This window comes from Coregonus clupeaformis, chromosome 24 (assembly GCF_020615455.1).
Source record: "Coregonus clupeaformis isolate EN_2021a chromosome 24, ASM2061545v1, whole genome shotgun sequence".
NCBI lineage: Eukaryota > Metazoa > Chordata > Actinopteri > Salmoniformes > Salmonidae > Coregonus > Coregonus clupeaformis.
This window is the reverse complement of record NC_059215.1, coordinates 49,326,285-49,387,988: the sequence shown is the minus strand read 5'-3', so window position 1 is coordinate 49,387,988 and position 61,704 is coordinate 49,326,285. Positions and strand designations below refer to the sequence as shown.

The 61,704-nt window shown below is 46.6% G+C and overlaps 1 protein-coding gene across 1 annotated transcript; it reads left to right on the top strand.

The window, feature by feature from the left end:
• Positions 1 to 17,810: 17,810 nt before the first annotated feature.
• Positions 17,811 to 54,457, top strand: LOC121537349 (adenosine receptor A1-like). The gene is made up of 5 exons (XM_041845002.1): positions 17,811 to 19,163; positions 50,259 to 50,369; positions 50,990 to 51,092; positions 51,274 to 51,351; positions 53,580 to 54,457. Exons 1-5 carry the CDS (start codon positions 18,823 to 18,825, stop codon positions 54,096 to 54,098), a joined length of 1,152 nt encoding a protein of 383 aa, XP_041700936.1. The 5' UTR covers positions 17,811 to 18,822; the 3' UTR covers positions 54,099 to 54,457.
• The last annotated feature ends 7,247 nt before the right edge of the window (positions 54,458 to 61,704 follow it).

Genomic DNA, 61,704 nt, shown 5'->3' with positions numbered 1-61,704 from the left:
ATTTGAAGGGGTGTTCCTGGAATGCTTGTAGTGAGTGCTTGTAGTGTGTACGATTATGATGAAAATTATGTGCAACTTCTGGCGCGCGTTTACTGTGAACACTGAGGCTGTATTCGCTTTAAGTTACAGTAGGCAAGTAGGCTACTGTGGCTAATTGGTCATCATGTAGCTGATTGATCATAATATAGGCTTATCAGTGGCCTACCATAAAAACAATGGAGAAAATGCATCCCAGAACATTTTAACATGGAAATAGCTGTACTATCATTCAGCCTACAGTAGCAGCCAATGTGTGTGTCACGCCCTGGCCTTGAGAGCCCGGTTTTCTTTGGTTGGTTTGGTCTGGGTGTGAATTTCTATGTATAGATTCTATGTTTTCTATATCTATGTTTGGCCGGGTGTGGTTCCCAATCAGAGGCAGCTGTCGATCGTTGTCTCTGATTGGGGATCATACTTAGGTAGCCATTTTGCCTACCTATGTTGTGGGATCTTGACTCTAGTTTGGCTTGTTTGTGTGTAGCCATTGTGAGCTTCACGTTACGTTGCTTTTGTTGTTTTGTCATGTGTTTACTTTGTTAATAAACATGTATGCATTCCACGCTGCACCTTGGTCCAATCCTGTACTCAACGAATGTGACAAAAGATCCCACCACCAACGGACCAAGCAGCGTGGCCAGGAAAAGCAAGAAACCTGGACAGGGGAGGAGATACTGGAAAGAAAAGGATCATGGACGTGGGAAGAGATCCAGGATGGTATGGATCGCCTTCCTTGGGAGCAAACAGAGGCAGCGAGGGAGAAAAGACGGCGACTCCAAAATGCGAAACGACGAAGGAGACCCGAGGGGCAACCCCAAGAAAATGTTTTGGGGGGCACACGGGGTGGTCGACGAAGCAGCAGGAGGCCATGAAAGGGCTGACTGTAGAGGAGGAGGCCGCTATTTTAGAGGTCCTCCAAGACCTGCGGATCAGCAGTTTGAGAGAGGAGGCCACCACATTACGGGGGCTGATAGGGAGAATAGAGCAGGAGAGCTCCCTTCAAAAGGAGGCGCTGCAGGAGGCCCTTAGGGAGAAGGAATTAGTGGATGCACGGAGAGAGGAGCTGGCCAGGCAACAGAAGGAGCGTGTGGTCATTGAGGAACCAGGTTATGCAGAGATACGCACTGTGTCGCCAGTGCGCCTTCACAGCCCAGTGCGTCCTGTGCCAGCGCCCTGCACGTGCCGTGCGAAAATGGGCATCCAGCAAGGACGGGTTGTGCCAGCTTTACACTCCAGACCTCCAGTACGCCTCTACAGTCCCGTACCTGCTCCCCGCACCAAACCAGTGGTGCGTGTCTCCAGCCTGGTACGGCCCGTACCTGCTCCTCGCACCAAACCAGTGGTGCGTGTCGCCAGTCCGGTACGCCCCGTGCCTGCTCCTCGCACCAAACCAGTGGTGCGTGTCTCCAGTCCGGCACGGCCCGTGCCTGCTCCTCGCACCAGACCAGTGGTGCGTGTTCCCAGACCGGTGCGGGCCATGCCTGTTCCTCGCACCAGACCAGTGGTGCGTGTCCCCAGCCCGGTACGGCTGGTGCCAGAGCAGTCCGCTCCACAGGTGCCCAGTCCAGCTTCGGTCAGCTGCTCCACTCCAGTGCCAGAGCAGTCCGCTACACCAGTGCCCAGTCCAGCTCTGGTCACCTGCTCCAGTCCAGAGCCAGAGCAGTCCGCTCCACCGGGGTCCAGTTCAGCTCCGGTCAGCGGCTCCACTCCAGTGCCAGAGCAGTCCGCTCTACCGGTGCCTAGTCCAGCCCCGGTCGGCTGCTCCAATCCAGAGCCAGTGCAGTCCAATCCACCGGGGTCCAGTTCAGCTCCGGTCAGCGGCTCCACTCCAGAACCAGACGTCAATCCCTCTCCAGGGTCGGGGCCTCCCACACCAGGGTCCAGACAGGGCTTGGTGCATCGTGGGAGGACTGAGAGGGGAAGCATCTTGCCGAGGTCCAGACCGGACCAGGGATGCAACGGGGAGGCAGTAAGCCGCCACCGAGGCTGAATGCCCACCCGGACCCTCCCCTAATGAGTCAGGTTGGTGCGGCCGAAGTATGCACCTTTGGGGGGGTACTGTCACGCCCTGGCCTTGAGAGCCCGGATTTCTTTGGTTGGTTTGGTCTGGGTGTGAATTTCTATGTATAGATTCTATGTTTTCTAGATCTATGTTGGCCGGGTGTGGTTCCCAATCAGAGGCAGCTTCGATCGTTGTCTCTGATTGGGGATCATACTTAGGTAGCCATTTTGCCTACCTATGTTGTGGGATCTTGACTCTTGTTTTGCTTGTTTGTGTGTAGCCATTGTGAGCTTCACGTTACGTTGCTTTTGTTGTTTTTGTCGTGTGTTAACTGAGTTAATAAACATGTATGCATTCCATGCTGCACCTTGGTCCAATCCTGTACTCAAGGTACGTGACAGTGTGGTGTTCAATGTAGGCCTACATTCCATGACACTTTTGAAAAAAACATGCAGTTTTTATTTATTTATATATTTATTTATTTATTTTTGGGGGGGGGGGGTGGATCAGCTTAATATTGCAGATAGATTGTATCTTCTATCAATGTAATTGTCTGCATCACTTCCAATCCCCCATGTTTTTTATATATATACTCCCCTTTATTACTTTTCAACCCCGCCATCCTTTCCCTACTTGGAGTAAATTAGTGAACAACAATGCCCAGGCCTCTACTTCCGGTCTATACTTACTATCTACACCTTATGGACAGAGTTATTTCTACAATAATTCTATTATATATATATATATATATATATATATATATATATATATTTATTTTTTTGCTCCTGAACTACTTCTACTCTCAACCTCTCCGATCATTTTCATGATGTCCATCCGGTTTGCTTCTATATGCCATATCTTTCTAACTGTGCTCTTTCCCAAAAGCTCCCAACATACAACCTATATACTTATTATGGACACAGTATGCTTACATTATTAGCTATCTTTGTTATTATTTGTTGTTATTTGTTATTAGTCCCATCCTTCAACTCTATTCAATACCTCCCATCTATCTCTTAACACCATCCATATAGGACATGCAGGGCTTGACATTAACCTGTTTATCCACTTGTCCTTCAGACAAGGAGGTGACTGAAAATGTTGTGTTGTTTGATGCAAGAAACCACTTTACAAAATAAAATTATTTATTATTCCCATACCATCATGACAGAGAATCAGACAAATTATGCTACCCTCTGCCTAGTGGCTACTTAGCTTATTCAAGCCTGTCTCAAAATACAACACTGCCCCTTTAAGACAGAAAAAATCTCTTTACCTGATGGCTAGAAATGCACACGTTTTGTGCTCTTGTAGGAAGCAATCACTCCCCCATTACTGACTAGAAATTAGCTATATCTGGGCTAATAACTCACTTACTAGCAAAGAATATGAACAAAATGTGCACACATGGCTACATGCAGCTCTTGCTTTGATCTCAAAACAAGCACATCTACTTGCAAACACTCATGCTGTAAACACAGTCCAGTTCAAAGTGAATGGCACAGATCCATATATGGCAATGGTCTATCTGCATATATGGATACTGCAGCTCTGATTGGTTATGGCGCACCGGTCTGTGTAGAGTAGGGGCCTGAGTCGTGCCTGTCAATGCAATAGAATCCTACTCCAATGCGACCCCACGGGGCCAAAGCTATTGCTCACCAACGACTATGAATTTAAATACCGTGGTGAAGGGTTATGTTCTTTCTGTCACAAGAGCTGTTCCACTTTCCCCTGGAATACATGGAAGGAATACATGGAAATATCTGTTTGTTTTAATAGAGCTGCCTGTCATAACTTTTCTGTTCTTGTAGGGGAGAGGATATTGGTTAGACACAGTATCATTTCCTCTGGTATATAAAGCCTATCTAACCAGATACAGTCCCACTGCCTCAGGGATAGTTTATCTGACCAATCAAAAGTCTGGATTGAATATTGACGTGTCATTCAAGGCTCTGATAGCTAGCAACGATCCCTTCATTTCCTTCATAAAACAGACAGACTATGACAGGTATGTGAAGTAAGTCATGTCTTCAGTGAGAATGTTCCATGGAATTCCTCCCTCTATTCTCCATAGAACCAGACACAAGATGTATTGGATTAGGAGCTCTGTTTACGCCATGTTGAGCACCTCTATTCCCTGGCTCCTGCTCTGGGACTCAATAACGCTGCAAAAAGGGGTGTGTCCCCAAAATGGCACCCTATTTCCTATATAGTGCACTACTTTTGACCAGAGCCCTACGGGTTTCCAACAATGACTTGATGACTCGGGAAAACACTAAATATTAGATTATATATTCACTTTAAATTAAGCTTAAAACAGCCAGGTCACAGTTTGACGTAGCTGAAACACATAATCTCCTCGTGTAATAACATTACACTATAGGAGTACACTGTCTAATCACTATTTTTATATTAAAAACAGTAGTCAATCTCCATTACTGTATCCCATGTTGTTTTTTAGGCAACGCCCAGTGCAGGATTACAGCATGGTGAGTCTGTAGGAAAAGAGTACACACACACAGTCTTACACACACACACACACACATACACACACATACACACACACACACACACACACACACACGGCTCTATTTTAACAAACCTAACGCAATGGTAAATCTAAGCGCAGGCGGTAGCACTATAGGTTCATGGGTCTGTCAGAAATATTTTTGCTATTTTCACTATCACAATTATCGGTGCACTTGCTGGCGTTGGTGCGAGGATGAAACCTAGAGAGGAATCAGACTCTGAGGGGCGGCCAGAGATTATAAGAGTACATGGGCCATTAAGGCCAGATCGTTCTTCAAGATGTTCATAGACGACCAGCAGGGGTCAAATAATAATCACAGTGGTTGTAGAGCGTTCAACAGGTCAGCACCTCAGGAGTAAATGTCAGTTGGCTTTTCACAGCCGAGCATTCAGAGGTCGAGACAGCAGGTGCCGTAGAGAGGGAGAGAGAGAGGGAGAGAGAGAGAGATGTGGTTGCTTCAAGTTGTGTATTTATGGTATTTTATGTATTGCCTTGGAATCAGCTCCAATTCCAATGTTAGTCTGTTATAGTTTGTTAAATGGCTTACAGAAACTAAATAACAACATGTAGACCTATCTTTGCTAAATACGTTATCTTGAACCCATTTGCAGTCCACGTTGTTCAAAGTAATTGCATGGCTTCAATAGCATTCACACTGATGTAGGGGCTGGACCTAGTGTACATGTTATTATGGCTGAGCATGGACATGACCAACATTGTCAATAAAGCATAAAAAGATAAACAAATATTTCTAAACAAAACAACTTGTTTTAAATAGGCTATGTCACACTTAAAGGCCCCATCATTTCTCCCCATGGGCATATAATATTAAAACAACGCAGACTATGAAGGGTTTTACGCACATCCAAACTTTTCACAGTAGCTGGACTAAGGTCCAATATAAATAGGAAGGAAGAATATCCACTCACCGTTATATTGTTCCAAAATAGGCCTGTGTTTTATGAACATAATCGGAACCATGTTACAGATCAGATCGCATTCACACATCTCCAGAAGTGGCATTGTAAGAGTGTCACCGACGTTGTCATCATAATACCAGGAAGGTGAATCATTCTAAGTTTGCTTGTAATAAAATGCAACGAAAAAGAAGCAATCCGTTTTTTTTTTTAAACAACAACAAAATAAATAAATGTAAAGACATCATAAAATCTCCAGGATAAAAAACACTCCCATTGCTGTTGAATCAGCCTTCATTATAGTAGGCCTAAGGGAGGGCTTGGGTTGCTGTTGAACCAATACTTACAGGTTACAGATCACTTCTAAATACGAGGTTCACCGGTAATCACCGACGGTTCTCATCTCTCGTTTCATGATGGGCATGGACACGTAGCCTACTTCATGGAGGGGGTTTTACTCACATCCAAAACAGGACCTGCTTGGCTGAAATAATGTGGGCCTGCCTTTAACGAATAGATAAAAAGGGAACGTCAGCTCACTGTTTACCAGAGGTGGGACAAAGTCATTGTTATGCAAGTCACAAGTAAGTCTCAAGTCTTTGCCCTCGAGTCCCGAGTCAAGTCGAGTCAAAGATGAGGCAAGTCCCAAGTCGAGTCAAAAGTCAAAGCCATCAAGTCTCAAGTCGAGTCCAAAGTCCTACATTTTAGTTTCGAGTCATTTCAAGTCCTCTTAGCAAGCCTTTGCAAGTCATTACAAGTCCTCGTAGCAAGTCTTCTCGAGTCATAAGGCGCAAGTCCAAGTCAAGTCACGAGTCATTGATGTTAAAGTCCAAGTCGAGTTGCAAGTCTTTGTACATTTTGTCGAGTCGAGTCTGAAGTCATCAAATTCATGACTCGAGTCTGACTCGAGTCCAAGTCACATGACTCGAGTCCACACCTCTGCTGTTTACTCCTCTGAAACTTGATATTTTAATAAAGCTTTGGTGATGAAGATTCATTTCCAAGCGGTCTCAGGAGCCAAGCCCTTTATCGACAGTCTTGGCTACTTCATGATTGCATTGGTCAGACAAAACAAATCTTAATTGAGAGGAGGGGAGGCTATGCTTGGTTTTTAATCAAATTAAACGAAATGGGGAAAAAAACATTCGTTTTTTATGTTTCTAGATATGAAGTACACAGGCACCAGAAGCACATTAGGCTACTCTTGTTCCATGCGCATATGAGCAGTGTGTGTCACGGCTGGATAGGCTGCGTTTCCACTGTCAAAATTAATACCATAACCAATGGTGTTACTGCTAAAACCAGCTTTTGGTTGGTCTTAAATATCCCTATCAGTGCTGCCTGAGGTTGTGTTGAAAATTAGCACTTTGGATCATGTTTTTAAGGATGCACCTCAAATATTCCCGAGCTGATACAAGACAGGTAAATTGCCGAACCTGGCGCTGGGGATGGAAAATGCCAGTGCGACAGTTTTTACACGACCTTAATTGCAAACGAACAAACTAACGTGCGTTTGCCACTAGCGACGCCTTAACGCCAGCCGAAAATAGAGCCCCCTGTCTCTCACACACACCGCTCTGAGCAGGTGCTGGAGATCAAATATAATAGGTTCAGATAAAAATGTCTGTCAGTGTCTGGCAGTCACACACCTCTCCCCCACTAACCAGGCAGGCAGTCACACACCTCTCCCCCACTAACCAGGCAGGCAGTCACACACCTCTCCCCCCACTAACCAGGCAGGCAGTCACACACCTCTCCCCCACTAACCAGGCAGGCAGTCACACACCTCTCCCCCACTAACCAGGCAGGCAGTCACACACCTCTCCCCCACTAACCAGGCAGGCAGTCACACACCTCTCCCCCCACTAACCAGGCAGGCAGTCACACACCTCTCCCCCACTAACCAGGCAGGCAGTCACACACCTCTCCCCCCACTAACCAGGCAGGCAGTCACACACCTCTCCCCCCACTAACCAGGCAGGCAGTCACACACCTCTCCCCCACTAACCAGGCAGGCAGTCACACACCTCTCCCCCGCTAACCAGGCAGGCAGTCACACACCTCTCCCCCACTAACCAGGCAGGCAGTCACACACCTCTCCCCCACTAACCAGGCAGGCAGTCACACACCTCTCCCCCACTAACCAGGCAGGCAGTCACACACCTCTCCCCCACTAACCAGGCAGGCAGTCACACACCTCTCCCCCACTAACCAGGCAGGCAGTCACACACCTCTCCCCCCACTAACCAGGCAGGCAGTCACACACCTCTCCCCCCACTAACCAGGCAGGCAGTCACACACCTCTCCCCCACTAACCAGGCAGGCAGTCACACACCTCTCCCCACTAACCAGGCAGGCAGTCACACACCTCTCCCCCCACTAACCAGGCAGGCAGTCACACACCTCTCCCCCCACTAACCAGGCAGGCAGTCACACACCTCTCCCCCCACTAACCAGGCAGGCAGTCACACACCTCTCCCCCCACTAACCAGGCAGGCAGTCACACACCTCTCCCCCCACTAACCAGGCAGGCAGTCACACACCTCTCCCCCCACTAACCAGGCAGGCAGTCACACACCTCTCCCCCACTAACCAGGCAGGCAGTCACACACCTCTCCCCACTAACCAGGCAGGCAGTCACACACCTCTCCCCCCACTAACCAGGCAGGCAGTCACACACCTCTCCCCCCACTAACCAGGCAGGCAGTCACACACCTCTCCCCCACTAACCAGGCAGGCAGTCACACACCTCTCCCCCACTAACCAGGCAGGCAGTCACACACCTCTCCCCCGCTAACCAGGCAGGCAGTCACACACCTCTCCCCCACTAACCAGGCAGGCAGTCACACACCTCTCCCCCACTAACCTCACCAATCAGCCAGGCAGGCAGAGCCATCCTCCCCTACTCTGCTTACCCCACTAACCAGGCAGGCAGAGCCATCCTCCCCCACTCTGCTTACCCCACTAACCAGGCATAGCCATCCTCCTCCACTCTGCTTACCCCACTAACCAGGCATAGCCATCCTCCCCCACTCTGCTTACCCCACTAACCAGGCAGGCATAGCCATCCTCCCCCACTCTGCTTACCCCACTAACCAGGCAGGCATAGCCATCCTCCCCTACTTTGCTTACCCCACTAACCAGGCAGGCATAGCCATCCTCCCCCACTCTGCTTACCCCACTAACCAGGCAGGCATAGCCATCCTCCCCCACTCTGCTTACCCCACTAACCAGGCAGGCAGAGCCATCCTCCCCCACTCTGCTTACCCCACTAACCAGGCAGGCATAGCCATCCTCCCCCACTCTGCTTACCCCACTAACCAGGCATAGCCATCCTCCCCCACCTTGCTTACCCCACTAACCAGGCATAGCCATCCTCCCCTACTCTGCTTACCCCACTAACCAGGCAGAGCCATCCTCCCCTACTCTGCTTACCCCACTAACCAGGCAGGCATAGCCATCCTCCCCCACTCTGCTTACCCCACTAACCAGGCAGAGCCATCCTCCCCCACCTTGCTTACCCCACTAACCAGGCATAGCCATCCTCCCCTACTCTGCTTACCCCACTAACCAGGCAGGCAGAGCCATCCTCCCCTACTCTGCTTACCCCACTAACCAGGCATAGCCATCCTCCCCCACTCTGCTTTCCCCACTAACCAGGCAGGCAGAGCCATCCTCCCCCCTCAACATCATGGTAGCCAAAGACTTCCTCCCCCCTCATCCCACAACAAGTCAGGCAGGCAGGAACAGATTATTATTTATTTATTAAGTGAAACCATGCACACATTTAGTTGTACATTCGTACTGTATCTTAAGTTGTTTGTTATAGACCAAAAAGCAATTCGAAATAAATAGAAAGGTTCAGGCGAAACATTTGTTAAAGATGGAATAGATTATCCTTTATTTCACTGCAAACACTGTGTGGGATCTTCCTCTTCTATTGAGGCACAGATGATAGCCAGGGGCGGACTGACAATCTGGCGTTTCAGGCAGATGCCAGATGGGCTGGTCCATTTTTGGCCCTGTCTAACTTGTTTTTCTTGCGCAAAATGATAATTATCTGGCTAATAAAGGGGGCCTCAAGGAAAGGTGTGGAGGCCTCGAGAAAAACAATGGCCCGGTGTGGGGGCCTCAAGGAAAAATGTTTGTTAGAAATGCCAGGGCCGATTTCTGGTCCCAGTCCGGCCCTGATGATAGCCATCCTTTGGACCTCTCCCTGGACCTCATGCTGAGTTCTGTCCTGGCCTGGCTCCCACACCATCACATGCTGTTGTAGTCTGTCCTGGCTTGGCTCCCACACCATCACATGCTGTTGTAGTCTGTCCTGGCTTGGCTCCCACACCATCACATGCTGTTGTAGTCTGTCCTGGCTTGGCTCCCACACCATCACATGCTGTTGTAGTCTGTCCTGGCTTGGCTCCCACACCATCACATGCTGTTGTAGTCTGTCCTGGCTTGGCTCCCACACCATCACATGCTGTTGTAGTCTGTCCTGGCTTGGCTCCCACACCATCACATGCTGTTGTAGTCTGTCCTGGCTTGGCTCCCACACCATCACATGCTGTTGTAGTCTGTCCTGGCTTGGCTCCCACACCATCACACATGCTGTTGTAGTCTGTCTTGGCCCCCACACCATCACACATGCTGTTGTAGTCTGTCTTGGCCCCCACACCATCACACATGCTGTTGTAGTCTGTCTTGGCCCCCACACCATCACACATGCTGTTGTAGTCTGTCCTGGCTTGGCTCCCACACCATCACATGCTGTTGTAGTCTGTCTTGGCCCCCACACCATCACACATGCTGTTGTAGTCTGTCTTGGCCCCCACACCATCACACATGCTGTTGTAGTCTGTCTTGGCCCCCACACCATCACACATGCTGTTGTAGTCTGTCTTGGCCCCCACACAATCACACATGCTGTTGTAGTCTGTCTTGGCCCCCACACCATCACAGCATGTCAGCAAGACAAAGCAGCTGATCGTGGACTACAGGAAACGGAGGGCCGAGCACGCCCCCATCCATCGCCGGGGCTGTAGTGGAACGGGTCAAGAGCTTGTCCACATCGCTAAAGGAATTAACATGGACCACAAACCTACAGAGTTGTGAAGAGGGAACGACAGAGCCTCTTCCCCCTCAAAAAGCTGAGATTTGAGATGGGCCTTTAGATCTTCAAAAAGTTCTACAGTTGCACCATTGAGAGCATCTTGACTGGCTGCATCACCGCTTGGTACGGCAACTGCAAGGCACCCGACTACAAGGCGCTACAGAGGGTGGGGAGTAGGGCCCAGTACCATCCAGGACCTCTATACCAGGCGGTGTCAGAGGAAGGCCCCAAAATATAGTCAAAGACTCCAGCCACCCAAGCCTTAGACTGTTCTTTCTGCTACCGCACGGAAAGCGGTACCAGTGCACCAAGTCAGGAACCAACAGGACCCTGAACAACTTCTACCCTCAAGCCATTAGACTGCTAAACAAGACTGCTAAATAGCTAATCAAATGGCTACCCGCTGCCGCTACCATCTATTATCTATCCTGTTGCCTAGTCAGTTTACCCCTACCAATGTGTACATAGCTACCTCAGTTACCTCGTACTCCTGCACATGGACTCAGTACTGGTACTCCCTGTATATAACCATGTTATTACCTGGTACTTCGTGTATATATCCATGCTATTACCTGGTACTCCCTGTATATAGCCATGTTATTACCTGGTACTCCCTGTATATAGCCATGTTATTACCTGGTACTCCCTGTATATAGCCATGTTATTACCTGGTACTTCCTGTATATAGCCATGTTATTACCTAGTACTCCCTGTAGCCATGTTATTACCTGGTACTCCCTGTATATAGCCATGTTATTACCTGGTACTCCCTGTATATAGCCATGTTATTACCTGGTACTCCCTGTATATAACCATGTTATTACCTGGTTCTCCCTGTATATAGCCATGTTATTACCTGGTACTCCCTGTAGCCATGTTATTACCTGGTACTCCCTGTATATAGCCATGTTATTACCTGGTACTCCCTGTATATAGCCATGTTATTACCTGGTACTCCCTGTAGCCATGTTATTACCTGGTACTCCCTGTATATAGCCATGTTATTACCTGGTACTCCCTGTATATAGCCATGTTATTACCTGGTACTCCCTGTAGCCATGTTATTACCTGGTACTCCCTGTATATAGCCATGTTATTACCTGGTACTCCCTGTATATAGCCATGTTATTACCTGGTACTCCCTGTATATAACCATGTTATTACCTGGTACTCCCTGTATATAACCATGTTATTACCTGGTACTTCCTGTATATAACCATGTTATTACCTGGTACTCCCTGAATATAGCCATGTCATTACCTGGTACTCCCTGTATATAACCATGTTATTACCTGGTACTCCCTATATATAACCATGTTATTACCTAGTACTCCCTGTATATAGCCATGTTATTACCTGGTACTTCTTGTATATAGCCATGTTATTACCTGGTACTTCCTGTATATAACCATGTTATTACCTGGTACTCCCTGTATATAGCCATGTTATTACCTGGTACTCCCTGTATATAGCCATGTTATTACCTGGTACTCCCTGTATATAACCATGTTATTACCTGGTACTTCCTGTATATAGCCATGTTATTACCTGGTACTTCCTGTATATAGCCATGTTATTACCTGGTATTTCCTGTATATAGCCATGTTATTACCTGGTACTCCCTGTATATAACCATGTTATTACCTGGTACTTCCTGTATATAGCCATGTTATTACCTGGTACTTCCTGTAGCCATGTTGTTATTTTTACTTGTGATTGTTATTCTTTATTCACAGTGTATTTATTCCTTGTTTCACTATTTCTATTTTACTCTTTATCTTTCATTCTGCGTTGTTGGGAAGGGTCCGTAAGTAAGCATTTTACGGTTAGTCTACACCTGTTGTTTACGAACCTGACAAATTATCTGATTTGATTTTGATTTTACATTGCTAAAGCACGTCCACCATTCCTTCCTCCTCCTGGCCCTGACCAGACCATGACACACACACCCTGACCCTGACCACTTTTATGTTATATTGCCAGGTTTTGTTTTTGTATCTGTCTGTATCACATTTCATCCGCTGGAGACAGTGCAAAAGCACCTTTCTCCCTGCCGGCTGCCTGGCTACTCCATGTTATGTTAATTAGTGTCAGAACGCAGTGCAATGTACCATCTTGAACCCCTCTCTCTCTCTCTCTCTCTCTCTCTCTCTCTCTCTCTCTCTCTCTCTCTCTCTCTCTCTCTCTCTCTCCCCCCTCTCTCTCTCCCCACTCTCTCTCTCTCTCTCCCTCTCTCTCTCTCTCTCTCTCTCTCTCTCTCTCTCTCTCTCTCTCTCTCTCTCTCTCTCTCTCTCTCTCTCTCTCTCTCTCTCTCTCTCTCTCTCTCTCTCTCTCTCTCTCTCTCTCTCTCTCTCTCTCTCTCTCTCTCCTCTCTCTCTCTCTCTCGTACAGTATACCCAACCCACACAGCATAGCCCATGACACCTGCCCCTCTCCTTTCCTGTCTCCCCCTCTCCTGCCTCCCCCTCTCCTCTCCTGCCTCCCTCCCCCTCTCCTCTCCTGCCTCCCTCCCCCCTCCTCTCCTGCCTCCCTCCCCCTCTCCTCCCCTCTCCTGCCTGCCTATCTCCCCTCTCCTGCCTCCCTCCCCCTCTCCTCTCCTGCCTGCCTATCTCCCCCTCTCCTCTCCTGCCTGCTGCCTTGTGCTGCTGTGATTGGCCCACTATTTCTTCTTTCCCAAGTCTAATGAACTGAGTTAATCACATCAGATGAGGGGGAAATCAAATGGGATTCTTAACCCAGCATATAACACATCACGCCTTGGAGCCCTGGACATAAAAATATCTACTCATCCATTTGTGGATGACACAAGGAGTTATATTATATTGATGGGGATGGTGCTACGGTAGATTACACCTGGGTCAAACCAACAGTCTCATTTTGGTTTTGGTACACCAGAAGTACATTCATTTCCAACGGAAAGCTTCGTTTGCCTTGCAGCATTGCGTTGCAGAGGTAGTTGCAGTGCGTTCTGTGTTCTCCGTGGTGCACACGTTGGATTCATCCAACGCATGCAGCAAATTGTTTGTGTAGACGTGACAGAAATAGTAGCAGAAGGTGAATGTTGAACTGTTGTTGAACACATATCTCTGTTCGCGACCATCAACAGAGCTAGGCAGCTGTTCTTCTGTGTAGTGTTATATTGTGTGTGTGTGCGTGCGTGCTTGTCTGCATGTGTGTGTCTGTGTAGGTGTGTGGGTATGGCAGATGCATCTGTGTGTTTTGTGTGTGTGAAAGCATAGGTGTGTTTTGGTATGCGCTGTTCATGCTTGTCTCTCCAGCTCCTTTCGAGCAACATCTTTCCCTGACTTTCTCAGAGCTTCAGAGTCCTCTCTCTCTCTTTCTCTCTCTCTCTCTCTGTCTCTCTCTCTCAATTTTTCAATTCAATTTCAATTTAAGGGCTTTATTGGCATGGGAAACGTGTGTTAACATTGCCAAAGCAAGTGAAGTAGATAGTAAACAAAAGTGAAATAAACAATAAATATTAACAGTAAACATTACACTCAGAAGTTTCAAAAGAATAAAGACATTTCAAATGTCAAATTATGTATATATACTCTCTCTCTCTCTCTCTCTCTCTCTCTCTCTCTCTCTCTCTCTCTCTCTCTCTCTCTCTCTCTCTCTCTCTCTCTCTCTCTCTCTCTCTCTCTCTCTCTCTCTCTCTCTCTCTCTCTCTCTCTCTCTCTCTGTACAGTTTACCCAATCCACACAGCATAGCCCATGACACCTGGGTTCAAATAGTATTTGACATTTTTCAAATACCTTGATCGTTTGACTGAGCCTGTCAGGAGTGCTTGTTGGACAGGGTTTGCACTATTCCTTTGGCCAGGCAAGCTCAATCAAGCCCAGCTAAAGTATTTGAAAGATAACACATCTATTTGAACCCTGGTCTTCAGCCCTGCCTGCCAGGATTGCCAGAGAACACAAGTTCTGCTGTGGATGGAACTCAACACACTGCTCAGCTAAGTTAAAGTGCCTTCAAGTATTCACACCCCTTGACCTTTTCCACATTTTGTTTTGTTACAGCCTGAATTTTAAATGGATTAAATTGAGATTTTGTGTCACTGGCCTACACACAATACCCCATAATGTCAAATTGGAATTATGTTTTGAGACATTTTTACAAATTAATTAAAAATTAAAAGCTGAAATGTCTTGAGTCAATAAGTATTCAACCCCTTTGTTGTGGCAAGCCTAAATAAGTGCAGGAGTAAATGTTTGCTTAACAAGTCACATAATAAGTTTAATGGACTCACTCTCTGTGCAATCATAGTGGTTAACATGATTTTTTAATGACTGCCTCATCTCTGTACCCCACACATACAATTAACTATCTGTAAGGCCCCTCAGTCAAGCAGTGAGTTTCAAACAAAGATTCATCCACGAAGACCAGGGAGGTTTTCCAATGCCTCATAAAGAAGGGCAACTATTGGTAGATAGGTTTAAAAAATAAATAAAAAAGCAGACATTGAATATCCCTTTGAGCATGGTAAAGTTATTAAATACACTTTGGATGGTGTATCAATACACCCAGTCACTACAAAGATACAGGCGTCCTTACAAAGATATAGGCGTCCATCCTAACTCAGTTGCCAGAGAGGAAGGAAACCGCCAATGCTGACTTTAAAACAGTTACAGAGTTGAATGGCTGTGATAGGAGTAAACTGAGGATGGATCAACAACATTGTAGTCACTCTACAATACTAACCTAAATGACAGAGTAAAAAGAAGGAAGCCTGTACAAAATAATAATATTCCAAAACATGCATCCTGTTTGCAAAAGTAAAACGGCAAAATATGTTGCAAATAAATTAACTTTATGTCCTGAATACAAATCATTATGTTTGGGGCAAATCCAACATTACTGAGTACCACGCTTCATATTTTCAAGCATGGTGGTGGCTGCATCATGTTATGGGTATTTTTGTAATTGGCAAAGACTAGGTCGTTTTTTAGGATAAAAGAAACAGAATAGAGCTAAGCACAGGCAAAATCCTAGAGGAAAACCTGGTTCAGTCTGTTTTCCAACAGACACTGGTAGACAAATTCACCTTTCAGAAGGACAATAACCTAAAACACAAGGCCAATTACACTGGAGTTGGGAGTTGCTTACCAAGACGACGTTGAATGTTCTTGAGTGGCCTAGGTACAGTTTTGACTTAAATCGGCTTGAAAATCTATGGAAAGACTTGAAAATGGCTGTCTAGCAATGATCAACAACTAAGCTCTTAGAGACTTACCCAGAAAGACTCACCGCTGTAATCGCTGCCAAAGGTGATTCTAACATGTATTGACTCAGGGGGTTGAATACTTATCTAATCAAGATATATTAATGTTTTACAACTGTTTGAATTTTTCTTCCACTTTGACATTACGGAGTATTTTGTGTAGATCGTTTACAAAAAATGACAATTAAATCCATTTTAATCCCACTTTGTAACACAACAAAATGTGGAAAAAGTCAAGGGGTGTGAATGCTTTCTGAAGGCGCTGTAGCTCAGTTAGTCACTGTATGGTGATCTCAGCCCTCACATTGCTGAGTGTCCCACAGAGGCTGCTCTGAAACAGTCAAACTGGACGAGATAAGATCTTGACAGAATCCTAAACAGAACCCTATTCTCTATACAGTGTGGTGGCCCTGGAACCCTATTGGGTTCATCCAGGACCTCTATACCAGGCGGTGTCAGAGGAAGGCCCTAAAAATTGTCAAAGACTCCAGGCCACCCTAGTTATAGACTGTTCTCTCTGCTACCGCACGGCAAGCGGTACCGGAACGCCAAGTCTAGGTTCAAAAGGCTTCTCAACAGCTTCTACCCCGAAGCCATAAGACTCCTAAACAGCTAATCATGGCTACCCAGACTATTTGAACTGCCCTCCCACCCCACCCCACCCCCCACCCCACCCCATCCCCCTCTTTTACGCTGCTGCTACTCTGTTAATGATTTATGCATAGTCATTTTAACTCTACCCACATGTACATATTACCTCAATTACCTCGACTAGCCGGTGCCCCCGAACATTGACTCTGTACCGGTACCCCCTGTATATAGCCTCCCTACTGTTATTTCATATTGACTCTGTACCGGCACCCCCTGTATATAGCCTCCCTACTGTTATTTCACATTGACTCTGTACCGGTACCCCCTGTATATAGCCTCCCTACTGTTATTTCACATTGACTCTGTACCGGTACCCCCTGTATATAGCCTCCCTACTGTTATTTCACATTGACTCTGTACCGGTACCCCCTGTATATAGCCTCCCTACTGTTATTTCACATTGACTCTGTACCGGTACCCCCTGTATATAGCCTCCCTACTGTTATTTTATTTTACTGATGCTCTTTAATTATTTTCTTTTCTTTTTTCTTTTTTCTTTTTTCTTTTACTTTTTTCTTTTAAGAAACTGCATTGTTGGTTAAGGGCTTGTAAGTAAGCATTTCACTGTAATGTCTACACCTGTTGTATTCGGCAGCACGTGGCAAATACAATTTGATTTGATTTGATTTGAATTGATTTGATTTATTGGCCGTTGTCAAAAGCAGTGCACTATCAAGGGAATATGATGCCATTTGGGATGCATCCCATGCAAACAGTTTAAAAATGCCTCGATTATCCTACGCTGGGACTGGAAACACTTATTTTGTCTATAATGTTAACAACCAGTTTTTCAATCAGTATTGATTTATGATTATCTTGCTTAAACAAGTAAGAATAATAATGGGCGGATGGAACTTCATAAAAATATTGATCATAATTGATCAATTATTCAAAATAAATGATTGTTTCGAAAGTGCTAGGATGGACACAATTTATTTAACTTCATTTTTAAATATAATTTATGACCATGAAATCAATTTCATTGCGCTAATAGTTATGTAGACTGTTCTGGAAATTACATTATGATTGGTTTATTGGATGCCGTATTCATTAAAAAATAAAAAATAAAATATATATATATAGTAGGCCTACTGCTAGTCGTAACACTGTTTTACAGACTTGTAACAGTGTATTACATGTATTGCAGTAGTCTAGGATACTACAGAAAATCCTCTTCCACTTTTCCTCCTTTTATTTATTGTTTCCTACCGACCTCTCCCATCAGAGTGACGTGATTCGACCCACTCACCCCCTATCATCCCGTCACCAATGAGCTGTGGCTGTTGATTGTTGAGAAACGTTTTACACAATCGAATTAACATCGGGGCAGCTAGGGCGTAGAAGGGCGTAGAAGGGAGAATAAATGAATTCCGAATAAATAGTCTAGGATATCATGGGAATAAACCTACTAGATAAATCAAAGAGAGACTTCAACCACCATTCGCCCTCAGGCACAAAGAGAGAGAGAGAAGTCTCTGGGACGGTCCTGGCAGCACAACAACCATTATCTCCCGATTTCCTCTCTCCATTGGAAGAAACAAGGCACCTGCAATGGCAATTCACTGAGTTGGAATTATGGCGAAATGGGCTTCAAAATAAAACACTTTGGAATGTGATAAATAAAACGGACAGGGAAAATCTGAGCGTGTGAGAACAAAACAAATCAGAGCGAGAGCAAAGCGCTGTGAGCTATATTAAGTCACCGCATTGCTTTGACTCTCAAAGCAACGGGAACGGGAAAGAGCACGGCGCACGAGCACGGGCGCCCCGGTTGCGTACGATTTAAGCCGCCGCCTACCACAGCAGGGAGACCGTCCTGTTTCGTCCACTAAATTACTATCCATGGCTGATTTTTTTATACGACCTGCTTTTCAACTGGTAACCGAGAAACCGTGGATAAAATAAGATAAGATGTTGAAGTGATTATAGGGGGTAAATAATAAACAATACAACAATACCGGGCAAGCAAGGTCCCTTCCCCGAGCGCAGGTGGATCCAGCGAAGTGGTGGAACAGGGTGTTGAACGAGGACAGGATCAGCAGCGCGTGACAATAACATCGGGACTACTAGTCTACTAGGTCTTCAAAGAATAGGTCTAACTATTCATTCCTATTTTTGCTTTTTGAGGTCCATATGATGCTAAATCGTTTCACAAACTGGATGTGTATCAGAACTTCAGTATGGTGGAAATAGAATAATCCAAGTGATGTTGCCACTGTATAACGCATAACGCACTTGGACTAATAGGAGTGTAACCCTAATTAAATTATTGTTTTGTAGGCTTTCCAAGCCTGCTTTTGTTGGAATAATACCTAGTTCTCTCTCATGTGGACCTATAATAGTCTGTAAGGATGCCTGAAGCACTCGCCCCAGCCCAGGCGCTCTACATCGGCATGGAGGTGCTGATTGCCGTCTTCTCTGTCCTGGGTAATGTGATGGTGGTCTGGGCAGTGAAAATTAACAAGTCGTTGAGAGACACAACATTCTGTTTCATCGTTTCTCTGGCACTGGCGGATATCGCAGTGGGAGCCATGGTCATCCCCTTGGCGATAACTATCAGCATCGGACTCCAAACTCACTTCTACAGCTGCCTGATGGTCGCGTGCACGGTGCTGGTGCTGACGCAAAGTTCCATCCTAGCCCTCCTGGCCATTGCGATTGACCGCTATCTCAGGGTCAAGATTCCAACCAGGTAAACAAAACCAGCTCATCATGTCTTATACGTACACTGACCATCCAGTTATATTCTAACTATGCAGGTGGATAAAATGCACTACTGAGGAGGATGATGATGATGATGATGATGATGATAAAAGGAGAAGGTGATGATGAGGAGGAGGATGAGGGTGAGGGGAAGAAGGGGGTGATGAGGAGGAGGTGATGAAGAGGGTGTAATGATGATCAGGAGGAGAAGGAGGTGATGAGGAGGAGGTGATGAAGAGGGTGTAATGATGATCAGGAGGAGAAGGAGGTGATGAGGAGGAGGTGATGAAGATGGTGTAATGATGATGGTGAGGAGGAGAAGGTGGTGTGGAGGATGAGGTGATGAAGAGGGTGTAATGATGATCAGGAGGAGAAGGAGGTGATGAGGAGGAGGTGATGAAGAGGGTGTAATGATGATCAGGAGGAGAAGGAGGTGATGAGGAGGAGGTGATGAAGAGGGTGTAATGATGATGGTGAGGAGGAGAAGGTGGTGTGGAGGATGAGGTGATGAAGAGGGTGTAATGATGATCAGGAGGAGAAGGAGGTGATGAGGAGGAGGTGATGAAGAGGGTGTAATGATGATGGTGAGGAGGAGAAGGTGGTGTGGAGGATGAGGTGATGAAGAGGGTGTAATGATGATCAGGAGGAGAAGGAGGTGATGATGAGGAGGAGGTGATGAAGAGGATGTAATGATGATGGTGAGGAGGAGAAGGTGGTGTGGAGGATGAGGTGATGAAGAGGGTGTAATGATGATGATGATGAAGAGGCGGAGGAGGAAGATCTGATTACGAGGTGATGTCATGGGGGGTCATCATAACACCTTTCGGTTCATTTCACTAGGATGCCTACATCCTCACTGCCAGACCCCTGTAGGCATGGCGATGGGAGGGGGTCGGACATGCTGCTATTAACATGACAGCTTAACACAAACACACAGAAAGACATGTACACAAATGAAGACACACACACACCGACAGCTTACCATAGCAGAGCTGATACAAGCAGCTCTAATTAGCTGTTATGTCCTCAGGAATGCAGTGAAGGAAGGATGAGAGACTAACAAGTCATCACTGTGTGAAAAAGTGGAGAAAATCACATCTCTGTCTGTTTTACTCCTTCTCTGCTGCCAATGTGCTGCTTTTTGCTGTTCAACCTACAGTCCTTGACCATTTTCTAGGGAACTTATTCAAAGGAGAATTAGAGGAGAATACAGCAGAGGATACTGTTGAGGTCAAAACACGTCAGCCTATTTAATTAATCAAAGAGCACCTATGCATTCAACAATTATTTTATTATTTCAGTCTTTTTGGGAGATGCCATCACCCTTTCTTTTTTGAAAGATTGGGATATTGGTTTATATTTCAGTGGAATTGAGTGATTCTGTGACAGTGACAGAAATGACAGTTTTAGTAATGCATATTGAATGTATCAGCCTCTGGTGTTGCATGTACTAGTGCTGCATGTTCTAGTGCTGCATGTACTAGTGTTGCATGTACAAGTGTTGCATGTACTAGTGTTGCATGTACTAGTGCTGCATGTACTAGTGTTGCATGTACTAGTGCTGCATGTACTAGTGTTGCATGTACAAGTGCTGCATGTACTAGTGCTGCATGTACTAGTGTTGCATGTACTAGTGTTGCATGTACTAGTGCTGCATGTACTAGTGTTGCATGTACTAGTGCTGCATGTACTAGTGCTGCATGTACTAGTGTTGCATGTACTAGTGTTGCATGTACTAGTGCTGCATGTACTAGTGCTGCATGTACTAGTGATGCATGTACTAGTGTTGCATGTACTAGTGTTGCATGTACTAGTGCTGCATGTACTAGTGCTGCATGTACTAGTGTTGCATGTACTAGTGTTGCATGTACTAGTGCTGCATGTACTAGTGCTGCATGTACTAGTGTTGCATGTACTAGTGCTGCATGTACTAGTGTTGCATGTACTAGTGCTGCATGTACTAGTGTTGCATGTACTAGTGCTGCATGTACTAGTGTTGCATGTACTAGTGTTGCATGTACTAGTGTTGCATGTACTAGTGTTGCATGTACTAGTGCTGCATGTACTAGTGTTGCATGTACTAGTGTTGCATGTACTAGTGCTGCATGTACTAGTGTTGCATGTACTAGTGCTGCATAACTAGTGCTGCATGTACTAGTGTTGCATGTACTAGTGCTGCATGTACTAGTGCTGCATGTACTAGTGTTGCATGTACTAGTGTTGCATGTACTAGTGTTGCATGTACTAGTGATGCATGTACTAGTGTTGCATGTACTAGTGTTGCATGTACTAGTGCTGCATGTGCAAGTGTTGCATGTACTAGTGTTGCATGTACTAGTGTTGCATGTACTAGTGTTGCATGTACTAGTGTTGCATGTACTAGTGCTGCATGTACTAGTGTTGCATGTACTAGTGTTGCATGTACTAGTGCTGCATGTACTAGTGTTGCATGTACTAGTGCTGCATGTACTAGTGTTGCATGTACTAGTGCTGCATAACTAGTGCTGCATGTACTAGTGCTGCATGTACTAGTGCTGCATGTACTAGTGTTGCATGTACTAGTGCTGCATGTACTAGTGCTGCATGTACTAGTGCTGCATGTACTAGTGTTGCATGTACTAGTGCTGCATGTACTAGTGCTGCATGTACTAGTGCTGCATGTACTAGTGCTGCATGTACTAGTGCTGCATGTACTAGTGTTGCATGTACTAGTGCTGCATGTACTAGTGCTGCATGTACTAGTGCTGCATGTACTAGTGTTGCATGTACTAGTGTTGCATGTACTAGTGCTGCATGTACTAGTGTTGCATGTACTAGTGTTGCATGTACTAGTGCTGCATGTACTAGTGCTGCATGTACTAGTGCTGCATGTACTAGTGCTGCATGTACTAGTGCTGCCAAACTAGTGCTGCCATGTTCAGGGTGAAACAAAAGGCTTGGGGCTCTGCTGCTGAGGAGAAGCAGAAGGAGACTGAGGTGGAGAGAATGTGGGAGAAGAGAAGCCAAGTAGCAGAAAGGTGTTTTTCCATTCTCCGTTTGATCGACTTGCTTTTAATCCTTTTTTAACGAAGTCACTTTGACTTGGGAGAGAGATTGTGAATGGTTCATTTGTCATGAGAGAGAGAGATAGAGAGGTTGGGAATTTGTCATGAGAGAGAGAAGGAGAGATTGGGAATTTGTCATGCACTTGTCTTTTCCTGGCAGTGGTATAGCTGAATCTCATTATTGACTCTTTGATTCCTTTGTCTATTATTAAACCTTCTCAAGTTCTCAGTGAGCTCACACTCACACCTGTCATCGCCTCTTTCACAACACCTTTAACACTTCTACAGAAAATAACACTTCAAATGTAGTAGATAGCAGTGTACTATCAGCTATAATTCAACTATTTACAATTATAAATCAATCAATGATTCCTTGATTGTACAGTAGTTGTTCTGTATGAAGAATGGACACCAATATTGGATTACAATTGAATTCTGGATTTTACAGCGATTTTTCTGCCATTGTAATCCTTGGACGGGCAGCCTTTTTGGGGACACCGTAGTCCAAACAGTGTAATAAAAAAAATAATAATAAAAAAAAAAAATTTTTTGAAATTTATTTTCAGAATGGAAAAACACTTTCAGTGTAAACTTGAGTAAAACCAGATATAAAGTATGTGGAAAAGATAATGGGCCTATATATTTTACATAATATAAATTTTGAGAACTAACAATCACCAAAATAAATAGAAAATTCTAAAAACAATGAATTTAGCAGTATGGCTTTTGTTATTATGTTTGAACAAAAGAACACTGCATTGGCCATGACAAAATACATAGAATCGCAGGAAATAAGCTTTGAAGCAGAAACCTTTTCTCTCAGCTCCATGGCAAAATGTGTAGAATTGCAGGAAATTTGCTTTTTCAATGTTATGGAAAAATGAATATTTCCGCCTAAAAGACATACCCAAAAGTAATTATTTTTCATGAGCTGCCCATAAACAATAACTAGTAATGCTGCATAGTTCTAGAAAGGTCTGGAACCCACCTTTCAGGTGAAAATACTCACTTTTGAGGACTCAAGCTCAAGTACATAGTACAAATATTATGAAAATATAAACAATCATATATGATTTGTTTTCCTGTTCAACAAAAATGGGGGAATAGGGATTGAAATGACTGAAAGGCTGTCTAAAAAACAATCAAATTATAAATGACTTGCTATAAGATTTCACCTTTCTTATAACTGTAAAATAAATATGATCATATTTAGTGAGAGTACAAATTTGGCCCCATTTCATATTTTCTACCAATGCACAGACACCAAGAGAAAGTGGTCGTTCTACAAAATTACTTAGTATTTTTCTCATGTCGTGAGGTCAAAATCCGGCTGAGAATATCACAGCGAGATGAAACCAAGATTGCTGGATTCGCTAGCCTGTCACCTTTAATATGCCATCTCCCAGAATGGGCTCCGCCTCTCACAAATCGATTCTTCGTCTGGATTGGCCAGAAAATGTTACATGCCACTCCCTATGCAAATGTTGTTGTGAAACCTGACACTTCGAGTCAGCTGACAGACTGGTAGGGGAAAGTAGACAGATGGGGCTTTCTGGCACTATAATATCCCTTTCATACTAAGACGTTTTTCCCGCCAACTTTATTTCCTCCTTTTCACTACATGACCAAAAGCTGAGGCTAACGGGAGATCAACTGGTCACCTACACTACATGGCCAAAAGTATGTGGACACGTGCTCCTCCAATATCTCATCCCAAAATCATGCCCATTAATATGGAGTTGGTCCCCCCTTTGCTGCTATAACAGCCTCCACCCTTCTGGGAAGGCTTTCCACTAGATGTTGGAACATTGCTGCGGGGACTTGCTTCTATTCAGCCACAAGAGCATTGGTGAGGTCGGGCACTGATGTTGGGCGATTAGGCCTGGCTCGCAGTCGGCGTTCCAATTCATCCCAAAGGTGTTCGATGTGGTTGAGGTCAGTGCTCTGTGCAGGCCAGTCAAGTTCTTCCACACCGATCTCAACAAACCATTTCTGTATGGACATCGCTTTGTGCACGGGGGCATTGTCATGCTGAAATAGGAAAGGTTCCTTCCCCAAACTGTTGCCATAAAGTTGGAAGCACAGAATCGTCTAGAATGTCATTGTATGCTGTAGCTTTAAGATTTCCATTCACTGGAACTAAGGGGCCTAGCCCGAACCATGAAAAACAGCCCCAGACCATTATTCCTCCTCCACCAAACTTTACAGTTGGCACTATGCATTGGGGCAGGTAGTGTTCTCCTGGCATCTGCCAAACCCAGATTAGTCCGTCAGTGCCAGATGGTGAAGCGTGATTCATCACTCCAGAGAACGCATTTCCACTGCTCCAGAGTCCAATGGCGGCGAGCTTTACACCACTCTAGCCGATGCTTGGCATTGCATATGGTGATCTTAGGCTTGTGTGTGGCTGCTCGGCCATGGAAACCTATTTCATGAAGCTCCCGATGAACAGTTCTTGTGCTGACGTTGCTTCCAGAGGCAGTTTGGAATGTTTAAACCGAGGACAGACGACTTTTACGCGCTACGCGCTTCAGCACTCGGCGGTCCCATTCTGTGAGCTTGTGTGGCCTACAACTTCGCGGCTGCGACGTTTTGCTCCTAGACGTTTTCACTTCACAATAACAACACTTACAGTTGACTGGGGCAGCTCTAGCAGAGCAGAAATTTACGAATTGACTTGTTGAAAAGGTGGCATCCTATGAAGGTGCCACATTGAAAGTCACTGAGCTATTCAGTAAGGCCATTCTACTCCCAATGTTTGTCTATGGAGATGGCATGGCTGTGTGCTAGATTTTATACACCTGTCAGCAACGGGTGTGGCTGAATTAGCCGAATCCACTAATTTCAAGGGGTGTCCACATACTTTTCTATATATAGTGTATCTGAAAGGTATTGCCGGTATCAAAGCCGAAACTTGTATTTCTGCCAAACGACCAAGTAATCATTTAGGTAAAGTTCTGCCTAATGCTGCATTTAGACGAGGGACGCAAAAACCGTCATACCAGTTGGCATAGCGGGACAAGAAAACAAGAAAGATGGTGAAGGCAAAAGCACGGCAGCGGGATGCTATGCGTTGCCCCTCACACCAAGCCAGTGGTGCGCGTCGCCAGCCCGGTCCGGCCTGTTCCTGTACCTCGCACCAAGCCAGTGGTGCGCGTCGCCAGCCCGGTCCGGCCTGTTCCCGACCCTCGCACCAAGCCAGTGGTGCGCGTCGCCAGCCCGGTCCGGCCTGTTCCTGTCCCTCGCACCAAGCCAGTGGTGCGCGTCGCCAGCCCGGTCCGGCCTGTTCCTGCTCCCCGCACCAAGCCAGTGGTGCGTGTTCCCAGTACGGCCCGACCCGTTCCTGCTCCCCGCACTAAGCCAGTGGTGTGTGTTCCCAGTACGGTCCGGCCCATTCCTGCTCCTCGCATCAAGCCAGTGGTGCGCGTCGCCAGCCCGGCCCGGCCTGTTCCTGCCCCTCGCACCAAACCAGTGGTGCGCGTCGCCAGCCCGGCCTGTTCCTGCCCCTCGCGCCAAACCAGTGGTGCGCGTCGCCAGCCCGGTCCGGCCTGTTCCTGTCCCTCGCACCAAGCCAGTGGTGCGCGTCGCCAGCCCGGCCCGGCCTGTTCCTGCCCCTCGCACCAAGCCAGTGGTGCGCGTCGCCAGCCCGGTCTGGCCTGTTCCTGTCCCTCGCACCAAGCCAGTGGTGCGCGTTGCCAGCCCGCCCCGGCCTGTTCCTGCCCCTCGCACCAAGCCAGTGGTGCGTGTCGCCAGCCCGGCCCGGCCTGTTCCTGCTCCCCGCACCAGACCTGTGGTGCGCGTCGCCAGTCCGGTACGGCCCGTTCCTGCCCCTCGCACCAAACCAGTGGTGCGCGTCGCCAGCCCGGCCCGGCCTGTTCCTGCCCCTCGCACCAAACCAGTGGTGCGCGTCGCCAGCCCGGTCCGGCCTGTTCCTGTCCCTCGCACCAAGCCAGTGGTGCACGTCGCCAGCCCGGCCCGGCCTGTTCTTGCCCCTCGCACCAAGCCAGTGGTGCGCATCGCCAGCCCGGTCTGGCCTGTTCCTGTCCCTCGCACCAAGCCAGTGGTGCGCGTCGCCAGCCCGGCCCGGCCTGTTACTGCCCCTCGCACCAAGCCAGTGGTGCGCGTCGCCAGCCCGGCCCGGCCTGTTCCTGCTCCCCGCACCAGGCCAGTGGTGCGCATCGCCAGTCCAGTACGGCCCGTTCCTGCTCCCCGCACCAAGCCAGTGGTGCACGTCGTCAGCCCGGTCCGGTCCGTTCCTGCTCCCCACACCAAGCCAGTGGTGCGTGTGTCCAGTCCGGCACGGCCCGTGCCTGTTCCACCGGTGCCTGGTCCGGCACCGGTCAGCTGCTCCACTCCAGAGCCAGAGCAGTCCACTCCACCGGTGCCTGATCCAGCTCCGGTCAGCGGCTCCACTCCGGAGCCAGAGCAGTTCGATCCACCGTCGTCGGGTCCAGCTCCAGTCAGCGGTTCCAGTCCAGACCCAGACGTCAGCCCCTCTCCAGGTTCGGGGTCTCCCACACCAGGGTCCAGACAGGGCTTGGTACGTCGTGGGAGGAAGGAGAGGGGAAGCAGCGCGCCGAGGTCCAGACCAGACCAGGGGCGCAACAGGGAGGTGGAGAGTAAGTGGTGGTCACGCCCGGAGCCGGATCCGCCTCCGAGGCGGAATGCCCACCCGGCCCCTACCCTGTTATGTTTATGTGGCGCGGTCGGAGTCCGCACTTTTGGGGGGGGGTACTGTCACACCCTGACTCAAGGGACTCGTATTTGTTGAGTCAGGGTGTGTATTTTCTGTGTTGTGTTTTGCTATGTTGATTTTCTATGTTTAGATCTAGAATGTGTAGATCTATGTTGGCCTGTGTGGTTCCCAATCAGAGGCAGCTGTAGCTCGTTGTCTCTGATTGGGGACCATACTTAGGCAGCCTATTGGCACTAGTGGATTGTGGGATCTTGTTCCGTGTAAGGTATGTTGTTTGAATGCTACCTTGGACTTCACGTTTCGTTTGTTGTTTTTGTCGTGTGTTTATTCGTTTAAATGAACATGTATGCTTATCACGCTGCGCCTTGGTCCGTCCCGTCTATAAACGATGGTGACAGTAGCCCAGGCCTACTCCCGACCAAAAGCCTGTGACTTCACTGACTGTTAATAAATCAATGTGATTTTGTTTCACTGAATCTCTGTCTGTAGAGGCCATTCTGTTTCTGGCTGGGCAAATAAGTGGAGGCAGTAGAGCTCATCTATTCGTTTGCTCATCTATCACTGATCAGAAACATTTAGCATGCAATAAGGTAGCCTAAATCAAGAGTAGGCCTATTATTTTGCTAAATCGCAAATAGGCAACTCCAAAAGCCCCCGTAGGTTGTGAGATATGAACATGAGACTCACATGCTTTTGAAAATAAAGATTGCTATTATTTTCAATCGGTATCATGATGAAGATCAGACCCTGTGCCTGCTCCCTAACAAAGTGGAGTGAGGGTAGGAAAGAGATTAAACATGGCTCAAAAAAGCATGGGCAACTGTGACACAAGTTTTGTGGGAAAAATAGTTGTTGTATTTTATTCTGTTATATTCCATGATATTCTTACTATTTATGTGTGTTGACTGTGATCGGGTAAGTGTGTCTTGTCTGTTTAACCTCAAGGATCTGACCCTTTTTTTCAAATTTCCGCCTAAAATGACATTCGATCTGGTAATAGATAATACAAACAAAAAAACATGCGTTTTCTATTTTTTGTTTTCTTCCATCATCTTTGAAATGCAAGAGAAAGGCTACAATATAATATTGCAGTTTAGGCGCAATCTAGATTCTGGCCACTAGATGGAAGCCGTGTGTGTGCAAAGTCTCAGATTGATCCAGCGAAGCATTGCAATACTGAACTATTTTGTATCAAGTCTGCCCAAATGTGCCGAATTGGTCAATTGAGTAGTACATAACTATAGAGAACATACACAAATGATATGGTAATACAAAATGTAAGTTTACACACTCCCAGGAATGGATCATTGGGACCCTCAGGATGACAAATCAGAGCAAGATTACTGAATGTAAGTACATTATTTACCTTCAGAGGTGAATGTATCAAACCAGTTGCCGTGATAATTGTTTTGTTGTTGTGCACTCTCCTCAAACAATAGCATGGTATTTTTTCACTGTAATAGCTACTGTAAATTGGACAGTGCAGTTAGATTAACAAGAATTTAAGCTTTCTGCCCATATAAGACATGTCTATGTCCTGGAAAGTTTGCTGTTACTTACAACAGTACTGCTAATCACATTAGCGCACGTTAGCTCAACCGTCCCGTATATGGGACACCGATCCCGTAGAGGTTAATGAACAAAATAACCAACTATTGCTTTCATTTGTATGGCGCAGCCAGGCTGCACAGACCCATGACATATAGGCCTAATTCATCTTAAATTATGCTATTCTATTATTTAGAAAATACATTTTAGTCTTATAATGTTTCTTAGGACCTGTCTAAATTAATTAATAATGGATTTATTTTTGATGGTGTATCTCCTCAATGGATTATTAAAATAGATGCCCACCCACATCTGCACACCACTACTACCACTCATCCCGGCATGCTGACTCATCCCCGGCAAGCTGGCTCATCCCCGTTCTGCGGTCAACAAGGCAGAGTTAATCTCAGCCTATGCTACCCTGAGACACTGGACCCTGCAATGTTCTCAAAGCGCTTTGTACACCAAAATGTCAGTCAGAACCAGTCCAGAACCGCTCAAAGTCCCCTAAATTGGGGACTTAACATCTAATAGGATTTAATTAAACAGCAAAACATCCTCTCAGCTCCATGGATACATTTGTAGAATTGCAGGAAATTGGCAAAACATTTATCTACATCGCCAAGATGGGGTTATCATTTTCTTTTCTAAAAATCAGTAGCGCCCATTGCCACACCTATACCTCTTTTTGATCCAGAAAAAACCCTGGATTACATCATATAATCATCATCATCATCATCATCATCATCATCATCATCATCATCATACATGTAATATACCCTATTAGCCAAGAGGTGGGTCTAATCCTGGATGCTGATCGCTTAAAACCACGTTCAAGCCGGTGTCTATTCCACATGTTAACACCGGCTGAGGCTATTACATTGAAATGCTTATTCACTGTTACATCTGACTGCGCAATCCACTGTCTCAGCCCAGCCAGACAGTTTCTCAACTTGATCTCCACTGTCTCAGCCCAGCCAGACAGTTTCTCAACTTGATCTCCACTGTCTCAGCCCAGCCAGACAGTTTCTCAACTTGATCTCCACTGTCTCAGCCCAGCCAGACAGTTTCTCAACTTGATCTCCACTGTCTCAGCCCAGCCAGACAGTTTCTCAACTTGATCTCCACTGTAAAAAGCATCTGGACATTTTCTCCCATGTATTTCAGAGTAGCATTTGGTTTTCAACAACGGAGATTTGTATTAAACCTTGCTGTCTGTCTTGCCGACATTTGTAACATTGTTTCAATATTGAAATTCAATCTCCAGCTGTCCGACAGTAATGAACGAGACAGACAGTTTGGCCGCTTTTCTCAGCCAGTTTGCTGTCATTCCAGCTTCAGTTTGAAATGATTGTGTTAGCTGTGTTGATGGCTAGCTCCTCTGAACAACAGTGTCCTGACGAGTGAGCACATTTTCTATGCCAGGAGAAATCGCGCCTCATTAGATTGTTTTGGATATATCCAAATAAATGTCACTAGAAAACAGCTTAAACAAATGCAAATGCGGCTACTTTGCTGTTATTCTGGCTGCATTGTTTGACGCGACTGTGTTAGCCGAAGTTGGCTAGCTAGCGAGCAAGGGAAAAGAACGTTGTCAGCCAGTATGGCAATATAACATTTAGAACCAACGACTGGATCGCGTCCATTGATTTAGAAGAAAAAGACAACGATTGGGTCGTGTCTCTGGCAAGCGAACCGGTAGAACGAACGACAAGCCGGCTTGGGTAGCAACCCTAGATTTGTGTCAGGACTATATCTCGTGGAAGGATGAATTAGTATGAATAAATTCATCAATATAACGTGTGTAATGAAAATATGTCAATCATTATTTGAATATGTTGGTAACCCGTTGTATAAAAGTGATAACGCCCTCGAAGCCGCTATATTGGCACGGTTTGACTTGGTCTCGGGCCTAACAACACCCGTGCCATTATATCCTCCAAACACTGGCTTCTCGGGCATTATCACTTAAATAATGCATCAATCTAAACCAGACCTGTAAAATATACCCAGGTCTATAGAGCTCAAGAGAGGGTAGTTGAAATGCCACTCCCACCACCTCTCACTAGCTACATTATACTGTATGCACATGGACAGAGTTATGCAAGGGGGAAAAAATACACAGTGTGGATCATTTTGACAAGAAACAATCTGTATTATAAAACAATCAGGTTGTTATGGGAACCATGTGCGTTATCTACACTAGACCATGAGTGTGTGTGTATCTTAAGCGCACACTAGACACTCCCTGGCTGCTGTTTGAACTGTTATCAGTCTATATCCATTAGTAGGCTCTCTTAGGAACAATACTCACTAGTGTTCGTTTCAGTACTTATCACTACGCTTTCATATCAAATCAATTGGCCTAACTAAAGCCCAGCAGATCTGCATTCTGTTTAAAGCTAGAGCAGCATATCATTCTTTTCAGATATTTATTTCTAAACTAATTTGTTCACCATATCTGTACATTACATATATGTTACACATTAGTATTTTACAAAGAAACAGTAGAAGAGGCTCTACTGTACAACACTAGGCTCACAAGGCCAACAGCGCAGCCAGTCACCATAGCCTGCAGCCATGGACACTGGTAATGTGAGTCCCTGTCCGACTGTCTTCATCGATCTCCTTTGCATTATTGTAGCCATTTTCTGTAGCCTGTCAACTATGCCTCTGTCTATCCATGTTCTCTCCTCTCCGCACAGGCCATACAAAATGCCTCACACCGCGTGGCTGCTGCCTCTCTAACCTGGTGGTCCCTGCACGCACCACCCCACGTGGAGTTCCAGGTCTCAGGCAGCCTCTGGAACTGCCGTTCTGCTGCCAACAAGGCAGAGTTCATCTCAGCCTATGCTACCCTCCAGTCCCTCGACTTCTTGGCGCTGACGGAAACATGGATTACCACTGAAAAACACTGCTACTGCTACTGCTCTCTCCTCATCTGACCATGTGTTCTCGCATACCCCAAGAGCATCTGGTCAGCGGGGTGGTGGCACAGGAATCCTCATCTCTCCCAAGTGGACATTCTCTATTTTCTCTATCTCATTTGAATTCCATGCTGTCACAGTCACTAGCACATTTAAGCTTAACATCCTTGTCATTTATCGCCCTCCAGGTTCCCTTGGAGAGTTCATCAATGAGCTTGACGCCTTGATAAGTTCCTTTCCTGAGGATGGTTCACCCCTCACAGTTCTGGGGGACTTCAACCTCCCTACGTCTACCTTTGACTCATTTCTCTCTGCCTCCTTCTTTCCACTCCTCTCCTCTTTTGACCTCACCCTCTGACCGTCCCCCCCTACTCACAAGGCAGGCAATACGCTTGACCTCATCTTTACTAGATGCTGTTTTTCTACTAATCTCACTGCAACTCCCCTCCATGTCTCCGACCACTACTTTGTATCCTTTTCTCTCTCGCGCTCCTCCAACACTACTCACTCTGCCCCTACTCAGATGGTAATGCGCCGTCGCAACCTTCGCTCTCTCTCTCCCGCTACTCTCTCCTCTTCCATCCTATCATCTCTTCCATCTGCTCAATCCTTCTCCCTCCAATCTCCTGATTCTGCCTCCTCAACCCTCCTCTCCTCCCTTTCTGCATCCTTTGACTCTCTATGTCCCCTATCCTCCCGGCCGGCTCGGTCCTCCCCCTCCAGCTCCGTGGCTTGATGACTCATTGCGAGCTCACAGAACAGGGCTCCGGGCAGCCGAGCGGAAATGGAGGAAAACTAGACTCCCTGCGGACCTGGCATCTTTTCACTCCCTCCTCTCTACATTTTCTTCATCTGTTTCTGCTGCTAAAGCCACTTTCTACCACTCTAAATTCCAAGCATCTGCCTCTAACCCTAGGAATCTCTTTGCCACCTTCTCCTCCCTGCTGAATCCCCCCCACCTCCCTCTCTGTGGATGACTTCGTCAACCATTTTGAAAAGAAGGTTGACGACATCCGATCCTCGTTTTTTAAGTCTAATGACACTGCTGGTCCTGCTCACACTGCCCTACCCTATGCTTTGACTTCTTTCTCCCCTCTCTCTCCAGATAAAATCTTGCGAAAAAACAAAAAAATAACATTGTAAAGTGGTTATCCCACTGGCTATAAGGTGAATGCACCAATTTGTAAGTCGCTCTGGATAAGAGCGTCTGCTAAATGACGTAAATGTAAATGTAAATGTATCAGCACACAGGTCATCAGCACACAGGTCATCATCACACAGGTCATCAGCACACAGGTCATCATCACACAGGTCATCAGCACACAGGTCATCAGCACACAGGTCATCATCACACAGGTCATCATCACACAGGTCATCAGCACACAGGTCATCATCAGCACACAGGTCATCATCACACAGGTCATCATCAGCACACAGGTCATCATCAGCACACAGGTCATCATCATCACACAGGTCATCAGCACACAGGTCATCATCACACAGGTCATCATCAGCACACAGGTCATCATCAGCACACAGGTCATCATCATCACACAGGTCATCATCACACAGGTCATCATCATCACACAGGTCATCATCACACAGGTCATCATCATCACACAGGTCATCATCACACAGGTTATCATCAGCACACAGGTCATCATCACACAGGTCATCATCAGCACACAGGTCATCATCAGCACACAGGTCATCATCAGCACACAGGTCATCAGCTCACCCCGATACACTGACACACACACACAATCTCTCTCTCTCTCTCTCTCAATTCAATTTCAATTTAAGGGCTTTATTGGCATGGGAAACGTATGTTAACATTGCCAAAGCAAGTGAAGTAGATAGTAAACAAAAGTGAAATAAACAATAAATATTAACAGTAAACATTACACTCAGAAGTTCCAAAATAATAAAGACATTTCAAATGTCATATTATGTCTATATACAGTGTTGTAACAATGTGCAAATAGTTAAAGTACAAATGGGAAAATAAATAAATATGGGTTGTATTTACAATGGCGTTTGTTCTTCACTGGTTGCCCTTTTCTTGTGGCAACAGGTCCCAAATCTTGCTGCTGTGATGGCACACTGTGGTTTTTCACCCAGTAGATAAGGGAGTTTATCAAAATTGGGTTTGTTTTCTAATTCTTTGTTAGGAAGTGCAGCTCAGTTTCCACCTCATTTTGTGGGCAGTGTGCACATAGCCTGTCTTCTCTTGAGAGCCAGGTCTGCCTACGGTCCTTTCTCAATAGCAAGGCTATGCTCACTGAGTCTGTACATAGTCAAAGCTTTCCTTAAGTTTGGGTCAGTCACAGTGGTCAGGTATTCTGCCACTGTGTACTCTCTGTTTATAGCCAAATAGCAATCTAGTTTGCTCTGTTTTCTTGTTAATTCTTTCCAATGTGTCAAGTAATTCTCTTTTTGTTTTCTCATGATTTGACTGGGTCTAATTGTGTTGTTGTTGTTGTTGTCCTGGGGCTGTAATTGTGTTGTTGTTGTTGTCCTGGTGTCACGTACGTTAAGGAACGGGACGGACCAAGGTGCAGCGTGAAAGGCGTACATGTTTATTAAAGAATAAACACACGACACAGTAACCAAAATAACAAAACTTAACCGTGACGGTCCAAAGGCTAACACACAAGCCTAACACAGGAACACAACAAAAACACACAACACAGGCAGGAAAACTGGCTGCCTAAGTATGATCCCCAATCAGAGACAACGAGCGACCGCTGCCTCTGATTGGGAACCACACCCGGCCAAACATAGAAATACAAACATAGAAATTCACACCCTGACCAAACTAGCTAGAGTTCTATAGGCCAGGGCGTGACACCTGGGGCTCTGTGGGGTCTGTTTGTGTTTGTGAACAGAGCCCCAGGACCAGCTTACTTAGGGGACTCTTCTCCAAGTTCATCTCTCTGTAGGTGATGGCTTTGTTATGGAAGGTTTGGGAATCGCTTCCTTTTAAGTGGTTATAGAATTTAATGGCTCTTTTCTGGATTTGGATAATTAGCGGGTATCGGCCTAATTCTGCTCTGCATGCATTATTTCGTGTTTTCGTTGTACACAGAGGATATTTTTGCAGAATTCTGCATCCAGAGTCTCAATTTGGTGTTTGTCCCATTTTGTGAATTATTGGTTGGTGAGCGGACCCCAGACCTCACAACCATAAAGGGCAATGGGTTCTATAACTGATTGAAGTATTTTTAGCCAGATTCTAATTGGTATGTCAAATTGTATGTTCCTTTTGATGGCATAGAAGGCCCTTCTTGCCTTGTCTCTCAGATCGTTCACAGATTTGTGGAAGTTACCTGTGGCGCTGATGTTTAGGCCGAGGTATGTATAGTTTTTTGTGTGCTCTAGGGCAACTGTGTCTAATGGAATTTGTATTTGTGGTCCTGGCAACTGGACCTTTTTTGGAACACCATTATTTTTGTCTTACTGAGATTTACTGTCAGGGCCCAGGTCTGACAGAATCTGTGCAGAAGATTTAAGTGCTGCTGTAGGCCGTCCTTGGATGGTGACAGAAGCACCAGATCATCAGCAAACAGTAGACATTTGACTTCAGATTCTAGTAGGGTGAGGCCGGGTGCTGCAGACTGTTCTAGTGCCCTCGCCAATTCGTTGATATATATGTTGAAGAGGGTGGGGCTTAAACTGAATCCCTGTCTCACCCCACGGCCCTGTGGAAAGAAATGTGTGTGTTTTTTGCCAATTTTAACCGCACACTTGTTGTTTGTGTACATGGATTTTATAACTTCGTATGTTTTTCCCCCAACCACACCTTCCATCAATTTGTATAGCAGACCCTCATGCCAAATTGAGTCAAAAGCTTTTTTGAAATCAACAAAGCATGAGAAGACTTTGCCTTTGTTTTGTTTTGTTTGTTTGTCAATTAGGGTGTACACGGCGAAAACGTGGTCTGTCGTACGGTAATTTTGTAAAAAGCCAATTTGACATTTGCTCAGTACATTGTTTTCACTGAGGAAATGAACTAGTCTGCTGTTAATGATAATGCAGAGGATTTTCCCAAGGTTTGCTGTTGACGCATATCCCACGGTAGTTATTGGGGTCAAATTTGGCTCCACTTTTGTGGATTGGGGTGATAAGTCCTTGGTTCCAAATATTGGGGAAGATGCCAGAGCTAAGGATGATGTTAAAGAGTTTAAGTATAGCCAATTGGAATTTGTGGTCTGTATATTTTATAATTTCATTGAGGATACCATCAACACCACAGGCCTTTTTGGGTTGGAGGGTTTGTATTTTGTCCTGTAGTTCATTCAATGTAATTGGAGAATCCAGTGGGTTCTGGTAGTCTTTAATAGTTGATTCTAAGATTTGCATTTGATCATGTATATTTTTTTGCTGTTTGTTCTTTGTTATAGGGCCAAAAATATTGGAGAAGTGGTTTACCCATACATCTCCATTTTGGATAGATAGCTCATCATGTTGTTGTTTGTTGAGTGTTTTCCAATTTTCCCAGAAGTGGTTAGAGTCTAAGGATTCTTCAATTACATTGAGCTGATTTCTGACATGCTGTTCCTTCTTTTTCCGTAGTGTATTTCTGTATTGTTTTAGTGATTCACCATAGTGAAGGCGTAGGCTCAGGTTTTCAGGGTCTCTATGTTTTTGGTTGGATAGGTTTCTCAATTTCTTTCTTAGGTTTTTGCATTCTTCATCAAACCATTTGTCACTGTTGTTACTTTTCTTCAGTTTTCTGTTAGAGATTTTTAGATTTGATAGGGAAGCTGAGAGGTCAAATATACTGTTTAGGTTTTCTACTGCCAAGTTTACACCTTCACTATTACAGTGGAACATTTTGTCCAGGAAGCTCTCTAAAAGGGATTGAATTTGTTGTTGCCTAATTGTTTTTTGGTAGGTTTCAACACTACTTTCCTTCCATCTATAGCATTTCTTAATATTATTCAGTTCCCTTGGCTTTGATGCCTCATGATTGAGTATTGCTCTGTTCAAGTAGACTGTGATTTTGCTGTGGTCTGATAGGGGTGTCAGTGGGCTGACTGTGAACGCTCTGAGAGACTCTGGGTTGAGGTCAGTGATAAAGTAGTCTATTGTACTACTGCCAAGAGATGAGTTATAGGTGTACCTACCAAAGGAGTCCCCTCGAAGCCTAACATTGACTATGTACATACCCAGTGTGCGACAGAGCTGCAGGAGTTGCGACCCATTTTTGTTGGTTATGTTGTCGTAGTTGTGCCTAGGGGGGCATATGGGGGAGGGAATGCTGTCACCTCCAGGTAGGTGTTTGTCCCCCTGTCTGCTGAGGGTGTCAGGTTCTTGTCCAGTTCTGGCATTTAGGTCGCCACAGACTAGTACATGTCCCTGGGTCTGGAAATGATTGATTTCCCCCTCCGGGATGGAGAAGCTGTCTTCATTAAAGTATAGGGATTCTAGTGGGGGCATATACAGTTGAAGTCGGAAGTTTACATACACTTAGGTTGGAGTCAATAAAACTTGTTTTTCAACCACTCCACAAATTTCTTGTTAACAAACTATAGTTTTGGCAAGTCGGTTATGACATCTACTTTGTGCATGACACAAGTAATTTTTCCAACAATTGTTTACAAACAGATTATTTCACTTATAATTCACTGTATCACAATTTCAGAAGTTTACATACACTAAGTTGACTGTGCCTTTAAACAGCTTGGAAAATTCCAGAAAATGATGTGATGGCTTTAGAAGCTTCTGATAGGCTAATTGACATCATTTGTGGATGTATTTCAAGGCCTACCTTCAAACTCAGTGCCTCTTTGCTTGACATCATGGGAAAATCAAAAGAAATCAGCCAAGACCTCAGAAGAAAAATTGTAGACCTCCACAAGTCTGGTTCATCCTTGGGAGCAATTTTCAAACACCTGAAGGTACCACATTCATCTGTACAAACAATAGTACGCAAGTATAAACCACGCAGACGTCATACCGCTCAGGAAGGAGACGCGTTCTGTCTCCTAGAGATTAACGTACTTTGGTGCGAAAAGTGCAAATCAATCCCAGAACACCAGCAAAGGACCTTGTGAAGATGCTGTAGGAAAGTATCTATATCCACAGTAAAATGAGACCTATATCGACATAACCTGAAAGGCCGCTCAGCAAGGAAGAAGCCACTGCTCCAAAACCGCCATAAAAAAGCCAGACTATGGTTTGCAACTGCACATGGGGACAAAGATCTTACTTTTTGGAGAGATGTCCTCTGGTCTGATGAAACAAAAATGGAAATGTTTGGACATAATAACCATCGTTATGTTTGAAGGAAAAAGGGGAAGGCTTGCAAGCCGAATAACACCATCCCAACCGTGAAGCACGGGGGTGGCAGAATCATGTTGTGGGGGTGCTTTGCTGCAGGAGGGACTGGTGCACTTCACAAAATAGATGGCATCATGAGGAAGGAAAATTATGTGGATATATTGAAGCAACATCTCAAGACATCAGTCAGGAAGTTAAAGCTTGGGTTGCAAATGGGTCTTCCAAATGGACAATGACCCCAAGCATACTTCCAAAGTTGTGGCAAAATAGCTTAAGGACAACAAAGTCAAGGTATTGGAGTGGCCATCACAAAGTCCTGACCTCAACCTATAGAAAATCTGTGGGCAGAACTGAAAAGCATGTGCGAGCAAGGAGGCCTACAAACCTGACTCAGTTACACCAGCTCTGTCAGGAGGAATGGACCAAAATTCACCCAACTTATTGTGGGAAGCTTGTGGAAGACTACCCGAAACGTTTGGCCCAAGTTAAACAATTTAAAGGCAATGCTACCAAATACTAATTGAGTGTATGATTAAATAAATAAAAGCTGAAATAAATCATTCTCTCTACTATTATTCTGACATTTCACATTCTTAAAATAAAGTGGTGATCCTAACTGACCTAAGACAGGGAATTAAATGTCAGGAATTGTGAAAAACTGAGTTTAAATGTATTTGGCTAAGGTGTATGTAAACTTCTGACTTCAACTGTAGGTAGCACACAGGAGGACATTTTTCTCTGTAGGGATAATTTCCTTTTGAATTTCTAGCCAAATGTAAAATGTTCCTGTTTTGATTAATTTAATAGAGTGAGTTAGGTCTGCTCTATACCAAATTAGCATACCCTCTGAGTCCCTTCCCTGTTTCACACCTGGTAGTTTGGTGGATGGGACTACCACCTCTCTGTAACCTAGAGGGCAACCAGTGGGTCCGTCTCCTCTATACCATGTTTCTTGTAGGATGACAATGTCTGTATTTCCGATTTCTTTGGTGAAGTCCAGGTTCCTGCTCTTTAGGCCAAAGGCAGATGACCTCAGGCCTTGGATATTCCAGGATGAAATAGTGAAGGCTTTGTGTTCTCTAAAGTGTCTAATGTTGTTGGTTGTGTGGTTTGGCCTCAGGCCAGTAATTGTGAGCAGAGCCTGCTGAGCATCTGGTACATGCCATTGGCTTGGGCTAGTGTAAGAGTGGGGTTTGGGCCTGTTTGCCTGCTCACGGCCTGGGCGTATGTGTGACTTTCATGTTGAGGCCCTCTTTGCGGGAGTGGGGGGCATGGGGTGGGTAGGAGGGGCATAGGTCTGATCTGAGGGGGCCTAAATGGGGTGTGGGCATGGTTGACTTGGGGGGGTGTTAATTGGTGGGGGTGGGGGTGTAGATGTGGCTGATGGTGCTGTGGTCTGGATGTAGGTCCTCTCGGCGGGGGTCCTCTATGTGTAGGTCCGGGGGGGGGTCCCGCAGGTCTGGTAGAGTGTCTCGCTGGTCTGGGCGGGGTGTCTGTTGATCTGTTGCTCCTGTGTGAGGTGTTGGGTCTGCAGTTGAGGGTGATATCCTTTAGGGTCCGGGCGAAGGTGGGCACTGCTGCCTTGTATGTGGTGCTCTGTAGCTCAGCTGGTAGAGTTCGGCGCTTGTAACGCCAAGGTAGTGGGTTCGATCCCCGGGACCACCCATACACAAAAAAAATGTATGCACGCATGACTGTAAGTCGCGTTGGATAAAAGCGTCTGCTAAATGGCATATTATTGTATAGGTGGACCTGGTCGTAAGAGCTGTTCATGTCCAGGGTGGAGTGGTGGGCCAGGTAGACATTTGGTTTTGATGCACAGTCACGGGAAATACTGGCGTTTACCTGCTGTATGGTAGCAGGGTGGAAGTATTTTCATAGTAGCAGGGTTGAGATAACCACTTGTGCGTTGGGGAAAGTAGAAGAAGCTTTTTCTATCACTCCCTTGAGTGCTGTGGCCAGCCTTTCCTGCTGTGTTCTCATGTCGTTTGTGCCTGTGTGTATTATTATGTGGCTGGGTGATCCTAGTTGGTCCTTAGACAGAAGGTCTAGGGCACGCTGGGTGTTTGGACACCAGAGTTTAGACACAGTGTGTTTGGGGAAAAGTTTATTTTCTTGTATGTATTTCCCGTTTGAGTCCATAAGGAGTACAATCTGTGGCTTGTGTATGTCCTCAGTGGGTGTGGGGGAGTCGTCATGAGGGCTATCAGGGTGGCTGACAGGGGGGGTGATCAGCGTCCACACCGTGTGTGTGTGTGTGTGTGTGTGTGTGTAGCTACACTACCAGTTCTGCAGTCTTAATGAGACTGACAGAAGTCAATGTGATACCAAAGAGCCTACTTTTTCTTTGCAGTTAGACATGCGAGCCAGCAACCGGGAAAAAGCGAACTGTAAAATCTGTCGGGAAGTGAGCCTTCTAGCCCCTGCCGCTCCTCATCTCATCATTCCCTTTGTTTTGTCTTGTTGATTACACACACCTGGTTCATATCCCCTCATCAGCACCTGTATCAGTATTCCCTCTGCCTCCCATGTCTTTGTGTGTGATTGTTTATTGTGGAGGTGACTATAGCTTGGTGGAGCTATATTGTATTGTGTATCGGCGGGATATTCACCTGTGTGCCTTGTTTTCTCCAGTTCGCCGTATTACCGCACTGGAGTGTTTTACGCATTGCTGCGTACGTCTGTATTGCCGAATAAACCATTTATTCTGTGATTTACCCTCCTGCGCCTGACTCCGTCCTAAACCACACGCTACAGAATCACACACCCAACAGCATGGAGTCAGCAGGAGCGGGGAATATGCCTGGAGTCGTGGAGCGGGTCCGGGAGCATTCCAACATGTTAGCCAGTTTGGGCGAAGCGATGGATCGGGTTCTCCAGGTCATCCAGCGTCTGGAGAGGAGAGGACCTGACCCTTCGGGACCAGCTAAGCGACCGGATCCAGCCACCCACACCCCAGCGCCCAGAGGTATTCACCTATCCCGACCGAGGGAGTACGATGGCACAGCGGCCCGCTGCCAGGGATTCCTCCTGCAGCTGGACCTCTATTTTTCCACCATCAGCCCGGCTCTATCGGAGCGGGAGAAGGTGTCCGCCCTCGTCTCCTGCCTCTCTGGGAAAGCCCTGGAGTGGGCCAACGTGGTCTGGAGTGAAGGAGGAGACGCGTTGGACAACTACGGGGAGTTCGCTCGCCTCTTCCGGGCCATCTTCGATCACCCTCCCGAAGGGAGAGAGGCGGGCATGCGGCTGGTCCATCTGAGGCAGGGAACGAGGACCACGCAGGACTTTGCCCTGGAGTTTAGAACTCTAGCAGCTGGGTCTGGGTGGAACGAGTGGGCCCTCATCAATCGCTTCCGGTGCAGCCTGTGAGAGGACGTCCGAAGGGAGCTAGCCTGCCGGGATACCACATTGACTTTCAACCAGCTGGTGGACATGGCCATCCGGTTGGACAACCTGCTGGCTTCAAGAGGACGTCCTGGAAGGGGCCTGCCCGTTTCACCCCCGTTCAACCCGGATTACGTTCCGATGGAGCTGGGTGGCAGCAGCGATCCGGGAGAACGGAGCACGCTGTCGTCAGAGTTCTTCTGGGTCTGGAGGCGGCAGGCAGGGCACTCTCATGTCATCTCAGGTAGCGCAAACCCACACTCGTTCAGAGCCCTCTGCTGCGCACTTCATCATACACGTCACCTTCCTTGATTACATGTTAGTTCCCCAGTGTAAGGCACTGGTTGATTCAGGCGCAGCTGGGAACTTCATGGACAGGTCCTTAGCTAATAGTCTATGTATCACATTGGTTCCCCTACCCATTCCATTGCCCATCAAAGCACTTGACAGTCGACCATTAGGGTCAGGTTATGTTAGGGAGGTTACAGCACCAGTCGATGATTATGCAGGAGACCCATAGGGAGTAAATCACCTTTTTTATTATTGAGTCCCCTGATTTCCCTGTTGTGTTGGTCCTTCCCTGGCTAGCACAACATGACCACACCTTTCCATGGCCACAGAGGGTTCTCATGGGGTGGTCGCGAGAGTGTCATGGTAGGTGTCTAGCTGTTTCCGTTGGTGCAACCACGGTGGAAAGTCGAGACACTACCTCCACCGTGCGCATTCCCCCCGAATATCTCGATTTGGCGCAAGTGTTTTCTAAAATGCAGGTGACCAAATTACCGCCCCATCGGGCGGGGGATTGCGTGATAAACCTCTGGGTAGACGCTGTGCCTCCCAGGAGTCATGTATATCCCCTGTCGCAGGCTGAAACGGAGGCTATGGAGACATACATCTCCGAGTCCCTGCGCCAGGGGTTCATACGTCCCTCCACTTCACCCGCCTCCTCGAGTTTATTTTTCGTGAAGAAGAAAGACGGAGGTCTACACCCTTGCATTGATTACCGGGCACTTAATCAAACTACCATTTGCTACAGTTACCCTCTACCCATCATCTCCTCTGTTATCAAATCAATGCATGGGGCGCGCTTCTTCACGAAATTAGATCTCAGGAGTGCGTACAACCTGGTGCATGTCCGGGAAGGGGACGAGTGGAAGACAGCATTTAGCACAACCATGGGGCATTATGAATACCTGGTGATGCCGTACAGGTTGACGAATGCTCCATCAGTCTTCCAGTCCTTTGTGAAAGAGGTGTTTCGGGACGTGCTTGGTCGCGGTGTGGTGGTCTACATCGATGACATTCTGGTGCATTCCGCTATGCGCGCCGAGCATGTGTCCCTGGTTCGCAGAGTGCTGGGCCGACTGTTGGAGCATGACCTATATGCCAAGGCAGAAAAGTGTCTGTTCTTCCAACAGTCCATCTCCTTCCTCGGATACCACATCACCACCTCAGGTGTGAAGATGGAGGGAGACCGCATTTCCGCCGTGCGGAATTGGCAGACTCCAACCACGGTGAAGGAGGTGCAGCGCTTCATTGGCTTTGCCAATTACTATCGGAGGACAGGGCTTTGGCAAGGTCGCAGTTCTCATCACCTCTCTGTTGAAGGGTGGGCCGTCCCGGCTCCGCTGGTCTGCTGAGGATGACAGGGCTTTCAGTAACCTGAGGGCTCTGTTCACCTCAGCCCCGGTACTGGCCCATCCCGATCCATCATTGCCGTTTGTAGTGGAGGTGGATGCGTCCGAGGTAGGGGTAGGCACTGTCCTATCCCAACGCTCGGGTACGCCACCCAAGCTCCGCCCCTGTACCTTCTTCTCGAAGAAGCTCAGCAAGGCGGAGCAGAACTACGACGTTGGTGATCGGGAGCTGTTGACTGTTGTCAGAGCCCTGACCGCGTGGAGGCACTGGCTAGAGGGGGCAAAAAACTCTTTCCTCTTCTGGACTGACCACCGTAACCTGGAGTACATCCGGGCAGCGAGGAGGCTGAACCCTCGCCAGGCCAGGTGGGCCTTGTTCTTCACCAGGTTTCATTTCACGCTTTCCTACATACCAGCACTAAGAACGTGAAGGCAGACATACTGTCACGGCTGCACGACACAGAGGAGAGGCCCATAGACAACACCTCCATACTCCCGGCCTCCTGCATTGTGGCGCCAGTAGTGTGGACTGTGGACGCGGACATAGAGCGGGTGTTACACACAGAGCCATCTCCACCTCAGTGCCCGGCTGGGCTGCGGTACGTGCCGTCTATTGTCCGTGATTGTCTTATCTATTGGGCACACACGTCCCCATCCTCTGGTCACCCAGGCATCGGCCGTACAGTGTGCTGCCTGACCGGGAAGTACTGGTGGCCTACCTTGGCTAAGGACGTGAGGGTGTATGTCTCCTCCTGCTCGGTGTGCACCCAGAGTAACGCACCTAGGCACCTTCCAGCGGGTAAGTTAAACCCCTTACCAGTTCCACAACGGCCATGGTCCCACTTATCTATTGACTTTCTAACTGATCTTCCCCTCTCTCAGGGTAACACCACCAACCTGGTTGTTGTGGACCGCTTTTCTAAAGCCTGCCGCCTCCTTCCTCTGCCCGGTCTCCCCACGGCCCTGCAAACTGCGGAGGCCCTGTTTACTCACGTCTTCCAGCACTACGGGGTGCCAGAGGACATCATGTCTGACCGGGGTCCCCAGTTTACGTTCAGGGTCTGGAAGGCGTTCATGGAACGTCTGGGGGTCTCGGTCAGCCTGACCTCTGGGTTTCACCCCGAGTCTAATGGGCAGGTGGAACGGGTGAATCAGGATGTGAGTAGGTTCCTGCGGTCCTACTGCCAGCACTAACCTAAATCCCTTTAAATGTGTCTTAGGGTATCAGCCATGGCATGAGAGCCAGACCGAAGCTCCTGCGGTGGACGACTGGTTTCGGCACGCGGAGGAGACGTGGAACGCTGCCCACGTGCATCGCCAGAACGCCAACGCTGACCGCCACCATAGTGAGGCCCCGGTCTTTGTACCGGGTGATCGGGTCTGGCTCTCGTCCCGGAATCTGCCCCTCCGCCTTCCCTGCCGGAAGCTGAGCCCGCGGTTTGTGGGGCTGTTCAAAGTCCTGAGGAGAATAAACGAGGTTACGTATAGGTTACTACTCCCTCCTGATTACCGTATTAACCCCTCGTTTCACGTGTCTCTCCTCAGGCCGGTGGTGGCTGGTCCGCTCCAGGAGTCTGAGGTGCGGGAGGTCCCTCTGCTCCCTCTGGACATCGAGGGGGCCCCGGCGTACTCTGTCCGTTCCATCCTGGATTCGAGGCGTCGGGTGGGGGCCTTCAGTACCTCGTGGAGTGGGAGGGGTACAGTCCGGAGGAGCGGTGCTGTGTCCCGGTGAGGGATGTCCTCGATCCCTCCCTGTTGCGGGATTTCCACCGTCGCCATCTGGCTCGCCCTGCTCTGCGTCCTCCTGGCCGTCCCCGAGGCTGGTGTCGGGGTACTGCTGGAGCTGCGCGTCAAGGGGGGTACTGTCACGACTTCCTCCGAAGCTGCCTCCTCTCTGTACCGCTGTATTGTCGAATAAACCTTTTATTCTGTGATTTACCCTCCTGCGCCTGACTCCGTCCAAAATCACCTGCTACAACCGGTTCGAAACAAAGAAAAGTACTGGTTTATATCTTTCCTTTCTGTTTCTTTTTAAACCTATGAAATTGTACATCTTTTTTTATTTAGCTCAACGTTAAATTACTTAACCAATTATGCAGTGTGGATAGAGCAGCTTGCTATGGAGCGGGCAATCTATAGCTCAGTGAGTTGTTTACATGCGTGATGGAAAGACAAGTGTCGGGCACAAGATGCAACTGACATTTTGTTGGTGGGGAGAGAGAGAGAGAGAGAGAGAGAGACAGAGAGAGAGAGAGAGAGACAGAGAGAGACAGAGAGAGAGAGAGACAGAGAGAGAGAGAGAGAGAGAGAGAGAGAGAGAGAGAGAGAGAGAGAGAGAGAGAGAGAGAGAGAGACAGAGAGAGAGACAGAGAGAGAGAGAGAGAGAGAGAGAGAGAGAGAGAGAGAGGGTGGAGGAGGAGGCTTGAAGCTCTGGACATCTTGTTATGACGTGCATTATCTGAATTAGGGCCACAGAATTATACCTACGGAGGAGCGACTTCTATGGAGGAACTTAGAATGTCTTTAAACTTCAGAGTTGGCTTAACGTTGGACCAGAGAGGCTAGCTAGCTAACAAGCTTGTGTGTGCAGAGCGGTACCAGAATTAAAAACACGTCTTACATTTTTGTAGTTAATAAATCCAATGTGAAATGTGATAACTATAGTATCCCTAACTAGCATTGAATTAGCGAATCCATTATTCTCTAATAAAAAATATCTCTCCCTATCTTCTGAAACACGCTTGTAATGTCAGTAGGCTACAGCTATGCTTTGGAGGGGGATGGGCAGGTAGCCTACATGCCCACCTACTGGTAAAGATGTCCAGCTGGCAGGCAGACACTGGAAGAAGATTCTGATTGACAGAGGGAGGGCTTTGCATAGGCGCTTTGTAGTTATTAACCGGTTCCCATGCTTGTAAAATAACGGCTATGTTCCAGAACGTTATAGATCACTTTCCTTCCCGGTTCTGATTCTGTTCCCTGAACATTTTAGTTATTTTCCGGTTTTCTGTTCTGTTCCCTGAACCGGTTCCAACCCCTGGTATGTATGTACAGTATGTATGTGTGTATGTTTGTGTATGCTTGTGTGTGTGTGTGTGTGTGTGTGTGTGTGTGTGTGTGTGTGTGTGTGTGTGTGTGTGCAATTGACCAATAAAGGGATCCTAAAATCTTAAGCTATTGTGCTGCCTGCTGCAAGAAGAATCACTGCAGTCTCTCTCTGTTCCGTGCACATTATAGAGGATACATTAGTACTGTACAGTATGTGGATATTGAGATGTAGTCCATTTTTAGAAACCATGAATCACCGTCATCGCTTCTAGCGAAAAGAAAAAAAGAAGCATGGATCGCAGTGCTTGGAGGGAGGGAGGGAGGGAGGGAGGGAGGGAGGGAGGGAGGGAGGGGTGAAAGAGAAGGCATAGAATGAGGATTTTTCTTTTCTTTATGTTGAAAAGCTGTATTAAAAAAAAGGTTTAGCATGCACACTACTCACTGTCTTGCAGCTATAGGTTTGTGGTGAACTAACTCCTTGTGTTATGGTATAGGTGTCTAACTCCTTGTGTTATGGTATAGGTGACTAACTCCTTGTGTTATGGTATAGGTGACTAACTCCTTGTGTTATGGTATAGGTGACTAACTCCTTGTGTTATGGTATAGGTGACTAACTCCTTGTGTTATGGTATAGGTGACTAACTCCTTGTGTTATGGTATAGGTGACTAACTCCTTGTGTTATGGTATAGGTGACTAACTCCTTTTGTTATGGTATAGGTGACTAACTCCTTGTGTTATGGTATAGGTGACTAACTCCTTGTGTTATGGTATAGGTGACTAACTCCTTGTGTTATGATATAGGTGACTAACTCCTTGTGTTATGGTATAGGTGACTAACTCCTTGTGTTATGGTATAGGTGACTAACTCCTTGTGTTATGATATAGGTGACTAACTCCTTGTGTTATGGTATAGGTGTCTAACTCCTTGTGTTATGGTATAGGTGACTAACTCCTTGTGTTATGATATAGGTGACTAACTCCTTGTGTTATGGTATAGGTGACTAACTCCTTGTGTTATGGTATAGGTGACTAACTCCTTGTGTTATGGTATAGGTGACTAACTCCTTGTGTTATGTTATAGGGGACTAACTCCTTGTGTTATGGTATATGTATCTAACTCCTTGTGTTATGGTATAGGTGACTAACTCCTTGTGTTATGGTATAGGTGACTAACTCCTTGTGTTATGGTATAGGTGACTAACTCCTTGTGTTATGGTATAGGTGACTAACTCCTTGTGTTATGATATAGGTGACTAACTCCTTGTGTTATGGTATAGGTGACTAACTCCTTGTGTTATGGTATAGGTGACTAACTCCTTGTGTTATGATATAGGTGACTAACTCCTTGTGTTATGGTATAGGTGTCTAACTCCTTGTGTTATGGTATAGGTGACTAACTCCTTGTGTTATGATATAGGTGACGAACTCCTTGTGTTATGGTATAGGTGACTAACTCCTTGTGTTATGGTATAGGGGACTAACTCCTTGTGTTATTGTATAGGTATCTAACTCCTTGTGTTATGGTATAGGTGACTAACTCCTTGTGTTATGGTATAGGTGACTAACTCCTTGTGTTATGGTATAGGTGTCTAACTCCTTGTGTTATGGTATAGGTGACTAACTCCTTGTGTTATGGTATAGGTGACTAACTCCTTGTGTTATGGTATAGGTGACTAACTCCTTGTGTTATGGTATAGGTGACTAACTCCTTGTGTTATGGTATAGGTGACTAACTCATTGTGTTATGGTATAGGTGACTAACTCCTTGTGTTATGGTATAGGTGACTAACTCCTTGTATTATGGTATAGGTGACTAACTCCTTGTGTTATGGTATAGGTGTCTAACTCCTTGTGTTATGGTATAGGTGACTAACTCCTCGTGTTATGATATAGGTGACTAACTCCTTGTGTTATGGTATAGGTGACTAACTCCTCGTGTTATGGTATAGGTGACTAACTCCTTGTGTTATGATATAGGTGACTAACTCCTTGTGTTATGGTATAGGTGACTAACTCCTTGTGTTATGGTATAGGTGACTAACTCCTTGTGTTATGGTATAGGTGACTAACTCCTTGTGTTATGGTATAGGGGACTAACTCCTTGTGTTATGGTATAGGTGTCTAACTCCTTGTGTTATGGTATAGGTGACTAACTCCTTGTGTTATGGTATAGGTGACTAACTCCTTGTGTTATGGTATAGGTGTCTATCTCCTTGTGTTATGGTATAGGTGACTAACTCCTTGTGTTATGGTATAGGTGACTAACTCCTTGTGTTATGGTATAGGTGACTAACTCCTTGTGTTATGGTATAGGGGACTAACTCCTTGTGTTATGGTATATGTATCTAACTCATTGTGTTATGGTATAGGTGACTAACTCCTTGTGTTATGGTATAGGTGACTAACTCCTTGTGTTATGGTATAGGTGACTAACTCCTTGTGTTATGGTATAGGTGACTAACTCCTTGTGTTATGGTATAGGTGTCTAACTCCTTGTGTTATGTATAGGTGACTAACTCCTTGTGTTATGGTATAGGTGACTAACTCCTTGTGTTATGGTATAGGTGACTAACTCATTGTGTTATGGTATAGGTGACTAACTCCTTGTGTTATGGTATAGGTGACTAACTCCTTGTGTTATGGTATAGGTGACTAACTCCTTGTGTTATGGTATAGGTGACTAACTCCTTGTGTTATGATATAGGTGACTAACTCCTTGTGTTATGGTATAGGTGACTAACTCCTTGTGTTATGGTATAGGTGACTAACTCATTGTGTTATGATATAGGTGACTAACTCCTTGTGTTATGGTATAGGTGACTAACTCCTTGTGTTATGGTATAGGTGACTAACTCCTTGTGTTATGGTATAGGTGACTAACTCCTTGTGTTATGGTATAGGTGACTAACTCATTGTGTTATGGTATAGCTGACTAACTCCTTGTGTTATGGTATAGGTGTCTAACTCCTTGTGTTATGGTATAGGTGACTAACTCCTTGTGTTATGATATAGGTGACTAACTCCTTGTGTTATGGTATAGGTGACTAACTCCTTGTGTTATGATATAGGTGTCTAACTCCTTGTGTTATGGTATAGGTGTCTAACTCCTTGTGTTATGGTATAGGTGACTAACTCCTTGTGTTATGGTATAGGTGTCTAACTCCTTGTGTTATGGTATAGGTGACTAACTCCTTGTGTTATGGTATAGGTGACTAACTCCTTGTGTTATGGTATAGGTGACTAACTCATTGTGTTATGGTATAGGTGACTAACTCCTTGTGTTATGGTATAGGTGTCTAACTCCTTGTGTTATGGTATAGGTGACTAACTCCTTGTGTTATGGTATAGGTGTCTAACTCCTTGTGTTATGGTATAGGTGTCTAACTCCTTGTGTTATGGTATAGGTGTCTAACTCCTTGTGTTATGGTATAGGTGACTAACTCCTTGTGTTATGGTATAGGTGACTAACTCCCTGTGTTATGGTATAGGTGACTAACTCCTTGTGTTATGGTATAGGTGACTAACTCCCTGTGTTATGGTATAGGTGACTAACTCCTTGTGTTATGGTATAGGTGACTAACTCATTGTGTTATGGTATAGGTGACTAACTCCTTGTGTTATGGTATAGGTGTCTAACTCCTTGTGTTATGGTATAGGTGACTAACTCCTTGTGTTATGGTATAGGTGACTAACTCCTTGTGTTATGGTATAGGTGTCTAACTCCTTGTGTTATGGTATAGGTGACTAACTCCTTGTGTTATGGTATAGGTGACTAACTCCCGGTGTTATGGTATAGGTGACTAACTCCTTGTGTTATGGTATAGGTGACTAACTCATTGTGTTATGGTATAGGTGACTAACTCCTTGTGTTATGGTATAGGTGTCTAACTCCTTGTGTTATGGTATAGGTGACTAACTCCTTGTGTTATGGTATAGGTGACTAACTCCTTGTGTTATGGTATAGGTGTCTAACTCCTTGTGTTATGGTATAGGTGACTAACTCCTTGTGTTATGGTATAGGTGACTAACTCCTTGTGTTATGGTATAGGTGACTAACTCCTTGTGTTATGGTATAGGTGTCTAACTCCTTGTGTTATGGTATAGGTGTCTAACTCCTTGTGTTATGGTATAGGTGACTAACTCCTTGTGTTATGGTATAGGTGACTAACTCCTTGTGTTATGGTATAGGTGACTAACTCCTCCTTGTGTTATGGTATAGGTGACTAACTCCCTGTGTTATGGTATAGGTGACTAACTCCTTGAGTTATGGTATAGGTGACTAACTCCTTGTGTTATGGTATAGGTGACTAACTCCTTGTGTTATGGTATAGGTGACTAACTCCTTGTGTTATGGTATATGTGACTAACTCCTTGTGTTATGGTATAGGTGACTAACTCCTTGTGTTATGGTATAGGTGTCTAACTCCTTGTGTTATGGTATAGGTGTCTAACTCCTTGTGTTATGGTATAGGTGACTAACTCCCTAACCGCCTGGTTTCTCTTTATCTCTACAGCTATAAGCGTGTGGTGACAAAGCAGCGAGCGGCCGTGGCGGTGGTGGTGTGCTGGACCGTGGCCTTCGTCGTGGGCTTGACCCCCATGCTGGGCTGGAACAACCTGTGGAGGTAGATAGCTACGTATTTTAAATTAGTTTTGTGTTGTGTTTGTTAATTACAGTGTGACATTGACTGTGTACGAAATAGCTTACTGTTTCCTTATGAAGTGCACTACTTTTGAACAGGGCCCATAGGGTGCCATTTCAGGCTCCCCAATTTATCCTTTCAATTATGTATTTGTAATAAGAATGATCAAATAGTTCAGCTCTTCTAATTCTGCTATTGATACTATGTATCCATAATATACCCAATTACAAGTAAATAACACCCCTGTCTCTCTCTGTCTCTGTCTCTCTCTCTCTCTCTCTCTCTCTCTCTCTCTCTCTCTCTCTCTCTCTCTCTCTCTCTCTCTCTCTCTCTCTCTCTCTCTCTCTCTCTCTCTCTCTCTCTCTCTCTCTCTCTCTCTCTCTCTCTCTCTCTCTCTCTCTCTGTCTCTCTCTCTCTCTCCATCTCTCTCTCTCTCTCTCTCTCTCTCTCTCTCTCTCTCTCTCTCTCTCTCTCTCTCTCTCTCTCTCTCTCTCTCTCTCTCTCTCTCTCTCTCTCTCTCTCTCTCTCTCTCTCTCTCTCCCTCTCTGTCTCTCTGTCTCTCCCCCCTCTCTTTCTCTCTCCCCCCCTCTCCATCCCTGAAGGCTGCAGCAGAACGGTTCCCTGAACGAGGATCTCATCATCACCTGTCAGTTTGAGAACGTAATCAGCATGGACTACATGGTCTACTTCAACTTCTTCGGCTGGGTATTATAACATCTCTCTTTGTGTAGTATATCAGCTGGGTGGAGGTCAGGGCGTCTGATGTTGTTTGTTGAACTTAAGAGAAAGCATATATGTTGTTGTTAAGTAGCTCTGTAGCTCAACTAGTGCATGGGTAAAACACGGTACTGGAGCTAACACGGGACTGGACTGTGTTTCACTACAGGTGCTGCCTCCTTTACTCCTCATGCTGGTCATCTACACAGAGATCTTCTACATGATCCACAAGCAGCTCAACAAGAAGGTGAGGTGACCACCGCCCCTCCTCCCATCTATGTAGCCTCGCCCCACCTCTGTTTCAATTCCATAAGGAGTTGGCAAGAGCAGGAACAGACTAGCTCCTACACTACCACCTACAGCCAGGGGGAACAGACTAGCTCCTACACTACCACCTACAGCCAGGGGGAACAGACTAGCTCCTACACTACCACCTACAGCCAGGGGGAACAGGGGGAACAGACTAGCTCCTACACTACCATCTACAGCCAGGGGGAACAGACTAGCTCCTACACTACCATCTACAGCCAGGGGGAACAGACTAGCTCCTACACTACCATCTACAGCCAGGGGGAACAGGGGAACAGACTAGCTCCTACACTACCATCTACAGCCAGGGGGAACAGACTAGCTCCTACACTACCATCTACAGCCAGGGGGAACAGACTAGCTCCTACACTACCACCTACAGCCAGGGGGAACAGACTAGCTCCTACACTACCATCTACAGCCAGGGGAACAGACTAGCTCCTACACTACCATCTACAGCCAGGGGGAACAGACTAGCTCCTACACTACCATCTACAGCCAGGGGGAACAGACTAGCTCCTACACTACCATCTACAGCCAGGGGGAACAGACTAGCTCCTACACTACCACCTACAGCCAGGGGGGAACAGGGGGAACAGACTAGCTCCTACACTACCACCTACAGCCAGGGGGAACAGACTAGCTCCTACACTACCATCTACAGCCAGGGGGAACAGACTAGCTCCTACACTACCACCTACAGCCAGGGGGAACAGACTAGCTCCTACACTACCATCTACAGCCGGGGGGAACAGACTAGCTCCTACACTACCATCTACAGCCAGGGGGAACAGACTAGCTCCTACACTACCATCTACAGCCGGGGGGAACAGACTAGCTCCTACACTACCATCTACAGCCAGGGGGAACAGACTAGCTCCTACACTACCATCTACAGCCAGGGGGAACAGACTAGCTCCTACACTACCACCTACAGCCAGGGGGAACAGGAGGAACAGACTAGCTCCTACACTACCATCTACAGCCAGGGGGAACAGACTAGCTCCTACACTACCACCTACAGCCAGGGGGAACAGACTAGCTCCTACACTACCATCTACAGCCAGGGGGAACAGACTAGCTCCTACACTACCACCTACAGCCAGGGGGAACAGGGGGAACAGACTAGCTCCTACACTACCACCTACAGCCAGGGGGAACAGGGGGAACAGACTAGCTCCTACACTACCATCTACAGCCAGGGGGGAACAGACTAGCTCCTACACTACCATCTACAGCCAGGGGGAACAGACTAGCTCCTACACTACCACCTACAGCCGGGGGGAACAGACTAGCTCCTACACTACCATCTACAGCCAGGGGGAACAGACTAGCTCCTACACTACCACCTACAGCCAGGGGGAACAGACTAGCTCCTACACTACCACCTACAGCCAGGGGGAACAGGGGAACAGACTAGCTCCTACACTACCATCTACAGCCAGGGGGAACAGACTAGCTCCTACACTACCACCTACAGCCAGGGGGAACAGGGGGAACAGACTAGCTCCTACACTACCATCTACAGCCAGGGGGAACAGACTAGCTCCTACACTACCATCTACAGCCAGGGGGAACAGACTAGCTCCTACACTACCATCTACAGCCAGGGGGAACAGACTAGCTCCTACACTACCACCTACAGCCAGGGGGAACAGACTAGCTCCTACACTACCATCTACAGCCAGGGGGAACAGACTAGCTCCTACACTACCACCTACAGCCAGGGGGAACAGACTAGCTCCTACACTACCATCTACAGCCAGGGGGAACAGACTAGCTCCTACACTACCACCTACAGCCAGGGGGAACAGACTAGCTCCTACACTACCACCTACAGCCAGGGGGAACAGGGGGAACAGACTAGCTCCCACACTACCACCTACAGCCAGGGGGAACAGGGGGAACAGACTAGCTCCCACACTACCATCTACAGCCAGGGGGAACAGACTAGCTCCTACACTACCATCTACAGCCAGGGGGAACAGACTAGCTCCTACACTACCACCTACAGCCAGGGGGAACAGGGGGAACAGACTAGCTCCTACACTACCACCTACAGCCGGGGGAATTGATTCCCTGAGTATCTGAATATAAGACCTATAGTAATGATTATTCATTAATAATAACAAGAATACTAAATCAAGATAATATTTACTCTTACAGGCTTGCACCGTCAGCCACACCGACCCCAACAAGTACTATGACAAGGAACTCAAACTGGCCAAGTCATTGGCTCTGGTTCTCTTCCTGTTTGCCATCAGCTGGCTTCCCCTCCACATCATCAACTGCGTCACGTTGTTCTGTCCGACCTGCGACAAACCCCTGTTCCTGATCTACATCGCTATATTGCTCACGCACGGCAACTCAGCCGTCAACCCCATCGTCTACGCCTTCCGCATCAAGAAGTTCCGCGACGCTTTCCTGAAGATCTGGAAGCAGTACTTCTGTTGTAAGGACGTACCCGCCATTTTGAACCAGCCCAGTGAGAAGGATGGGAATGAGAAGGGGAACCAGAATGGGAACGGGAATCCTAATCTGAACGGGGACTCACAGCCAGCTCTGTCGCCACCACAAGAAGGGCAGCAGCCTCCACTAGAGCAGGGGGCCAAGCACCAACTGCCACAGTCTCACAACGATGCCACACCACAGCAGAAACCCCCCATGGAGCACAACAATATCTAACTGCTCTACTTTGACGTGTCAGAAACCTGTCAGTTCCTATGTTTTGGGAGATGAATAGAGGTTGTTTGACAGGAGTCAGAGGCATACTGATAGTATTCGTTCGGAATGTATAGCAACCAATGGAGGAGTGTGACATGGTGAAAGAAACGTTTAATCAGTCTACTTTTTGTACCTCGCACCTGGATGTGATTGGATGTTTGTGTACACTACTTTGAAAGGAGTGTGACATGGTACCTACTGAATGGAAGGATTCTGGTGCAGTGTTTGGCCACTTGCAGCTTAAGGATCCATCTTACAGACTGTGAAATCAAATTTGAACATTAATGTGGTGGTGTACAGTGGGGGAAAAAAGTATTTAGTCAGCCACCAATTGTGCAAGTTCTCCCACTTAAAAAGATGAGAGAGGCCTGTAATTTTCATCATGGGTACACGTCAACTATGACAGACAAATTCAGAAAAGAAAATCCAGAAAATCACATTGTAGGATTTTTTATGAATTTATTTGCAAATTATGGTGGAAAATAAGTATTTGGTCACCTACAAACAAGCAAGATTTCTGGCTCTCACAGACCTGTAACTTCTTCTTTAAGAGGCTCCTCTGTCCTCCACTCGTTACCTGTATTAATGGCACCTGTTTGAACTTGTTATCAGTATAAAAGACACCTGTCCACAACTTCAAACAGTCACACTCCAAACTCCACTATGGCCAAGACCAAAGAGCTGTCAAAGGACACCAGAAACAACATTGTAGACCTGCACCAGGCTGGGAAGACTGAATCTGCAATAGGTAAGCAGCTTGGTTTGAAGAAATCAACTGTGGGAGCAAATATTAGGAAATGGAAGACATACAAGACCACTGATAATCTCCCTCGATCTGGGGCTCCACGCAAGATCTCACCCCGTGGGGTCAAAATGATCACAAGAACAGTGAGCAAAAATCCCAGAACCACACGGGGGGACCTAGTGAATGACCTGCAGAGAGCTGGGACCAAAGTAACAAAGCCTACCATCAGTAACACACTACGCCGCCAGGGACTCAAATCCTGCAGTGCCAGACGTGTCCCCTTGCTTAAGCCAGTACATGACCAGGCCCATCTGAAGTTTGCTAGAGTGCATTTGGATGATCCAGAAGAGGATTGGGAGAATGTCATATGGTCAGATGAAACCAAAATAGAACTTTTTGGTAAAAACTCAACTCGTCGTGTTTGGAGGACAAAGAATGCTGAGTTGCATCCAAAGAACACCATACCTACTGTGAAGCATGGGGGTGGAAACATCATGCTTTGGGGCTGTTTTTCTGCAAAGGGACCAGGACGACTGATCTGTGTAAAGGAAAGAATGAATGGGGCCATGTATCGTGAGATTTTGAGTGAAAACCTCCTTCCATCAGCAAGGGCATTGAAGATGAAACGTGGCTGGGTCTTTCAGCATGACAATGATCCCAAACACACCGCCCGGGCAACGAAGGAGTGGCTTCGTAAGAAGCATTTCAAGGTCCTGGAGTGGCCTTGCCAGTCTCCAGATCTGAACCCCATAGAAAATCTTTGGAGGGAGTTGAAAGTCCGTGTTGCCCAGCGACAGCCCCAAAACATCATTGCTCTAGAGGAGATCTGCATGGAGGAATGGGCCAAAATACCAGCAACAGTGTGTGAAAACCTTGTGAAGACTTACAGAAAACGTTTGACCTGTGTCATTGCCAACAAAGGGTATATAACAAAGTATTGAGAAACGTTTGTTATTGACCAAATACTTATTTTCCACCATAATTTGCAAATAAATTCATAAATAATCCTACAATGTGATCTTTTGGATTTTCTTTTCTCATTTTATCTGTCATAGTTGACGTGTACCTATGATGAAAATTACAGGCCTCTCTCATCTTTTTAAGTGGGAGAACTTGCACAATTGGTGGCTGACTAAATACTTTTTTCCCCACTGTATTTGAGTTTGAGGCGGAGGAAAAAAAACATTGAAAATGAGTATTAGGGTTTATACGGTAAAAACATTGACAATTATTATTAGGGTTTATACGGTAAAAAAGTGTAATCAAAAACTTGCAATAATGTAAGTCTCTTTGATAATGAGACATCTTAGTAACTAACTGAACTGAAGAAACTAAGCTTTAACTGACAGTTAACAGAACACTGACAGTTGGTCTTTTTAGCATTGCGAAATTAGAAAGGAACTGACAGTTGGTAGGATCCTCATGACAAAATGTGCAAAATCCAGCACTGATTGTGAGGTCAATCAATGTCAGATTATCAAACATTATAAAACTAAATGAATATGTGACTTAAAAGGGTTCCAGATGTTCCAATTATCAAACGATAAGGTTCATCTTCCTGCGGTTTATTAAACTGTATTGATTTGAGCTGACAAAGGCTTTATATGAATGTAGTGATGTAAATTTGAATTAAATGTAGCTAAGGTGGCAGCTCGTCAGCTGTGAATGAACGCTCACCTCTTGATTCAGGGTCTTAAGGCACAAGAAGCACAGTGGAGGAACGAGTGGAGCGCTGCTCTCCTCTACACCTCTCCTCTCCACTCTACACCTCTCCCCTCTACACCTCTCCTCTCCCCTCTACACCTCTCCTCTCCCCTCTACACCTCTCCTCTCCCCTCTACACCTCTCCTCTCCCCTCTACACCTCTCCCCCCTACACCTCTCCTCTCCCCTACACCTCTCCTCTCCCCTTTACTCCTCTACTCCTCTACATCTCTACACCTCTACACCTCTCCCCTACAACTCTCCTCTCCCCTCTACACCTCTCCCCCCTACACCTCTCCTCTCCCCTCTACATCACTCCTCTCCTCTCCCCTCTACACCTCTACACCTCTACACCTCTCCTCTCCCCTCTACACCTCTCCTCTCCCCTACACCTCTCCTCTCCCCTCTACACCTCTCCTCTCCCCCCTACACCTCTCCTCTCCCCTCTACACTTCTCCTCTCCTCTCCCCTCTACACTTCTCCTCTCCTCTCCCCTCTACACTTCTCCTCTCCCCTCTACACCTCTCTCTCTACACCTCTCCTCTCCTCTCCTCTCCTCTCCTCTCCTCTCCTCTCCTCTCCTCTCCTCTCCTCTCCCTCCCTCTCCTCTCCTCTCCTCTCCTCTCCCTCTCCTCTACCCCTCTCCTCTCCCCTCTCATCCTCTCCCTCTCCCCCCTCTCCCCTCTCTCCTCTCCTCCTCTCTCCCTCTCCTCCTCTCCCTCTCCTCTCCTCTCCCTCTCCTCTCCTCTCCTCTCCTCTCCTCTCCTCTCCTCTCCTCTCCTCTCCTCTCCTCTCCTCTCCTCTCCTCTCCTCTCCTCTCTACACCTGTCCTCTCTCCTCTACGCCGCTGGGAGGACAAACGATAAGGACAAAGAGGTGTCTGTGCTGACACCATGGTTTTGTAATCCATTAATTGCATTCTTCCCTCACCTCCTTCTCCTCCCTCCTCCCTCCCTCCCTCCCTCCCTCCCTCCCTCCCTCCCTCCCTCCCTCCCTCCCTCCCTCCAATACTCCATCCAATACTCCACCATCCCTCCCTCCATCCCTCCAATACTCCATCCTTCCCTCTGCTCAATATTGCTGATCCGCTACAGAGAGAAGAGGAGATACTGCCAAGGATAAGAAACAGGCAGCTGGGATTGAGAGAGAGATAAATAAATATATATACAGTGCCTTCGGAAAGTATTCAGACCCCTTGACTTTTTCCACATTTCGTTACGTTACAGCCTTATTCTAAAATTGATGAAATAGTTTTTTGTTGAAGCACTTTTGTCAACGATTACAGCCTCAAGTCTTCTTGGGTAAGACGCTACAAGCTTGGCACACCTGTATTTGGGGAGTTTCTCCCATTCTTCTCTTCAGCTCTGTCAGTTTAAATGGGGAGCGTTGCTGCACAGCTATTTTCAGGTCTCTCCAGAGATCGGGTTCAAGTCCGGGCTCTGGCTGGGCCACTCAAGGACATTCAGAGACTTGTCCCGAAGCCACTCCTGCGTTGTCATGGCTGTGTGCTTAGGGTCATTGTCCTGTTGGAGGGTGAACCTTCGCCCCAGTCTGAGGTCCTGAGCGCTCTGGAGCAGGTTTTCATCAAGGATATCTCTGTGCTTTGCTCCATTCATCTTTCCCTCGATCCTGACTAGTCTCCCAGTCCCTGCTGCTGAAAAACATCCCTACAGCATGACGCTGCCACCACCATTCTTCACCGTAGGGATGGTGCCAGGTTTCCTCCAGACGTGGTGCTTGGCATTCAGGCCAAAGAGTTCAATCTTGGTTTCATCAGACCAGAGAATCTTGTTTCTTATGGTCTGTGAGTCTTTACGTGCCTTTTGGCAAACTCCAAGTGGGCTGTCATGTGCCTTTTACTGGGGAGTGGCTTCCGTCTGGCCACTCTACCATAAAGGCCTGATTGTTGGAGTGCTGCAGAGATGGTTGTCCTTCTGGAAGGTTCTCCCATCTCCACAGAGGAACTCTAGAGCTCTGTCAGAGTGACCATCGGGTTCTTGGTCACCTCCCTAACCAAGGCCCTTCTCCCATGATTGCTCAGTTTGGCCGGGCGGCCAGCTCTAGGAAGAGTCTTGGTGGTTCCAAACTTCTTCCATTTAAGAAGGATGGAGGCCACTGTGTTCTTGGGGACCTTCAATGCTGCAGAAATGTTTTGTTACCCTTCCCCAGATCTGTGCCTCGACACAATCCTGTCTCTGAGCTCTACGGACAATTCCTTTTGACCTCATGGCTTGGTTTTTGCTCTGACATGCACTGTCAACTGTGGGACCTTATATAGGCAGGTGTGTGCCTTTCCAAATCATGTCCAATCAATTGAATTTACCACACGTGGACTCCAATCAAGTTGTAGAAACATCTCAAGGATGATCAATGGAAACAGGATGCACCTGAGCTCAATTTCGAGTCTCATAGCAAAGGGTCTGAATACGAATGTAAATAAGGTATTTCTGTTTTTTATTTTTAATACATTTGCAAAAATATATAAAAACCTGTTTTCACTTTGACATTATGGGGGATTGTGTGTAGATTACTGAGAATATATATATTTTTTATCCATTTTAGAATAAGGCTGTAACGTAACAAAATGTGGAGAAAGTCAGGGGTCTGAATACTTTCCGAAGGCACTGTATATATATATAGATAGAGAGAGGGAGGGTGAGGGGGAGAGAGAGAGAGAGAGAGAGAGAGAGAGAGAGAGAGAGAGAGAGAGAGAGAGAGAGAGAGAGAGAGAGAGAGAGAGAGACATTTGGGAGGGACTGGGTTGGGGGGATTCATTCCTTCATTCCAACTGAAGGAGCTTTTGAATAAGATTCTATCTCTAGCCCTTCCTTTTAGGGCCTGTATCTCTGTGTGTGAGTGGCTGGGGGCTGGGGGCTGTGGCTGGGGGCTGTGGCTGGGGGCTGTGGCTGGGGGCTGTGGCTGTGGGCTGTGGCTGGGGGCTGGGGGCTGGGGGCTGGGGGCTGTGGCTGGGGGCTGTGGCTGGGGGCTGTGGCTGGGGGCTGTGACTCAGCCATACAGTAATCTTATCAAAGACTACATGCCACTTAACTGGGCCACTTCTTCCATCCACAGCCTTTATCAGTGTTTTAATTTTCCATCCACAGCCTTAATCAGTGTTTTAATTTTCCATCCACAGCCTTAATCAGTTTACATTTTCCATCCACAGCCTTAATCAGTCTATTAATTTTCCATCCACAGCCTTAATCAGTCTATTAATTTTCCATCCACAGCCTTAATCAGTCTATAAATTTTCCATCCACAGCCTTAATCAGTGTTTTAATGTGTCTGGACTGACTGACTGACTGGCTGAGAATTCAAAAGGCCCAGAACAGAAAACCTACATGGAGATGCAGAATCAGACTGTATCTATACTACAGTATTACTGTATCTATACTACAGTATTTCTGTATCTATACTACAGTATTACTGTATCTATACTACAGTATTTATGTATCTATACTACAGTATTACTGTATCTATACTACAGTATTACTGTATCTATACTACAGTATTACTGTATCTATACTACAGTATTTCTGTATCTATACTACAGTATTACTGTATCTATACTACAGTATTACTGTATCTATACTGCAGTATTACTGTATCTATACTACAGTATTTCTGTATCTATACTACAGTATAGCTGTATCTATACTACAGTATAGCTGTATCTATACTACAGTATTTCTGTATCTATACTACAGTATTACTGTATCTAGCTCAACTGGTTTTGCTTCATTTGCGTAATGCTCTGCTTGGAAGTAGCCTGAGTGCCCGGGCCGTCTGTCTGTCTGTCATGTCAACTCCTTGTCACACATTTTCATGGCTTGACAATGACAGCTTTGGAGTTGACGTGAGCACAGATCTGGGTTCAGGCTAGCTTGGAAAGGCACATCCTTCTAACTTTGGATCTTTGACATTGTGTTTGTCTCAAATGGCATCCTATTTCCTGTAGTGCCCACTTTCAACCAGGGCCCTTGCATAGAGCTCTGGTTAAATATAGTGAACTACATATGAAATGGGGTGCTATTTGAGACACACATATCATGTTTGACCGCATTCGCTGTTAGTTCAGTATGAGTAGGAGAATGTAACATATTATAGAGTATGTAAAGTCTTGTATATAACTGATGCCATGCCCAGACTGGGTCTAATTATGGTATATGCAGTGGCTGTTTATACACTGCTAAAAAAAATAAAGGGAACACGTAAACAACACAATGTAACTCCAAGTCAATCACACTTCTGTGAAATCAAACTGTCCACTTAGGAAGCAACACTGATTGACAATAAATGTCACATGCTGTTGTGCAAATGGAATAGACAACAGGTGGAAATTATAGGCAATTAGCAAGACACCCCCCAATAAGGGACTGGTTTTGCAGGTGGTGACCACAGACCACTTCTCAGTTCCTATGCTTCCTGGCTGATGTTTTGGTCACTTTTGAATGCTGGCGGTGCTTTCACTCTAGTGGTAGCATGAGACGGAGTCTACAACCCACACAAGTGGCTCAGGTAGTGCAGCTCATCCAGGAAGGCACATCAATGCGAGCTGTGGCAAGAAGGTTTGCTGTGTCTGTCAGCGTAGTGTCCAGAGCATGGAGGCGCTACCAGGAGACAGGCCAGTACATCAGGAGACATGGAGGAGGCCGTAGGAGGGCAACAACCCAGCAGCAGGACTGCTACCTCCGCCTTTGTGCAAGGAGGAGCAGGAGGAGCAATGCCAGAGCCCTGCAAAATGACCTCCAGCAGGCCACAAATGTGCATGTGTCTGCTCAAACGGTCAGAAACAGACTCCATGAAGGTGGTATGAGGGCCCGACGTCCACAGGTGGGGGTTGTGCTTACAGCCCAACACCGTGCAGGACGTTTGGCATTTGCCAGAGAACACCAAGATTGGCAAATTCGCCACTGGCGCCCTGTGCGCTTCACAGATGAAAGCAGGTTCACACTGAGCACATGTGACAGACGTGACAGAGTCTGGAGACGCCGTGAAGAACGTTCTGCTGCCTGCAACATCCTCCAGCATGACCGGTTTGGCGGTGGGTCAGTCATGGTGTGGGGTGGCATTTCTTTGGGGGGGCCGCACAGCCCTCCATGTGCTCGCCAGAGGTAGC

Excerpts from the sequence above, each read along its gene's own strand:
- LOC121537349 (XM_041845002.1), top strand. The coding sequence starts at position 18,823 with ATGCCTGAAGCACTCGCCCCAGCCCAGGCGCTCTACATCGGCATGGAG. Across the intron at positions 50,370-50,989 it reads GGCTGGAACAACCTGTGGAG|GCTGCAGCAGAACGGTTCCC; the intron begins GTAGATAGCTAC and ends CCATCCCTGAAG. Across the intron at positions 51,093-51,273 it reads ACTTCAACTTCTTCGGCTGG|GTGCTGCCTCCTTTACTCCT; the intron begins GTATTATAACAT and ends GTTTCACTACAG.